The following is a 60,948-nucleotide window of genomic DNA, read 5'->3' on the forward strand; positions in this document are numbered from 1 at the left end:
CCTTCACCTATTTCCCCTCCCTGTTTGCAGCATGCCTGCATTTCTTTTCATTCCAACATGCAAGGGGCTCGTTCAAATGAAAGGTTCGAGATTGTTCTCTGGAGTCACATGGCCTATTAATCATTGTCAATTTCACATATAGCTACTGATGACTGGAAATGATTGTTTAAAACCTCACATATTAATTCAGCTTTTGTTTATTAAACAAATATACAATTTATGGCTGTCAAGCAGCATTGAACATACCATAGGTCTTATCACTTTCATGGATTTCCAAAATCCGAACATTTTCGCAAACTGTTAAAGAGGCAAACAGTACAATTCATCTTCCCCGCCAAGGAATAAAAACTGATAGGAAAGCAAAAGGGATACCAGTTTCTCAAGAATATGAACAAGATCTGTGATCTCATAGAACCTTAGTGCAGATTCTTCGATCCAGAGCAGTTAGCCGTTAGTCTGTAGTAGCAAAATCAAAAAGAGTCCAGTAGCACCTTTAAGACTAACCAATTTTATTGTAGCATAAGCTTTCGAGAATCACAGTTCTCTTAGTCAGATGCATGGAGGGCAAAAAGAAACTGGTCAGATATAGAGGAGGAGAGGGGAGGGCGGAGTAGATGCAAACAGCTCCTTCTGATATGGAGATCAGTTTGCTTCTGTAAAGGAAATCAGTTACTTTTGATCATGCGATAACCATTCATAGTCCCTATTCAGTCCCAGCTTGACAGAGTCAAATTTACATATGAATTCCAATTCAGAAGCTTCCCATTGGATTTTGTTTTTGAAAGGTTTCTGTTGAACTACATAGATCCAGAGGAGTTAGCCGTGTTAGTCTGTAGTAGCAAAATAAAAGAGAGTCCAGTAGCAGCTTTAAGACTAACCAATTTTATTGTAGTATAAGCTTTCGAAAATCACATTCTTTTCGTCAGATGCATGGAGGGCAGAAGGAAACTGGTCAAATATAGAGGAGAGGAGAGGGGGGGAGGAGGAGAGGAGGGGGGATGTAAACAACTCCATATCAAAGGAGTTGTTTACATCCCCCCTCTCCTCCTCCCCCCTCCCCTCCCCTCTCCTCCTCTATATCTGACCAGTTTCCTTCTGCCCTCCATGCATCTGACGAAGAGAACTGTGATTCTCGAAAGCTTATGCTACAATAAAATTGGTTAGTCTTAAAGGTGCTACTGGACTCTTTTTTATTTTGTTGAACTACAGTGACCTTTAATTCTTCGATGTGTTTCTTTCAACTTGAAAATGGAGCTGTTAGCCCTTTAAGCAAATCTCTCAAAAAGGCCTTCATCCATTTCCAGTAGTGAATATAGTAATAGCCAGGGCTTTTTTTCTGGGAAGAGAGGTGGTGGAACTCAGTGGGTTGCCCTCAGAGAAAATGGTCACATGGCTGGTGGCCCCGCCCCCTGATCTCCAGACAGAGGGGAGTGTAGATTGCCCTCCGTTCCATCGCGTTCCTGGTAATAGCTACAAACACAGATGGCTTTAAAAGAGGATTAGATGAATGGAGGAAAGGTACATCAATGGCTACCAACCACCAGGACTGAAAGGGAATCCCCAGGGGTAGTAAATCTCTGGCTGCCAGTGCTGGGAGGCAACATCGGGGGGGGGGCTGTCCTCTAGGCTCTGCTTCTTGGCCCTCGAGGAGGGCAACTGGTTGGCTGCTGTTTGAAGCAGAATGCTGGATAACTGGACCACTGGGCTGATCCACCAGGATAGCTCTTTATGTGCTAAAAATAATAAATGTTACATACTGGGGTTGCTCTTTTTTCCTAGCAGATACCCTGTTCTTTTGGCAACACAGCAGGAAGAAATTAATCAAGCACTACTTTTTATCTGAAGAAGTGAGACTCATGAAAGCCTACCACAAATTTTGTTAGTCTTATAGGTGCTACTGGACTCTTGCTCTTTTCTACTGCTTTTTCCATCGTAGAGGTGCAATAGCTATAGCAATGAAATGTGCTGAATTTGACTGCCCTGTATTTATTAAGGGCAATGGAAATATATTATTATTGCTGTTGTTAAGTGTTAGAGATCCTATAGCCTTTCCTCCTCTAAGGAGCTTGAAGGTGGCATACATGGCATCCCCTTACCCCCATTTTATCCTCAACAACAACCCTCCAAGGTATGTTAGGCAAAGATTATCCTGTGGATTTCATGACCAATTGGTCATAGATCCAGAGGAGTTAGCCATGTTAGTCTGTAGTCGCAAAATCGTAAAAAGTCCAGTAGCGCCTTTGACTAACCAACTTTATTGTAGCATAAGCTTTTGAGAACCACAGTTCTCTTCGGCAGATGCATCGTGACCAATTGGGTTATTATAAGCTTTCCACTTCAGTCTATTAGTTTTCCTCTTCCATTGTGGAAATCTGAACCATCTTGTTCACCATATAAGCAAACTCAAGGGAAGCCAAGCTTTTCTTTAACAGCTACCTTTGAGGCCGGTTGCTAGCTTTTAAACTGATCCCTCAAGTCTTCCCTTTAATATCAGTTTGCTCTGCAAGCCCTTATCTGGTGAGGTTATTTCATTTCATGCCATGAAAAGCTTCAGCTGCTCATTTTCACATATCAGGCCTCTGTTAAAGGGACAGGAGAGTTTTCTCTAAGCCAGTCGGTAACCTTCCATGCTGGTGAAAGAAAACCCACAAGCAAGACATGAAGACAGTAGCCTTCTTTCACTTTGCTGCTTCCCACCACTGCTTTGAACATGGTTCCCTATAGCCATCATGGCTAATAGCCATTTAATCTGTAAGACTAACAAAATTTGTGGTAGGGTATGAGCTTTCGTGAGTCTTAGCTCACTTCCTCAGATACCAGCTGTGATTCATGAAAGCTCATACCTTACCACAAATTGTATTAGTCTTACAGGTGCTACTGGACTCTTGCTCTTTTTTACTGCTACAGATAGACTAACTCAGGTACGCATCTTGATCTAGACTAATCTGGTATCTCAGGTAGTGCAACCTTTTGGTATTTCTGGTGGTTATTTTCTGCATTTTTGCCCAGTTCTACAACACCTTTTCCCCCAAATGGATATATTTGTGTTTGATTGGAATATGCATGTTTCAGTAGGATGAGAAAGAAAAAAACAATGGCCTTTTTAAAACTTTCCTCATTTCCTGACCCCTCCTCCCCCAGAAGGCTATGAACAGGATCCTGATACAGCAATACACGGCTCCTGTTCCAAGCTGACTGGAGCCCTAAGCAGAAAGTACTTCTGTTAAGGGATTGGGGCCACTGTTACATTTTATAGTGGTTCCCACTTGTTACAGCTAAAGATAATCCCCTCCCCTTCTTCCCTACAGCTGAGATGTCAAAGAACAAGATGAAATGCCAGGTATATTTATATGAAGTTGTGTAAAATGTCTGCCTAACAATCCCATGCTTCATTTCCTAACCTTTTTGTAGATGCAGGCATGGAAAGAGAACAATCTCTCAGAAGATTTTGAACCTGCCCCCAGAGTGCAGATCAAAAAATCTGCACAATGAGGCCATGTAGACATGTTTGCAGGGAGAAAAACCCAACATTTTAAATTAGGTTTTAAAGCCATCATGAAATCTTGTGACATGGTTGGCATTGTGGGGTAGTCTAGCTAAATGGAACACTTCCAAGACGGAGAGTGGATACTCGAACAGGCAGAGGAGAAAAAGTGAAAGCAGGCAGAGGAGCAAAAGCAGTAAGGGGGGAGAGGAAAAGAGTGCAAGCAGCATCTGAGATGGCAACAAAAGGGAAAAAACTGGACTAGCAGAGAACGGATTAATTTCCCTCCCCATGAGTGTAATGGATCTCTAGCTCGTTTGCTGTTATATTCACAAAAAAGTCAGCCTTGATTTTCAGAACTAGTGCTTCAAACCAGAAGGAATACAATGCAGAGAAGAGCTCTTAGCACTATATTGGCCAGTTCAGACATGCAAAAATGGCATGTGGTACAGCCCTTCTTAGATTGTACTACTTCAGAGGGCAAGTTCAAGTTGGCATGTCTGAATGCTCCCTCATATGAAAACTCACAGCATTGGGAAAGCTTATACATCAAACTAAGCTAAGGCCCTGACATCAATCAGCCCAGAAAAAAAGATGACAAATGTTTTCATTTGGATAGAGCTTGTCTTCTGTTCCATCTCTCAGGACAAAGCAGTCAATCCCAGGGGTTTCCCTGGTGATCATTAAGGATACCTGAAAGAAACCTCAAGGTCTGAAGGAAAAAATACCCAAGATATCATTTTAAAGCGGATAGACAACCTGTCCTTGAGAAACCCATGAAGGATACTAGGATGCAATTTTTTTAAAGTCCTTGAACAGAAAGAAAGATAGAAACATTAACCACATCCAAACGACAAAGTAACATCAGCAGATCCACTCTCAGGTATGTCTTTGATGCCTTTGCTGACAGCCTTGATATGAGATGGTGAGACAGAAAATACAGTGGGATGTGGGAGAACATTGACAAGCTAGGCTTTTTCCTCACTGTATGAGGATGAGTCTGGTTTTCAGTTTTGGAAAGGGACCAATTTATTTTATGAACATTTATCTGGCATTCTTGTGGATTCTCTGGTGCCTTGAGAGATGAGAATTCCGATTGAAGCTTTTTCCACATTCATGACACTCATAAGGTTTCTCTCCAGTGTGGATCCTTTGGTGCTTGGTAAGACACGAGCTTTGGCGGAAGCTTTTCCCACACTGGAGGCAGGTATATGGTTTTTCACCTGTGTGGATTCTCTGATGGAGAATCAAGTCTGAGACCCCACGATAGTTTTTCCCACACACTGCACATAAATAAGGTTTCTCACCAGTATGGATTCTTTTGTGAACAACCAAGTGGGAGCTCTGAGTGAAACACTCACCACACTCCCGACAAATGTACGGTTTCTCTGCTGTGTGAATCCTCTGGTGCCGGACAAGGTGTGAGCTGACAAGGAAGCTTTTCTCACAGACAGAACATTCATAAGGCTTCTCTCCTGTGTGAATCCTTTGATGAGCCACAAGATTTGAGCTCACACTGAAGCTTTTCCCACAGACAGGGCACTTATAGGGCTTTTCTCCTGTGTGGATTCTTTGATGAGCAATAAGGGTTGAACTCTGTGAAAAGCTTTTCCCACACTCTGGGCATTTGTATGGTTTTTCTCCTGCATGGATCCTCCGGTGCTTTACAAGGGCAGAGCCATCACTGAAGCATTTCAAACACACACGGCACACATAGGGCTTCTCTCCAGTGTGGGTCCTCCTATGTCTTATGAGGGGTGAGCATCGCTTGAAACACTTGCCACAGTCTGGACACTTATAGGATTTGCCCAGTTTGGGAACTTGCTTTTGCACTTTACTGAGATTGATGGTGGTTTCCTCGTGATGGTCAGATTTACACTTCCTTTTCCTTGGCTGGTACATCTGCTGAACTGCAGCCTCGTGCTGACTCTCACAGCATTCTTCCTGATCCAAATGTTGGGAAATGTTTATGGTTGTTTTCTGGGGAAATGTTTCGTGCAGTGTCTCCTGTTCAGAACTCCCCTGGAGAGTAAGGTCTTCCTCGTTCTCATTCAGCATCTTTAACCTATTGGAAAAGAGCAGATCCACACTTGAGGTATACTCCTCATCGAACACGGCCAACTTATCCAGCATGCAGAGCCTGGTAGAGGCTAGATCCTAGACATACATCACTGCAGCCAGGGAGAAGCAAGCTGGTGTTTTTTTCTCACTTCACAGGGGGATCCTGCAAAGTCCGAAGCAGTATCCACTACAAAAATGGAGCAGGCGCTGCTTCCTATGTCCACTGGCAGCAACTACCACAATTTATTACTCATCAAGTAAAGTAGTACTTTCTTTGATCCATCTTGAACCCATCCTCCAACAACTTCACTGGGTTCCCCTGAGTTCTTGTGTTATCTAGGAAGGAAAACTTCCCTCTGTGTCCCCCCCGCTGCATAATTTTATAAATCTGTTATGTCCCCCCTCAATCCCCTTTCTCTAGGAAGAGATCATCCATCTGTTGAAATCATTAAGGGAAATTTTTTTTTGAAAGTTTTAATAATACAGCAAACTCTGGTTTGGGTTGTATGGATAGCATTTACGTGGTCCTTGGAGTTCTAGCCAGAGTGACAGACTAACAGTGCAATCCTAAACAGGGTTACTCCAGTCTAAATTCACTGAAATCTATGGGCTTAGACTAGAGTAACTTTGTATAGGATTGCCTTCTGCACGGCAATGACCACATGGCAATGAAAGGCATTGCTGCTTGGCAGCAACTTGGCAGGAACAAATTCAGACCAAGGGCCGTTTTGCACAGCATCCTTTTGGCCTGCTAGGTTGGGTCCCTGGCATCTCCTTCTAAATCCGGATCCCATAGCAGGTGATGCGGGAAACCTCCACTTGAGAGTTTGCAGAGCTGCTGTCCATCAGAGCAGACAACACGCTGACCTCGATCTGACTTATTATAAGGCAGCATCATACACCCCATAGGCATCTGGCTTCATTTTGGTAGCAACTCTAGACATTTCAGCAGGTGCAGCTCCTGTCCTTCTGGCACTAAAAAAATAAAAGCACCTGCCAAACTTCCTTCATCTCCACATGTATTAAAAGCACAGGAAATCCGTCTGCCTTGGCATCTGGTCAACCTACAGTTCTGGAACAGGAGACCCATTCATAATGGCACCGATGGACTCTCAGGAGCAGGAAAACCAGAAGCGACCCAAAGGTCATCTAGTCCTGCCCGCCCCGCCCCCTTTCCCTGCCAGTTCCGAAACACACAGAAAGAGCCTTCTCTGGACCTGTCCCGCTGGCACCCCATCCTGGCCCCCTTCCCACTGCGACCACAAGCAGCAACGACACTCGCGCAGCGCCCGGCGACGGCTACCTCGACTCCTCCTCTTCCGAGGGGCGCAGAGCCATTTCCTTGCGGCAGGCCTTCCAATCGCTCCTTTACGAGGGCCCTTGTTCCCAGCGCTCAGAGATTCATAGCTGGTGATCTCAGGGGACTGTCGGGTCCTGCCTCGTCGGTTTCAAGGCCCCCGCTAGGGACCAGGCGCGCTCGATCCCACCTGTCTCCAGCAGCGCCTTTTCCTCCTAAAACGCCACGCGGAAGGAATCGATCGCCTTTTGACCCACTCATCTGTGTGTTCGGCTCTCTCCAGCAGCTCCACCCACTCCAAGCAGCCCCGTCCTCCTGCTTCTTGAACGTCCGTTCCCGTTCCTGGCCGGGCTGCTCCTTCGCTTTTCTCCCCCGGCAGAGTTATTTCCGAGCGGCTTGTCCTGTCGCTTGGGCAAGCTGTATAGAAAATGGGCATCAAAGGATGTGCCCCGGACTAGTTTAAATCGTTTCTCATGGAACGGACCCAAAGGGTTGCTGTCGGAGATCAGCTATCTCCAGAATGGGAACTATCTTGTGGGGTTCCACAGGGCAGAATCTTATCTCCCATGTTAGCCAACCGCTATGTAAAACCTTTAGGAGAACTTATTTGCAGCTATGGAGTGGGATGTCATCAATACGCAGATAACACCCATCTTGCTATCCAGGTCCCCCCACAGGATGCAGTAGAAATCTTAGATTGCTGCCTGACAGTCGTTGTGAAATGGCAGAAAAATAACAAATTGAAACTGAACCCAGACAAGACTGAAGTGATGCTTCTTGAGAAGGCAGAAATCTTGAAAGACATTGTACTCCCCACTTTTGATGGAGTTCATCTGACCCTTGCAGACTCGGTTAAGAGCCTAGGGGTTATACTGGATCCAGCACTACTGCTAGAAAAAAAGTTAAGGCAGCCACAAAAAATGCTTACTACAACCTCACTCTAGCCCGGAAGATGGCTTCTTACCTTGACGCAGCTGACCTGGCCACCTGGATCCGTGCTATGGTCAAAACTCGACTATTGTAATGCATTATACATTGGTCTCCCATCTAAGTTAACTAGGAGGCTCCAAGTAGTGCAAAATGCTACAGCTCGACTGTTAGCTGGAGCGAGCAGGAGTATGAACATCACTCCCATCCTACAGTCGTTCCATTGGCTACCTATCAGTTACCATGCTCAATTCAAGGTATTGGTTATTACATACAAAGCTCTTCATGGCCTTCTTCCAGCATACCTATGGGACCGCCTCCCTCCCCATGTCCCTCCACAGTAGCTTCACTCATCTGAACAGCGTCTCCTCCAGGTGCTAGGCTGCTCATGGATGAAATCCATAGCAGCCCGTACACGGGCTTTCTCTGTGGTGGCCCCTACCCTGTGGAACGCCCTGCCTGAGGAGGTCAGGAGAGCCCCCACCCTCCTGCCTTTCCACAAACAATGCAAAACTGAATTATTCAAAAAGGCCTTTTTTCTCAGCTAAGAGGGTGGTATTGTAGGAAAGGGATCCCAGATGTTTAGCTAATGAGTTAGGAGCCATAAACTTCACCACTATGTTGCAGTACATATTATCTGTTGCTTTTAAATTTGTACTCCTATATACCACCTGTGCTTCATGTTGTCTAATGTCAGTCCTAGAATTGCTTATGTTCTGTTTCAGCAATTCTCCAACTCTGTATTGGATCCTTGCTATATCTCTGTATGTATTTATTTATCCTGTGGCATTGTCTAGGGAAATGTCCTTGACACTGTATGGAAATGTTCTTGATACTGATTGTACTAATCTCACACTATGTAATCTGCCTCGAGTCTCAGTGAGAAGGGCAGACTATACATGACATAAATAAAATACAGTCAATGCATTTTCTTGGTTCATATGTTGAATAGTTGATAGTAATAATTCCTTAATTACGATTTAACTCTGGAAGTAATTAATTAATTAAAGCCCTTTAAATACTGGAGGAATGTGTACAGTTTTCTTAGCAAACCATTCCATAGCACCAGTGGGAAGAATTTTGCACTACCCAGTGCAGAAGTGACATGGCTTCTTAAAAGAGCACAGCAAACTAGATGGTTTGGGGGTGGGGGGGATCGGCTGGCTAATGCAACAAACATTGGGTATCTGGAAGATGTACTGGAGCCGTGCCTATCTTCATGCTGATATTGATTTATTTTATTTTCTTTATGTCATTTATAGCCCGCCTTTCTTACTGAGACGCAAGGCGGATTACATCATGTGAGATTAGTACAGTCAATATGGACATTTCACTAAACAATGCAAGTTTACAAAGACATAACATTAGCAAAAATCCAATACATAGTTGAAAAAATTCTGAAACAGAACACAATCAATTCTAGGACTGACTTTAGACAACATAGACTACCCAGTAGAGTCACACTTAAAGCAACAGGTAGTACATAGGATCATTTTACAATACAGCCCTCCCATCTGCGGCTTTAGGCTAGCCTTCAAATATGTAGCTACCATACCCTATCGTATCTGTTTTCATTTAATGTCCTAGCTGTTCGTCATGTTGTATTTGCTGTAGCTATTGATTATATTGTGTTCACTTGCAGTATGCCATCTGCCTTGAATCTCGGTGAGAAAGATCGGGCTATAAATGAACAACAACAATAATTCTATGTGTCCGGTTAAATGTGCAGTTTAACACACACACCCCAACTTCATCCAGGGAGCTCCTTTTCAGATGTTACGAACACCTTTTCCAGGAGTGTGGCCACCTGTGATGCTTCCAATACACGTGGTCACCATGTTGCTTGACCAACAGCAATGTGTGTATTTTGCATGCCCACAGACCACTTTGGTATGGACGAACCAGCTCTGAAAAATCCAGGGTTCTCTTTGTGAGCACCAAAGCTGTATGCATGTTGTACCTGTTCATGTATATACCAGAGGATCTATGTGCATTTGGAAGACTCCTGATGCCTGTAGATGTGAGGTCTGAAAAGGACTGTACTGTTCCCTGGTTTTGTTTTTAAAAGAAATGTGCATTCACTGTTTCTTACAAACAGATGTATCTGTGTTCACTGTAACATATGTATGTATAATGCCACACTCTACTATCCTTGCCCTCTCAGAGCTGCCAACTTCAGGGCTCTGCTCCTGTGCTGTTTAAAACATGCAGCAAATCATCAGGCAAAGCAGGATATGGTACGTCATGCTTTAAAGGTGGCATTGCTATGTCCAGGTTGTTGCAGGATGCACAGGAGGATGGCAAGTAAAAATGGCAACTCCTGAACCACATACACTTTTTTGCCATGGGGGTGGGCTAACATTTGGGGGGACGTTTTTATTAGCTAGTCCCAGATAAATCCCTGATGTTGTGTTTGATGACATTTTGCTAAAATGACAGTTTTGCACAGACTAGCCTGAGCTTGTCAGATATCTGAAGCTAAGCAGGAGTTGGTCATGGTTACTGATTGGATGGGATGGGAAACAACCAACAAGGACCAGAATTGCTATGCAGAGGAAGGCAATGGCAAAAACTACCTCTGCTCCTCTCTTACCTTGAAACCCCCTTGAGGGGTTGCCATAAGCTGGTTGCAGCTTGATGTCACATAATTATTAATTATCCATATATTTGCATCTATGGATATAAATTAGCATATGCGAATGCTGTTGTATTTTTGCCCTGAGCTGGGTGGCCCACGCTAGTTGGATCTTGTCAGATCTCAGAAGCTAAGCACTTGGTCCCAAGCACGTGGATGGGAGACCACCGGGAAGTCCAAAGTTACTATGCAGAGGCTGGTAAAGGCAAACCACCTTGGAATGTCTCTTGTCTTGGAAACTCTACATGGTTGCCATATGTTGGCTGTGGCTTGATGGCTCTTTCCACCAACAACATGATATTAGCACGAGAGTTGTGATTTGTCGTGATTTAATTCCCAGGGCCTCTAGTAAAATCTTGGGGTAGTGGTGGGGAGATGCATCTTACCTTGATGTGCCATGTAATGTGTAGCCTGCCAAGGATCATTTTGTAACAGACTTTTTCATTCTCTAGCAGGTCTCTGATCAGAATGGCGGGGGTGGGGGGGATCTCTGCTTTTAAAATGGTGCCAGACCTGCTATTTCAAAGTAAATGGATACAGCAGGAAGATATAACTAACTGTAATTGGGTGGGGGCCTTGTGACAAGTATGTCGGTATTTTTATCTGTGTTATGTTGGAGGATATGCAATGAGCATCTCTCTCTTGGATGGCATGTGTTCCCTTACCTGAGAAAATATGAAGGGGCCATTAGAGTTAATTTTGTTGCTGCTCTTAAGCAATCTGTTTTCAGCAGGTTAAAGGGGATATTTTCTTCACCTGTCAGCACATACCTGTAATGAACTAGGATAGTGGTCTCTAGCATGAGTGCCATGGTGCCTGCCATTGTGTTTTCTGGCACTCACTTCTTCCCCGAAGTGTCTCTTCTCCAAAGCAAACAGCCAGTCCTGGATTCCCTCCACTTCTTTGGAGTAGTTCTGAAGAGCCCAGAAGGCATCGTCTTTGGGTCTGCAGGGAGCACTCATTAGGTCACAGCTGCCTCCATCATAGGAGGATACTTGCCTTGGAACCTCCTAATATTCTGTGATGTGTCCTGCTTCTGTGGCAGCCATTTTGTTAGGGAGGCCACTTTTCTTGCTGCCCTTTGCCTTCCTTTGAAAAAAGGGATTCTTCTCCCTTTAGAGAACGCCCAGTTGGCTGGCCTCTTCATTTCTCACCTTTATATGCCACACTTCTTAGGAGGAACTCTAGGGGTTGCCTTTTTAAAATTCATAACAGCCCTTTGAGGTAGGCTGGGCTGATTTGTAATTACCCTCTGAACTTCTTAGGAGTGGGGTGAGGAGGGTATATCCAGGTCTATCTGGTTCCTGTCCAGCACTCTAGCCATTATGCCATCTTGGCTTGCTGAGAAGTTTGGCTGATGTAGAGATCAGGTTGCTAAAAACGGGCTCTACTTCTGTGTCTTTAACAGAAGCCTGGCATGCAGCCATTCTAACAGGTGACAGCTGTTCCTGGCATAGAGGTAATGTGATTGAGGGAAAGCTCCGCTTACTGGTATTTGCATGTCAGGCATCATTTAAAAAAAAAAGCTGTGGAAGTTATCTAGGGAATGCCTAAATATTCCTGTACTGGTATACAGGAACCTTCTTTAGCACTATAAAGCCCCATGTTATTGTTTTCCATGTACTACAGTTTTTAATTTTCTGTATGCCACCACCAGCCCCTCCTTTTTTATTTTACAATGGGGAAGTAGAGTTCTCCCCTCCTGCTAGGGACTTGACTTTCTTATAACACAGAGGTGCTTTAGCGGGGGAGGTCTGTTTCTGTTCCTTTAACAGAGACTTGCTCTGCAGAAATCAAGAGGTGGAAATAAAGATTATCCACCTGTCTGTAGCGCAATCTGCAGTTAAAGGGATGGCTACAGGGATCCGTTCAAAAGACAATTATCTCAGGAGACATTTAAACCTTCATAGTCCAACAGCCTATCCCTAATGCTCCGTTTTCTTTTGTTTCCCTTTAAAGCTACAAAACAAATTAAGCTAACATGAAAAAGCTTTTCAAGGTGATCTGTTGCTGTCTCCATCATTTTGACCCCACCTCTCAAAAGAGGTCTATATAACTGACATTTCCCCCAACTTGGGTCTCTTTTTTAAGAGTCTGAGAGGAAATAGTTACCTTAATTAGAAATGAGTGGTTATGTCAGAAGAAGTTTAATGATTTGAGTGGTGAGTGAAGAGTTACTTACAGTTTGTGTAATAACTTTCAGAGCCTTAAGAAGTCTTTTAATGTTATATATATTGTGTTTTATTACTGATGATTAGTTATTCTTTCTGGGTAATTGTTTTAAAAACAGTAAACTAATAGCATATCTCTTTTGTAGCTATTTATAGGGATGTCCTAGTAAAGCTGTCCTTTTATGGCTCTTTTTCTTGCTTTGCTTATGCATGGTATTTATTTTAGTCTTTATTTGGGGTCTACTGATATAGTAGCAAAAAGCCAGATGATAATTATTTAGGTCAATACTGTATAAAAAATACAAACTGTTACAAAAATATCCTCTGTAAACTAGGATCTTATGAGTAATTATGTACGCAGATAGTTTTGGGTGGGTAGCTGTGTTGGTCTGCAGTAGATGAGCTAGGTTTGAGCCCAATAGTTCCTTAAAGACCAACAAGATTTTCCAGGATAGAAGCTTTTGAGAATCAAGCTCCCTTCCTCAGATACTAGTAGGAATGGAGAAGTCTTTATATCCCAGTCAGAAGGTGGGACAGTTGTAAACAAATAAGATAGAATGCGGAAGTACAATGTGAAATGTAATTAGCTTGATTAGCACAGGGGAGGAAATGTAGAAAATCAGCATCTGTAGTGAGAGAAGAATCCTATGTCCCTATTTAGCCCTGAGGGGAGAGGTTTCCAATGTTCTGAATTTGTGAATGAACTCAGTTTCAGCAATCTTGTATTGTAATCTTCCCTTCAAATTTCTCTTGAGGACTGCCACTTTTAGGTTGGCAATGAAATGTCCTGGAAGATTAAAATATGTGCAATTTAGAAATCTACACACACACGACTTTCCCCCTCTAGTAATCTTTAAGGGGTTTCAGCAACTTAATTTCCCCTATTCCTTTCTTCTTTTTTGGTGACTCCCAACATTTTGTAGTTCTAGGAGCATTTATTGGGATCAGGCCATCTTGTGTGTGTGTTTTCTTTTGGGTAGTTTACTAGGCCGGATACAGTTGATACCTAGTGGGTTCTTGAGGATGTCAAGACAAGAGATGGGGCAGAGAAGGTGGCAGCTCCGAATACTTGTGTTTAGGAGCTGTGCTTTATAAGAGAGAGACAGGTCACAATAAAGGATGCAGCACAGGCGGCTGTTTGTCTTCTTAAGCTCTTTTGCAGAAAGAAATGCTTGTCCCTTTCCCTTATCTTCATGCAAGAATCTTGACAAAAGAAACGCGTGAGTGACTCATGTAGGCCTGGTGACCAGTGTGAGGAGACTTGATCCTAGGGAAGGAAGCACTGCATTAGCTTCTTCAAGAACTCTCCTGTGAATTGTCTACATAATTCTCCTGACATACAAGACTGCAGGGTTACTTCAGCACATGCTTGGGGCCGCTCTTACAGCTCTAGGCTATTGGAAATCCGAAGTCAACCATCTTCTCTTGTGCCTTTGAGCTTGGGGGGAAGAAAGCCAGGAAACACTTGCCCACAATTCCATTCCCTATTAAAACCACATGAGCCCAGCCAGAAAACACACTGGCCATCCCGTCATGTAGTGTTGTCCACATTGACCTTCCTTTGCTTCATCTCAGGGTGGGAGCTGCATATTAATTCTCCTTATCTTCTAGGCAACAATGGGGCCTAATAGCAAGGAAGCAACAGAGGGCGGCAACTGCGATGCTGAGGCCCATCTTGAAGATTCTACCCTAGTCCAGAAGAACTACCAATGCCCCGTGTGTGGGAAAAGCTTCCAGCGGAGCCCTAACCTTCTCACTCACCAAAGAATCCACACTGGGGAGAGGCCTTATCAGTGTCCACAGTGTGGGAGATGCTTTAGTCAACAGTCGAGCCTCACTATCCATCTGAGAATCCACACAGGGGAGCTGCCCTATCCCTGCCCACAGTGTGGGAAGCGTTTCCGCCAGAGTTCAAACCTCCTGAAACATAAGCAGCTCCATGCAGGAGTGAGGCCTCACCTGTGTTCGGAATGTGGGAAATGTTTCGCTCAGCGCTCCAACCTTCTCATCCACCAGCGGGTTCATACTGGGGAAATGCCTTTCCTGTGTTCTGAATGCGGGGAGACCTTCAGGCAGCACCGGAGCCTTCTTCTTCACCAGAGGTTACACAAGGAAGATGGATCTTGGGGCTACAATTGTCCAGAGTGTGGGAAAACCTTCTCTCAGAGTTCAGACCTTGTGAAACACCTGAGAGTCCACACAGGCGAGATGCCGTACAGCTGCCTCTACTGTGGGAAAAAATTCCGGTACATTTCAAACCTGAATAGGCACAGAAGGACCCACACTGGGGAAAAGCCCCACGCTTGCCGGCAGTGTGGTGAATGTTTTAGCCACTTGTCCAGCCGGAACATGCACGAGAGGGTTCACACAGGCGAGAGACCGTATGGGTGTGCTGAATGCGGGAAGAAGTTCATTTCTAGCTCTAAGCTTATTAGGCACCTGAGAATCCATTCAAAGGAAATGTCTTATATTTGTAGTGAGTGTGGGAAAAACTTCCCTTGCCATCTGAACCTCATGAGACACCAGCAAGTCCACAGGGCTCACAACTCCCTTGTAAAGGAGGAGTCGAGTTGTTGAGCAAGTGGGCTTTGCGAGGTTAAAGGCCCCATCCGCTCTGCCGGGTAATCCGTTGTGTATTTAGGCTGCCGACTTAAACGGATGTTGGTGCTTTGAGGACTGGTGACATGGTTTGAGGATCCTGGCAAAATGCAAAGGGTTTCCTCTCTGCTGTAGTCATCACGGGTAGGCAAGCAAATGCTGGCTGCTGTTCTTTGCGTAGTGAAGAACTATGGCTCCTGTTATTAGGAGCTGTAACCACCCAGTAGCTCTTTGGTTCCACTTGCTCTGGTTTTGGCTCCGGGCAGTCAGCTCAGACAGTGAGCACAACAGCCTAGAGCAAGCGTGATTGCTAGCCCACTGTTGCCTGATGGAAGGAGCCACCTATGCCGGTAGTCAGAGCTAGTTTGGCAGGCCTGATCATTACAAGGGGGCCCAGCACCGCAACTGTCATGGTTGTGACAGAGGGGGAGGGCTGGCTGTGATCCCTGCTATAGCATAGGGGCAGACCCTCCTAAGGCCATGGGGCTCTGGAAGCAGCCTAGGGATGTCTGACCCTGAGCCATTCTCTTGCTGATGATACCCTGTAAATTCCCCCTCTAGGCAACTAGCTGGGGTGAGGGAGCAGTTTGCACCAATATAATTGTGCAAGTGAAAGGTCTGATCTTTTTTTCCCCCTAGTGGCAAATGGAATTAGGATCCTACTTTGACAGCTGTCTTGTAGTAACAGATCCAACTGCCTTTCCCCTGCTGTGTTCTCTAGTTATGGCCCATCATACCGGATATCCAGCTGTTCTCTGCCACAATATGTGGTGAAGCCTATTGGCTTAGATAGCTTTTAGTTAGGGCCACACAAATTGTGGAGGATGGGCCTATTAAGTGTTGTAGTTAAATGGCCTTCTCTGTCATCCCCCCACCCCTGACCCCAGCATTTGATACTGGCCTTGGACATGGAAGATTCTCTGTTTTTTATTATGTGCTTGTGAGCGTCTAGGTCCGTGTGGCTGCAGCTGAAAGCAAAATGCTGTGCTTGGAGGGTGTCTGGTCTGATCCAGAAAGGCCATCCTTGGCGCTTTCTCTTCCAGTTGTTGCAGCTTCTCCTAAGAAGAATCCTAGGAAATTGCACATACCCATGTAAAATATTGCAGGCTTTGTGGCTTTGGGGAGGCCTTTTTCTCTAAGTTTTTAGCACCTTTGTTTAACATAAATTTGCTGGCCAAAGCACCACGTGACTCCACGGAGCAACTACTGATGGGGGAACAATGCAGGAGCTACTGAGAACTGAATCAGCGCTCTTGCATGTAGTGCTGCTAAGAATGATAAAATGCAAAGGGTGATGGATTTCTGCCACATGATTGGCTTAAGTGTTTGCGGGGGTGATAAGTCAATACACTGAAACTCCCTTCTGCTACATAAGCATCAAGAGGCTCATGTTTCCTTGAATCAACTCCTACTGTTATTTGAAATGACTTGGCTAGATTGAGTCGCTGTTGCTGTCGGATGGACAGCAACTATTGCATGGCTGTTGCACTCAAATCCTCAGTGCTTTGGAAGCAAGCCAGATTAACGTCTGTCGAACTTAGTTCTGGCCAGTGATTTAAGACTGGAAGCATACTCCCCCCCCCCGCCCCCTTTACAGGCTGTGTAAAGGTGAATAGTGAGGATTATTTTATGCTGCAGTTGTTTGCTGTGGTTACACAACAGTTTTTCTGTAGCTGGTAGCTAGTAAGAATGGAAGTCACCTATTCCTAGAATGTATTGAGGATGTATGTGAAGGCTTCTTGACTGGTGTCCGTGGGTGCTCAGAAAGACACATTTATATTTCTACCAAAGGAAAAGGCCACGTAGCGATGAGAAGTATAATTTCTGTACAAAATGTGAAGGTGACTTAAAAAGAATGCAAAGCTATTGATTATAGGGGGGGGGGGTGCCCACACATGCACACACATATGTGTATGTGCTTGTGATTAGCTAAAACTACTTCTGAACAAACTTGGGAAAAAGCAAAATCCTCTGTGGGCTGTGAAAGGTAGCCAGGAATGGGGAAGCTCTTGAAGTCCTATACCAGATTTTATAAGTTGGCCAAGAGGAAACATAGAAGGAAGGTTGTGCTTGTTTGTTTGTGGTAGGGATTATATTCTTTGGTGCCTACAACAAAAAGCAAATTTCTGAAAGAGGAGTCTACTTATTTCTCTCAAACAGCCAATGCACCCTTCATTTTTTTGTGGGCATTAGTTTGAGGTGGCCTTATTTTTGAGTTTGAAATGTTCTATGCTTTATGTTTAAAAGGTGTCTATTTTTGTGTGGGCACATAATGTGTTTCCTTTACAATAAATGTCCAATCAGTCCAATAGTGTTTTCTTTACTGCGGCTGCTGTGTGTATTAAAACTAGAAGAACATAAAATGCACATGTGTGGTTGGGATTGGGTGAAGTGGGAAGAACAGATTAGCTGCCAATAGCACTGAAATTTCCTGGCTGTAGGAAGAACAGTATCCATCTATAGCATTTCTATCCTGCCCCAATTTATCCCTCCCTATCCCAATTTATCCTCACAACCCTACAAAGCAGGTTAAAATGGAGAGAGTGTGGCTGTCTGAAGGCCACCTAGTAAGAACTATGCCAGGTTAGGAACTTAAATTCAGATCCTTACCAAGTACTGTAATAACCACTACTATAGTGGTGCTTCACCCAACTCTCTCCCTGTAGTGCGAGTCCAGGTTATCACTGAGAAGCAGAAGTGGTTGCTGGGGCCCATCAGGATTCTCAAAATGTATGGAACAGTGGCTCTTCTGTCTCCACCCATGGGTGACATTAATGGCAGAATGGAAGAGCTTAAGTAGGACCATGGTGGCCTGGGCCACAGGAAGGACAGGTGCCTCTGCTTTGCCCTGGGCAGGGACACGGCTTTAGCCATTTGGAAATGTGAAGGAAAATATTTAACAAGGCCCCATTCCTTTGGGTCTCTAGAGGTTGGAAACCACCATGGCCATCCCAAGTTTTTGCTTTGTGACATCATCCCCTTACTTTGGGGGGGTGGGGGGGAGATTCAAAATCAAACTAAGGAGTAGCCACGGGCACCAGCTGATCTGAGTCTCTCTCTTGCTTGGCAGGATTTGCACATACAGTATTCTGCACCTGTGTTGCTGTTTGGTGGCTCTGCCTACTGCCTCACCGCCACCTTTGCTCTTACAAGCTAGGGCAAGGAAGATCAATGGCATATTTTACAATCTTGAGCTATTACACTCAAGGGATGGCAAACTGACCTGCTGCCCCTCCCCATTACCACACTCTAGATAGCAAGGCTGACTAGGTGCTGTGCATTTACAATGATCAGACTTAATAGCATTCAAAAAAATAATGAAGTTTGTTAAACAGTACACCTGCATCAGGCTGAGCAAGGATACAAAGAAAAGGTGGAAAACGCATTCCTGTCACCCTATGCTTATCCTAAATTGTATTTAATTAGGATAGGGTAGTATTTCTTGAAGTATTTTAAAGTTCAGTGTTACCTTAGTTCTTAAAAGTTGGGACTTCTTCCCTTCATCCCTCGCCACATGGGGTGTCCCTATGCAGATGTTGCATGGCTGGTGCCTCCCTAATTAGAAGCTGTAAGAAAAGAGGCTTTTTTCCCTAGAAAGGTATAATCTCCCCTTTCAGCATCTGTTTTCCTCCTCCCCGCATTGTTCGGATCTTCCTGCCTCAAGAGGAAGACTACACAGCCACTTGGCTGCCCAGGACATTCTAGGTGTGACATTCTGGAAAGGTGTAAGGTGGCAAACCGTTTTCCTCTGGCCCACCATTTGTATAACTAGCAGGGCTTTTTTTCAGCAGGAACGCGGTGGAACGGAGTTCCGGCACCTCTTGAAAATGGTCACATGGCCAGTGGCCCCGCCCCCTGATCTCCGGACAGAAGGGAGTTTAGATTGCCGTCCGTGATTTAAACTTTAAAAACTCCCCTTGTTCCAGCTAACCCAAAGTGACGTCATTGTGCGGTCCTGAGTTCCACCACTGAGTTCCGCCACCTCTTTTCCCAGAAAAAAAAGCCCTGACTAGGAGCTTAAGTGCTCTGTGCTTGGGCAATGGGTGCATCATTGCTGGCACTTGTCCTCTCTGTGAGTTACAGATTTGCAGACGGGGTCTTGCGACAATAACAGTGGTTGAATTGTTGGGGTGGAGGGCATTTCTCCACAGCTTTCAAGCCAGAGGAGAGAATGTGCACACACATCTGCTCCTCTTTCCTCCCTGCCATCCGACTGCATCTGCCACAAGCCTTTTGAGCAGGTTTCTGGCTTAATCAGGGCTTTGGCCTTGAAGGTGCCAGCACGGCTACCTCCATCTCATTGGTCTGATTGACTACAGAACCTGCCCCTCTTGCAGTGGATCCAGGTTGTTCCAGCTCAATGTGAAAATCAGGAAAACACGTGTAATTACATCAATGGCAGCAGTCCTTATAACCCAGCCTTTTTCCAGTTACTGAGTCTTGATTTAATGCAATTCATAACCTGGAAGCTTGTTTTGTCCCCTGGTCTTGCAAACCAACATGATTTAAAAATCTATTTATACTTTTCCTCTACTTCTCTCAGAACAATCTTGTACTATTTTTAATGACGTCAAGTCATTAAACGACCCCTTAGGGTTTTCAAGGCAAGAGACAAACAGAGGAGGTTTTCCACATTGCCTGCTTCTGCGTAGTAACCCTGGTCTTCCTTGGTGGCCTCCCATTCAAATACTAATCAGGGCTGACCCTGCTGAGCTTCCAACATCTGGCAAGAGTAGACTAAACAGGTCAGGACTGTCTTCTGTTTCCTACCAGGTATTAACACGAGAGTTAGGCATACTGGTTTGACACCGCAAATAGTTTAAGCAAGGTGGTGATCGTGCATCCCATAATAATCAAATGCTCCTTGCATTAAACAGTACTCGTTTGCTATGTAATGTTTCCAGTTCTTTGTGGGAAGAAACAGCTGGAGGCAGCATGAACTAGATTTGTGTATGATTTTTTTAGACACTATTAGCACAGTCTAAGACCTACAATATATAATGGCGTTCAAAAAGAACAGTCATAGGCTCTGGTCTCTCAAAACGTTTGCCTTTAATCGAAGAAATCTTCCAAAAGCTCTCTGTGATTCTTCCTGTGGGCTGTCCAGCTTCAGAGTGTCACACACAGGAGGTCCCAGATGCAGCCCCAGGAAGCAGGCCTGAGAAAAGGCCATCTTGGGCAGCTGCTGTCAGTACAGAGCTTGACACATCTATGGTCTGACCTCCTAGAGGACCCCTCGATTTCCTCATAAATCTACTGCCTCCTTGACAAGCTGTTGTATTTTTTGCACAGAACAATCAAGCCCTGCAGGGCTGTGCTCAGCAGCAGATGCCTCAAACACATACAGCTACTATTTGCTTTTCAGTTTCACCGCCTTTGCAAAGAATCTTCACTGGCTCACCTATAAAAGAGCTTGCAGCTAAGAGGATCGTTAATTTCAAGATGCGTGTATGTCCAGTAATGGCACTGTAGGTCATGTTCAGTGGTCTCTGCAATACATGTAAGCTTCTGCAGATAGCAGCTCCCTGGGGCCATTTGGGTCAGGAGGCGTGAGGAAGCTTTAACCCCGTGATCCTGCTCTGAAGCAGGTTCCCACGTAGCTGAAAATTCAATCTGAACACACAACTCCCAGATCATACCTGGTCTGATAGTACCTGGAAACAGCGTAACTAAGCCCTTAGCCCTTAATAAAGTGAGACTTCACTTTAAATAGACATGTAGGCTTCTATTCTTATGCAAACCTACTTTGTATGTCAATATGGCGTGGAAACCCTTTCAGGGCCATGTTCCCGCTTGTAATTTCTGGAAGGAAGAACCATTTGGTTCAGACAACTGATATGGCCAGCCAGAGCAAGGCAGGTGTGGACGGTAACTCTTCCATTCCTAACATGCTTGGTTCCTGAACTTTATTTTTCAAATGTTGCCAGTGCAGTATGGCAATGAATCCTAAGGAAGAACATTCCACAATACAATGATTATGCCATGCTAGCTTTCTGCCTACATAGATGTTATTAACACAGAGGAGTAATCAAACAAATAGTAAAGAGTCCAGTAGCATCTTTAAGACTAAACAGCCTTATTGTAGCATAAGCTTTCGAGAACCACAGCTCTCTTCATCAGATGCATGCAAGATGAAGAGAGATGTGGTTCTCAAAAGCTTATGCTACAATAAAGTTGGTTGGTCTTAAAGATGCTACTGGACTCTTTACTATTTTACAACTACACAGGCCAAGGATGTGAAGTATCAGCTGTCTTAAACTGATACTCCTCAACCACAGGCTTTCCAACCATGGAATCACAGAAATATGGCTTTCCCTCAGGAATTTAGACCATCTTGGTTTGAGCCTTTGGCTGCTCCAAAGTCCTTGGGGCTTCTCTGATATATGGTAATCTCAGATCTGTACTGGAACCACTACCACTCCATAAGGCAGTGCTGTTTTCCCTCTTCCTTGTTTTCTCCCATCATCCCATCACCTGCAGGGATTACAAATAAACAAAAATCAACCAAATTGGAGACTGATGGATTTGCAGAGAATGAAAGATCAACAGGAAGAATACAGAAGGGAAATGGTGTGATGTGGAGACTACAGTATTTGCGCAAATGGAAAATTATTTTCTTTTGGCCATAAAAAGGAGGCGGGTCATCTTAAATTCACATATAAGTTACCGTTATGTCCAATAATAATTTTTAAAATCTTTGTGTATAATATGGGGGAGGGGTTGTCTTACATTTAGGGTCATCTTCCTTTGGAGTAAATACAGTATGTTATCTGACACCACGAGATCTGGCATTCCATTTCCTTAAAAGTGAAAGAGACTATCTACAATGGGGAGGGGGGGAAGTCACTCATTGTTTTAAGATCTCCATGAAAGAGACAGAAATGTCAGATTTCTCAGGCCTGCACTATGCCTCAATTTGTTGTCAGGTTCTTCTGCATTTTTAGAAAGCTAATTAGCAGCTCCACACTGTTGCTTTAGTAACATTTGATTTATATACTGCCCTTCAGGACAACTTAATGCCCACTCAGAGCGGTTTACAAAACGTGTTGTTATTATCCTCACAATAATCACCCTATGAGGTAGGTGGGACTGAGAGAGCGCCAAGAAGTCATGACTGATCCAAGGTCACCCAGCTGGCTTCAAGCGGAGGAGTGGGGAATCAAACCCGGTTCTCCAGATTAGAATTCTGCCACTCTTAACCACTACACCAAAGCTGGAAAGGATTGCTGGAGAAGAAAGCATTTAACCTTCCTTCCCATACCTCTCTGACCATTTAAATGGCCCCTCCTAAGGTGCAGTAAGCAGGTTCAAGTGCTGTATCCATCTTGCCACTAACCCCTTGGAGCTATCAGTCATTTGGATGCAGTGTCCATCTTGCTATAAAGCAGCTTCACATGTTTATATATGAATATATGAGAAACTGTACGAGCAGGGCTTTTTTTCAGCTGGAACGCAGGGGAACGGAGTTCCGGAATCTCTTGAAAATGGTCACATGGCTGGTGGCCCCGCCCCCTGATCTCCAGATAGAGGGGAGTTTAGAGGGGAGCGGTGCGGAGGGCAATCTAAACTCCCCTCTGCCTGGAGATCAGGGGGTGGGGCCAACAGCCATGTGACCGTTTTCACCGAGGGCAACCCACTGAGTTCCACCACCTCTTTTCCCAGAAAAAAAGCTCTGTGTATGAGGTATGGTTAGAGTATCATAGTAAGATCTGGGAGACCAACGTTCGAATTACTACTTTGCCACGGGAGCTTGCTGGGATAACTTTGGCCAGTCAGATACTCTCAGCCCAAGCTACCTCACAGGATCGTTGTGAAGATAAACTGGAGGAGAGAACAATGCAAGCTGCTTTAGTCCCCAGTGGGGAGGTCGGGTATAAATGAAGTCAAATCCATAAATGAAATCAAACATAATACTTTCTCATAACAACCCCATGAGATAGGCTAGGCTTAGAAGGAGTGTCTAACCCAGCATTACCAGGTTATCTTCATGACTGAGTAGGAATTTGAACACAGACCTCCCTGGTATTACTCCGGCACTCCTCTGCACCATCCTGCTTCTCAAGAGGTGCCACCCTGTGAAAAAGATAAGCATGCGGCAGCCAACTGCCGCTGATGGTTCAGCATAGCTGTTCCAGAGCTCTTCTCAGTTCAATTAATTTTTATTCAGATCAATTAGTTTCATTCACATCCTGCTTTTCTTCCACAATGGAACTGAGGGCAGCTGATGTTCTCAAGAGATCACCCATCTAAGTCCTGACCCAGTCCAGACTTGCTCAGTTTCAGCAAGGTTTTTGCATCATATGTTGCGTGACTCTACTCTGGGACCAGGATATGGTTATAAAGGGAATAATCTTACCCATGTGGCGTCTCTGATGTTTGCACAAGTCCAGTTTCTTTGTAAACTGTTGCATACACTGAGAGCATTGGTAAGGTTTTTTATGATGTGTCCACTTATGTTGAAGGAGGTTCGAACTGCTGGGAAACCTGCCCCCGCACTCGGTGCATTCATAGGGTTTCTCTCCCGTGTGCAATCTCCAGTGTACAATCAGGCTCTCTCTGTGTCTGAACCTTTGTCCGCACTCCAGACACTCGTAAGGTTTCTCACCCGTGTGGATCCGCTGGTGCCGAAGAAGCTTGGCCTTTTCTCGGAACCGCTTCTTACACTGAAGGCACTCAAAGGGTTTCTCTCCAGTGTGGATCAGTCTGTGCCTCTCGAGGTTTCTTTTCTCGCTGAACTGCCTTCCGCATTCTAGGCATGGGAACGGTTTCTCTCCGTTGTGGACCCTGTGGTGCCTAATGAGGTTTGAGAGGGCTAAGAAGCTTCTCCCACAACGGAGGCATTTGTAGGGAGTCTCTCCTGTGTGGGTCCCCAGGTGCCTGACAAGACGTGCTTTTAAAGAAAAAATTCTGCCACACTCAGGACAAGAGAAACGTTGCTCTCCCTTATTGACTTTGGTTTTCCTCGCACTTGGTATACATCCATTGCAAGCAAGCATATCCTGCGTCTCCCACTGCTGCTTTTCCTGCTCCTTCCTCAATCCATATCTTGTCTCACATACTTCAGGCTGCAGAGAAGCAGCTGCTTGGCCCACCCTGTCCCTTTGTCTTGCTGGAAATGGGCTTCCTTGTTGGAGATTCACTTTCTGCTTCATGCTCATTACTCTGTCGGAACCATTTCCTGAGGCAACAATAGAGGAAAAAAGGACAAGGGATTAGTAAACAACAGTTGAGAAGCCAGTAGCAAAGCATTCCTTCAATACTGAAAACTGGTGTGTTAGGGAAAGGGACTGTATGTCACACAATTTACAAAACTGCTACAGGTCCTGTCCAGCCGAAGTGCACTGGGACGTCCTTCGTGAACCTTATTTATTTACTTACTTCATTCATACCCCGCCTTTTCTCCCCATTGGGGAACCAAAGTGGCGTATATCATTCTCCTCTCTTCCATTTTATCCTCAGAACAACCCTGTGAGGTAGGTTAGGCTGAGAGAGAGGGAGTGACTGGCCCACCGAGCTTCCATGGCAGAGTAGGAATTCAAACCTGGGTGTCCCTAAATCCTAGTCCAGCACTCTAACCACTATGCCACACTGGCTCCTCATCTGAGAAATTCTCAGGTATGGGGGGGGGATGCAGTTTGGAACAGGATCCTGGCATGGGGGACAGGGAGCTTAAGACTTGCCCACTGTTTTCCTGACCTGAAACAGTCCTGGGAAGCCACTGTTTCCCAGTGGGCTCCCATCAGTACACAAAAGCTCCTGCAACAGGGCAAATAGCAACTCCACGGAGGTGTTTCAGGATAGGAAAAAAGTGTGTGTGTGGGGGGGGGGGGGGAGCCTAAGTCATCATTCCCTGTACACCACGGTTCCAATTCAAATCAGATTTCTGCATGCCTGAGAATCTAAATTTAAACAGGGAGCTTCCAGTGCACATCTGCTTGACACAACCTGGGGTGGACACAAGCATCGTGCTATATAGTTTGTCCCTTATGCATCTCTCTGACATACTAGTTTGTTGTACATGTAGGACTGTTGGCTTCATGTGAAACCTAATGACTGAACCCTACTTCTATAGCAGAGCCCAAACTCAGGTTTGCTTGTGAAAGCTTGGCTGTACTGAATGTCATTTGGGATTTGTATCAGAAGCCTCCACATCGAGGTGCCGGCCATTCCAGTTTTATTACCTTTCTTAGCTGAGCTTGTGTCTCTCTGGCATTTCCCTTCCTGCAGAACTTGGACATTGGTTGACCACACTTCTTTCCCCTTTTCCAATTGAGAGATCAACCCGGGTTTGGGAAATATAAATCCTGTTCGTGCAGAAACCCAAACACAATCAGACAACAGATGTTACACTTTCAGAATCAACACAGAAACAAAAATCAATGGTAAACAGACATAGAAAAAGACTTCGCACGAGACACTGCAATAGGAATCCTATTAGATCTGATGGCTTGCTAATGAGCACCGGCGGTCAGCTGATGTTTCTAGAGCTATCCGAAGAATGGGGGAGGAAGAGATGTTATCTTGGTTTTTAATTTGGAAATTTTAAAATAATTTTGTAAGCTACCACGAACTATGAGGAAAGGTGAGGTATAAATATTTTAATATAAATAGTAATTTGCTCTGATTTCAAACTTCTCATCCCTGTTGTTTTGACCCCCAAATCCTCTCTTCTCATCAGGTGATCCTTTGTATGAACTGAACCTCTGATTCTTTTATTTTCTTACAATTTTCTGTCTCCTTGCACTGAATTGCTACCATGAAATGTTCAAGGTTTTTCAATGAAAAAATATCCAGAAGTTCACTAGGATTTGGGGGAATACATTTAGTGTTGAACACTCAAAAGAAAAAGGATCCTTACCAAGTGAAATGATAATTTCATAATTTTCCAGCATGACTTCCCTGTAAAAGGCTTTTTGTTTAGGTTGCAGAAGAGCCCATTCGCTCTGTGTGAAATAAACAGCCACTTCTTCAAAAGGTGTCTGCACCTGAAAACATAGCATCATAAACCTGGAAAGACTGTGATATGAAACGCCACCCTATCCAGTATCCCTCTCAAATTAGCTCATATCATCAGGAATTTATGCTACAAACTGAGGGCCCCAGCAATAAAGGAACAAGTACAGTTCTTGTAAATCCATATCACAAATGTTACTGGCTATCTCCTCTGGCACAACAATCCCTAATTCCTCTGCTCACCAGTTCCCATACCCTCATTGGTTCCAGCACCGGCATTTCCTTTTGGCCAGGAGAAAGAGACAATCCAAAATGAGGTCTGGATGACCATCTACTCCCTGTGAAAGCAAACGGCACAATGAGGTGGATTCCAGAAGAACTTTAATCAGTTTAATGACCCTGATCTTTGATGCCACAAAACCAGAAATATATAGTCATTCTAAACTGGCACTGTTTCAGTCTGGGCAGTAGCCTACACTGTGAGAAAGTTCTGCAGGAAGGGAAGTGCCAAAGAAACACTAACTCAGATAAGACAGCTGATAAAACTGGAATGGCCAGCACTTCAACATTGGAGCTTTTAATACAAATCCCAGAGAACAGCTGCCCTGAATAGATCTCTGTAGAGAGAGCATAGAAATGTATTTAATTACTTCATTTATACCCTACCTTTCTCTCCAGTGGGGGGGACCCAAAGCAGCTTACGTAGTTCTCCTCTCCCGTTTTATCCTCACAACCTTCCTGTGAGGCAGCTCTGGCCGAGAGTGCATGAATGGCCCAGAGTAACCCAGCAGTCCTGACTAAAGGGAACCTCCCCATTCAAAAGCAGTACACATCCAAATACCAGTGCGAGGAGGCCACTTCAGGGGAAGGCCTCAGCCTCGATGTCCTTTTCGTTGGTTCTCCAATGTAACCAGTTGGCCATTTTGTGAGACAGGATGCTGAACTAGATGGACCGCAAGTCTGATCTAGCAGAGCAATTTTTTGGTTCTTATTTTTCCACAGCAGAGTTGGGATTTGAACCTGAGTCTCCCAGATCCTAGTCTGGCACTCTAACCACCACCACACTTGCAAATAGGGGCTAGAATAAAAAAGCCTGAGTTTTGCAGTACTGGAAAGTTGTGTGTGTCTCCCTCCACTTAATCCTCCCAGAGCAGAAGACCACTATAGATATTACCCTGGCATCTTCACAGACCTGGAACGGAACTATTTATCTAATCCATTTATTCCCTCAAAGCAGGAAAAAAATGTTCTACCTGGAATTTGTGCAGTAATAGGAAAGTGCTTCTGAGCATGTGCAGAGTCCCTTTATATCCACACAGCTGTAGCCAGTTTCCATACAACTCCTGAACTGGAAAAATAGATCTTCCAGGTGGGCAGCAGTTATGGTTGCTTTACATTTCAAAGTCGGGACCTCTATTAAAAAAATTAACAACTATAATTTCCCAGTCAGTTTTCAAAGATCCCTTAGTCAAAAACCGTATCTGAAGAGGGAATTAGTTCCTCTCTCCTCTCCGTTGTCATTTTTTGGTGGTGGGGGGGGGCGCGTTTAGTAACTGGCTGGCAGGCAGATATTCAACCACTAAACATTCCTGCATAACTGCGGGCGGGAAACAGCACCTGTTGCAGCGCTGTTAAAAGTACCAGAGCCTTGTGAGGAAAGCAAAAGCGGCAGCTGATCTTTCCCCAATACTGCCACCCACAGATCTCGACAGGTCTTCCTGCCGGCCTTTCGCCTTCCCTGATTCACCCACAGATTCCCCCCAAGCTGTCAGAAAAGACCACAGGACTTACAAGCGAGCAGCGCCCCTCTTAGCCGAGCATGCGCAGTCGCTGTAAGATAAGACGAGGCCTCTAGCCTCACCCAGGAATCGGAAACCTCCGCCCTGGTGTTTCCCCGCTGAACCCTCCGCTCCCTGGGCCCGAGAGTAACTCGATGGTTTCGCTGCCCGCTGTGCCAATGAATCTCCGCTTTGGGATAACAGCAGCACCAGTCAGGCCAGATTTCCTGTCTCGGGGGTATGGTTCTCACACGCTTTGGCTGACACATTCTAGAGGAACAGATTCAAAGGAAAATAAAAAAAACGAAACTTGCAGCGCCTTTCATATAAACGGCTTTACCGTGCCATGCATTGGCCTCAGATGCAGAATGGCTTTTCCATCTGCAAAGGAGGGGAGATTTTTGCAGTTTCACAATTTGCTCCCCGCACTGCCCCCTTACTGACCCACGGAAGCACAAATTGAGGCTGCAATGTGTATGTGGAGGGAGGCGGGAAAGTTGCGTTCCTCCTGGCTCCACAGCCATAACAGAAAATGTTCAAAATATCACAAGGACCAAAGAGTACAAGTGTTATTTGAGTCCATTTTATCTAAAACGGAAGAAAGCAAGGCAAAATGCCCGTGGGAAATAGAAAATGTATAATAAAAAGCCGAGTGACTATAACCAAACTGCAGGCAATAAAACGTGTACACCCTAGCAAAGTAGTATAGAACTTTGTCCTGTGAAACTCATACTAAAGATCAGATGTCCAAGGCATGAAGCATAACATAATACTTGGACCAATGGATCTGAAAAAAATATAAAATAGAAACATGCTTATCTCCAGCACCTATCCCACAGCTGCTGAACTCCTAGAGAAAAGAAAGGCTTCTTAGGTATGTCAAATATCCAGGGCTTGGTCTAACCAACAAGGGACCAAAGTCCTCCATCTTATAATCCTTTCAGACTCTTTTCTGAGTAAAAGTTTATCATTATCATTAGCTAGTCTCTGAACGGCCCCAAATCTATAGGATTTATAATGGCTTTCATTCAAGAGGTGTATGTAGAATACATGCAGTTCCCACAGGGAAAATGCTCTTGGTAAAGTTCGTTACTGTGTGTCAATTGACCTCTCAGATTAATTGTTCTGTTAAGAAGAGATAATAGGTCTTTTGTCACACATGGAAATTGTTTCCAAGATGTTCCAGCTTCTATGTATGCTTTTCTCTGACATGGTTAAAAGTCAGGCTGCAAGTAAGCCTTTCTGACTGAATAATACATTTCTTTGGTTAGATGCAAATGCCTTGGAATAAATGGTCTACAGAATTTATTTTATTTTATACCCCACCTTTCTCCCCCCTGGGGACTCAAGGTGGCTTACATAATTCTCTCCACCATTTTATCCCCACAACGCTGTGAGGTAGGTTAGGCTGAGGGTATGTAACTGACCCAAGTGAGCTTCCATAGCAGAGTGGGGATTTGAATGTAGTCTTCCCATATCCTAGTCTTCATAGTGCGATCCTTATGATCCTTGGAGCTTTTCGCGCTCCGCTAGTATGAGCCGGGCCACTTCTTCTGGACCCTTTCAGCTCACCTATACAGTCGTCTTCTGACGTTATATGCTGACTGCATTGCCGAACTCCCGACCTCAAGCGATCCGCCGGCCTCAGCCTCCCGTGCTTAGACTCTGACACTCTAAATACAACACTATGTTGGTTTGTTGTGGACACATGAAATGTCTTTATATTGAATCAGACCAGTGATCAATCAAAATCAGTATTTTTTACTCAGAATTGCAGCTGCTCTGCAGGGTCTCAGACTGAGATCTTTCTTATCACCTATAACTTGATCTTTACTGAAGGTGCCAAAGATTGAATCTGGAACCTTCTACAGGCTCTGCCACTGAGCCTACCGGAGAGCCCATCCCGTAGTTGCTACACTGTCACTTAAAATTGGTGCCTCTTTTTGAAAATCATCCCATTTAGTATGGTTTCTCCTACATCTAGCTGTAAGAAAAAAAATGTTCTTCACATTTTTTCAGATGATAGATATTATATCTTAGGAGAGAATTTTTATCTTTGGGGTTTTTTTATGTAGACCTGTGAAGATTTCACCATTCTCCTTGTTTCATCCAAGAAACTGATCCATCTATTATCTACATGTAAAATAAATTTGATGTTTTCACTTGCAGATCAATCCAGTTATGGCAGTTGAACAACCTATTCCAATCAATCTCTCACAGCAAGAAGACATTATCTATATAGTGCTTTATTATTTATTTTTACTTCATTTCTACCCTGCCTTCCTCCCCAATGGTGACACACAACTGCTTATATCATTCTTCTCCGGTCTATCCTCACAATAACCCTATGAGGTTGGTTAAGCTGAGAGTTTGTCACTTGCCCAAGATCCCCCAGCGAGCTTCCATGGCAGACCGGAGAATCAAACCCAGGTCTCCCAGATCTTAGTCTGCCATTCTAGCCACTACACCACACTGGCTCTATAAATCTAAACAGGTAAGAAAAGATTGTTTGAAGAATATATAAATTGGTCTTCAAAGCAACTCATAACAATTGGAAGTCTCTAGAACCAGAAGTGACCTCATGGCAACGCTTTTAATCTGCCAATAGAATTCGTTACTAAATACAATTTCTGAGAACAACTTCTGTTAATGCCAACAAAAATGAAGTGGATGGGTGTCTAGCATCTCTTTTGTTAAGAGTATTCATTCTCACAAATGCTCTTTCACATATTTCTTACATGTTTTTAATTAATTCTATTTCACGTTTAAAATTATTTCCTTACAGTTCCTTTTATATTGCCTTTAAGATCCTGGATGAACCCGTGTGTGAAATGTGAAAGGGCTTTTAAAATATATAATACATTTTCTATTTCCCACTGCACCACTGGCATTTTGCCATGCCTGCGTTCATCTTGGTGACAGGTGTAGCCATCTTATTTTCTTGTCCATTTTACTTCTCATATGACTTGTCTCTATGTACTGCTAATCAAAATCAAACATTCAGATAGAAAGCTTGTCTTCATAAAAGGGGCAATTTTAAGCCATACCCATCAGAAACCAATCTATTTAAAAACCAATAGAAGCCACTGGTTCAAATATGAATGTTGAACAATACATTTAAGCATACTACTCAAGGGCAAGGAAGTAATTTTTCACGATATGCAATACTGTGATCAAAGAGATTAATGGTTTGATTGTTCATTTCCACTTAAAGGACTTGGGCTGTAAAATGCCCATAAATTTGAAAATAGGTAACTGCCCATCTTTGGACCTGCATGATGTTAGGCATGCCAAATCAATACTTTTACAACGTTATAGGTTATAGCACTTTGAGCCTGCTATGGGGAAAGCAGAATTATTTTAAATATCATGTGAAAAACATACAGCACTGGTTTCTCAAAGCAAACACTATTCATTATGGAATGAAAATGTAATCAAATGGACTGAGAATGTACGGAATCCCAAAAGGTAAAAATATTTTGCATTCTCTTTTATGATAGGTTTGGATCCAGGTAACACACACATGCCAAAAAAGAGATTTCAACATTTTTTTATTGAATACCTTAAGGAACTGGAATACAATAAATTCAAATTGGAAAATTCCATGTCTATAAGGATAACGGATGAAGAAATAATAAGAGTACAGACAGAAAGAACAGTAGATAGATATAAATATAACAAAAACAAATTAAAAACAGAGACTGTTTTAAGGTAACTTCTCTGGATTATACAAACTTTCAATGTCATCCTAAACAAAGTAACACCATTATATGTTCACTAAAGTCAGTGAGTTTAAAAGGCTATTGCATTGCTTAGGACTGCACTGTGTCAACTAAAAGAGCAATGCTAACTCCTTTCAATGGGGTTGGCCAAGCTAAAGAGAAAATACAATTCCTACCAAGCTAACACTAATTAAACCGTTCTACACAGAGGGAAGAAGCCTTATCCTTGGTGAAGGACACAGACATCTCAGTAAGTGCTAGCAGTGGCCCTAATTTGAAAACAGAAATAATCAGATAAATTATTTTTACTGCAATTTAACCATAATTAGTCTAACAAAACTTGCAAATTAACAGGCATTTGCCCATTACCTCGTTAACCTATATATCAGCTCTGATCTTGCATTTCCATATTTAATTTTTCCCCAAGTAAGCTTAACTTCAGTGTGTCCTGTCTTTTTCTTTCAAGATACATGGTGCAGTCACATGCCTACAAGATGATGATGCTTGGCCACTATAAATAGACCTAACCATTGGTGGCATATTTAATTTCTTGTAAAAAAATCAGTGATAAGTTGTTTGCAACAAGTCAGTCTATGATGGTCTTTGTTGCAATTCAGATCCAGCTGTGAATGACATTTTTCTGATTCAGAACTGATCAAAGCTGAGCAACTTTTTTTTTTGCACGTCTGAACAATCTCAGTTCTGATTCAGCACAGGAACTATATATATATTCATATTAGAAGTGAGGATGCTCCCAACATTTGTACATTGCTAGCTTTAATATGCAAATTTCTCAAGTTAATCTTCAGCTTGGAAAAGCAAACATGATTCTGAGCATGCACGATCAGTGTTTTAACTAGATGTCCAAAACCAGCTATTCTGCAGGTGCATGAGGAAAGCTCAACCACTTACACTTGAAGTTCTCAGGGATTCTTGTAAGTTGTTTAACCAGACAGTGCAACTGAGAAGCCTTTTGTCGGATTAAGAAATTTTCTTGATTGTTCTTTCTAGATGTTTTCTGTGGTCTTTCTTCCTCATCCAGATCTAAAACTCTCCCTTGGTTAGGAGAAGGTTGATTGAATTTTTAGTAGCTCTCCCACATGACTGTGGTTATGTGGTGGGCACAGGGCAGGTACAACAGGGACAACATGATAAGGCGCGTACATGTGGCTCCACCTATTTAAATGTACCAACACAAGCTTCCCCCCCTCCCAAATGTTTCCCAATCACGCTTGTAAATACCAAGCCGATTCTGACTAACAGTAGTTGAATTCACCCATCACCAATGACAGTGAAAATCTGAATTTGACAGAGGTGATCAATATCATTGTATTATTTATCTTACTCTTAATATTTACTCTTACTTACTATATAGAATCAACAACATCCACGGGAAACTGGAACATTGGGAAGGAAATACAAAAACGAACCCACTGAAAAAGATAAATCAATCCTGGAGTCTTATTTGATGTCAAAAAGGATAACACGATAGAGGAGATAAAAAAGATTTCAATTTTTAAATTCATGCTTTCAATTCTTTCTAAGCACCTTTCTCTCTAAGCTCTCGGGGCTATGAACTCCAGAGTCTGGACACTGGAAGACTACTGCACTACTGAGGACCCTGCAGGTCACATCACCACAGAAGAAAATGTGTAAGGGAACTAACTTAAAACACACATACATACTTATGCTTGTTATTTCTAGGTAAAGGTTAAAAATAACAGGCTTCTAAAGCAACTTGAACAGCCACAGAGACCGAGCATGAGAGCAGGGTGGAGGCACTCTGCCGTACACAGAGAAATTGTCCTCTCCCGCACCGGGCTGTTCACCTTTACAGTCTGCTGCAGTGACCTCCTTACAGTAGACGAGGCCTTTAGGAAGCAAAACTCTGACCTACTTGCTACTTCCCAGCCTCTAAAGAGAAAAGAGAAGCCTGGGAAACTCAAAGTGTGTGTAAGTCTCTTCCTAGATTTCTGACAATAAATCAAGCTCACAATTCCACTACTTTTAGAAATCAGATCCGTATTCTAAACAGGTAGATGAAGTTGATCCCTCCCTCCTTGTTTGGGTTCACTCGAGAGTTTCAATTAATGATTCAAGTTCCATTCCAGTTTGAGAATAACCACTCAGTGTTAGTTTCTGTTCATCGCCTGTTATCCCTGCCAGAGGGAACAGAACATACTGCTCCATCAGTGTGAGACTGCTCTTTCAAGGTATGTGATGAAAGCAAGTTAAAGCAAGAGACTGAGATGGTGTGTCAATCTGCTACCTGCTAGCACTTTAGGTTTAGCAAGGCATTGAATATTATCTATTGCCTCACCCCTGCCCATGTGAGAATAGCAGTCAAACCTTTGGGGTAACAACAAAAGATTGTAGTGAAAACACGTAAGAGTGAGGAGAGATCAAAGGAAGATGACTATATTGGGACAATCCTAGAAGGTCTGTATCTCTCTAGCTTTTTAACATTTTGTAAATTTGGATTGAAATTCCTTGGAAATTCATTTTTTAAAAAGTGCACCTTGGAAAAAAAACACAAAACAACAAATGGACATGATATTTTCCTGCTGGGAACAAGTGTCTGTTGGCATGCGTACATGGAAGCATGTGTAGGTACCTATTCCACATCCACAAGAAATGGGGAGTCTCCAGCGCCCCAGCCTTACTCCTGCCAGGTCAAGCAATGCTAATTCCAAAGTCTGTATTCCTTAAGAGGGCAGGAAGAAGAGCTATATGGCAAGTGATGCAAATACTTTCTGTTCCTTTTAGCAGTCTGCTGCACATGCAACCATATGTGCACACCAAGTGGGCATAGGAAGAAAAAAAAAATTCTACTGCGCCCTCTGTGTATTTCTTCATGCATAGGCACTGTACCCATACAGGAAAGGATCACGCTTTATAAATTAAATTAAATATTTTTAATAATGACTTAAAGCTCCACACTATCCAGATATAATACTTTCATCTACTGATAGCAATTAAACACACACACAGTCAGGTGAAACTCTAGAAGACAACAAAGAGCAAAGCGTTGCTTCTTTGAAACGATACCTGTGCTTACGAAGAAAGCCGGGTGGGGGGGGCATGTTTATATTACAGTCTGCAATATAAACTTACTGAGAACCGTCTCTTGGCAATAACCCTCGGAGAAAGAAAGTGTGATGGAAAATATTTATTTTGAAGGCTATTACAGCCAACCACCATTTGATGACTTTTCTTGCTCCTGTGGTCATTCCCAAGAGAGCCACACAGGGCACCTGCTCTTTTTGGCCCCCTCACTTCCCATTAGCTTTTTTTTATGACCACGTTCCCAATTTGTGTGCACTTCCCCACAAAGAACCCTGGGAAGCATCTACAAAACCGTAACCAAAACTTCTCTGCACCCACACAAAAACTACATTTCCAAGCAATGACAACCGAACAAACTCTTGAGACTAGTTTTCAACATAGGTATGGCTGGCATTTCCTGCCACAGGCATGGATACCCTTTCGCTGTACTTCAAGTCATTCCAACGCTTGTGCTGATATGCACAATGTGACTCATGGACTCCAGTTTGGTGCATTTCAGGCTTATCCAAGCCCCCTCTTTAACTTTGCTCAAGAAGTGGTGCCTAGCTGACGTGGCAGGTGGAATCCCAATTCCAATTACTGTTCTACTGTGACTCAGAAGGCCAGCATTTCATATTTAGGTACCAGGCACAGACCATTTGCCTCCCAGGTACCATGCTTCAGGAATCAAGGGCATTCTACCTTTACTTCAGCCAAGGAGGTTGCTGGAGCTGCATCACCAAGCTGGTTAGTAGAATTAGTAAGACCTGTCAGAGCCACAGGGTCAGTGCTCTGCTTAGAGGATGGGGCAACCCCTTCCTCCTGGCTCTCGCGGCCATCAGGAGGTTGTGACCAGGTTGTTGGTGCAGGTGAGGTGTCTGTTTCAGAAAGGCTTATTCCCAGGCTTCCATCCTTAGCGTGGACTCTTTGATGGGATACAAGACGTGAGCTCCGAGCAAAACACTTCCCACAGTCGGGACATGTGTAGGGCTTCTCCCCTGTGTGGATTCTCTGGTGAGTGACTAGGTCAGCGTTGATACGGAAGCTCTTTCCACAGATGTGACATTCATATGGTTTCTCACCCGTGTGAATTCTCTGGTGTTTAATAAGGTCTGAGCTGTAACTGAAACTCTTCCCACATATGCCACAAGGATACGGCTTTTCACCGGTGTGGACCCTCTGATGGCAGATCAGATGTGAGCTCCGCTTGAAGCCCTTCCCACAATCAGGGCATTCATATGGCTTTTCTCCCGTGTGGTTTCTCTGATGGGTAACTAAGTCATAGTTAACTCGGAAGCTTTTTCCACAAATGGAACATTCATAAGGTTTCTCACCAGTGTGAACCCTCTGATGCCTAATCAGGTGTGAGCAGTCACGGAAACGCTTCCCACAGATGCCGCAGGGATAGGGCCTTTCCCCTGTGTGGACTCTTTGATGGGAGATCAGGTGTGAGCTCCGGGTGAAGCTTTTCCCACAGTCGGAGCAGATATAGGGCTTCTCTCCAGTATGGCTTCTCTGGTGGTTGACCAAGTCATAGTTTGATCTGAAACTCTTCTGACAGATGATACATTCATAGGGCTTCTCCCCAGTGTGGACTCTCCGATGAGACATAAGTTGTGAACTCTGGGAAAAGCCTTTCCCACATTCCAGACAGATGTAGGGCTTCTCTCCCGTGTGCACTCTCTGGTGGGAAACCAGATCCGAACTGAACAGGAAGTTTTTCCCACATTCCAGGCATGAAAACGGTTTCTCATCCATGTGGGTTCGCATGTGTTCCACCAAGTCGGCTTGGTGGCTGCAGCCTTTTCCACACACAGGGCATATATATGGTTTCTCTTCTGCATGCACTTTCTGATGCTCAACAAGGCAGGAGCTCCCATTGAAGCACTCCCCACAGACAGGACAAATGTATTGTGTCTGCATTGGATAAGCAGCTGCACTTTCATTCACTGGAGCACCCCCATTGCTAGGGAAAGAGTCAATCTCCTGCTGTTGCACAGGGTTACTCTCTTCCGTCTTTAAGCTGTTCTCACTAATGTCTCCTTCTTCTTCTTTAAGGTCCAGGGAAGCTTGGCTCTGGCAACGTCCAGGTGGCATCCCACATGCTTCTGCTGGCTTAGAGTCTCCCTGCTGAGAAGTCCCTTCTTCATCCTCATTCACCATCTTTTCCCCTGTTGGACAGAAAAAAGAATCCAGACAGGAATTATTTTCTACTCTGTGAGAAAACAATCCTCACTTGCTTCAGAATACTAACACGGTGCTAGACGTATTCTTCATTGTGTCCACACTGCAGGCCACCAGTGAATGACAAGTCCATCAATTGTACATATCCGTGTAAAGAGATGTAAAACAAACAGGCGTCCTGTGGCACCTTAAAGACAAACCACATTTTATGCCAGAGTAAACTTCTGCAGGCTTCTTCACTGCCCACTTCCTCGGCTGTAGTGAACAGCTCCTCACTATATTTTATAACTAACATAAGCATCAGGGGGCATGAAATGCCAGAAGCAGAGGGTGAAATGTAATTGTATAAAATTCAAATCTAATCAAGGAAAAACACTAGTTACAGTCAACTAATTAACACCTGTACAGGTTGGGGAGCCCCAGGTTCCACTAAGAGGAGCCATCCTTCCTGGGTTTCAGGGCCCCCCAATCCTGCTGGTTTATTTTTTTTCTTTCCACACTCCCTTCATAAAGGATCTACAGAGAAGCACCACTCTTTGCAGTTTTCTAGGCCACGAAAGCTTATGCTGGAATAAAAAACACGTTTGTCTTTAAGGGGCTGCCTGAGGGCTATCCTTCTAGAATTATAAATGCATATTATAATAAACAATTTATTCCACATGCAATATTTGGCATCTAAATCGCTGAAACTTGATATATTTATCAATGCCAGCATTAATACAAGTAGAATTTATTTCAAATTGAAATATTTAGGACTTCGGCAGAATCGAAAGAATGCAGGGGGGGAAGCAGACATACGCTGGAGATGGGAAGAGCCACAGGGGCCTAAGGAACAAGAAACAAAGGGGATCCTTCTAAATGTAGTAAGTCATCTGCTTGCTTGCCCTTCCTCCCTCTAGAACAATTCCCCCCACCCTTAACTGCAGTTAGGTATTACTTGGCAGCAGAGTTAATCATGGTTAAAGTTGTGTAAGGCCAAGGATTTGAAGCAGATTCCTTGAATGATGGAGTCCCTGGTTCACTTTGGCCACGATTAGCATCACTGCAGACATCATGCTTAACAGCAGCTAAGGGGAGGGGAGGATTCTCTTTGGAGAGGGCAGGATGGGGGAGGGAGCACTACCTTCGCAGCCCATTCTCTCTCTCTTAACAGTGGTCAGCAAGGCCCCTCCATTGCATCAGCCCAGGGACAGTCAGTGACCAGGGCAGCATACTCAAGGTCACTGAACACATTTTAAGCACCACTTTGCACAAACAGCCAGGGTACCTGTGGACTGGATTTTCCACCCTTGTTCAATACATGTGTGTGTGGTACAGGGGAAACAGACGCTCATTCCCCACTGCATTTCAGGGTGGAGGGGAAGCCTTGCCTTCGGTTTATTTTATTCTGCAATCTCTGTACATATTCAGAGTTCTCCCTTCAACCATAAGGCCTAGGAACTTGCTTTTGCAAAGCTAAGATAACAGAAGCCTGCTGTGTGTAGGTTACGGTCCATCTGGCACAGAACATGATAAACCACCCAAGCATTAGCGCAGCAGGGTAGCCCATGAGCCAGGGAGTCCCCCACCTCTGCCAAGAACTCGTGAAGTGACCTTGGGCCAGCCACCGAATCTTTCAGGCTTACCATACAACACGGAGATAACCCAGGCCTCTCTCAAAGGGAGACTGTAAGCATCAAATCTGACTAACCTCCCCACAGCTGAAATGAGCTGGATAGATATTATCGGGGCTGGGGGCGCTCTGGCTCTAATCCCGGGCAATAAAGAGGCGGCTCCTTCGATCCTTTTGCTTTTATTTGAGCACTTGGCAGTAATCCTTCGCAAACATGGAAACAATAGACCGGGGCCAGACGGCAGCAACAATAAGGCAACCAAGGCCAACCACGGCCAGAGCGAAGGCAGAGGAAACAGGAAACGGAGAAAGACGACCCCCCCCCCTACACATTCCGCTTCCCAGCCGAGGATTAGCTTCGAGATCAGGCGACGAGCCGCGGTGCAGCCGCCCTGCGCTTCACGCCCGACGGCCGCGCAACAGGCCCACCGACTCGAAGTCCCCGCTTACCAGAAATGGGTGAGCACCGCTGCAGCGTGTCTGCGGGGGGTCCCGTCGGTGTTCGCCCGCCCACCTTTTGCAGGCGAGCGAACCGCCCCCGCGGCAGACGAGCAATTGAGGCGGCGGCGCGCGCGATGGGCCGCCCGCTGCCTGCGCTTCGGCTGCCCGGGGGCTCAGGGGTTACTGCTGGCCGTCGAGGCCGGAGCTTTGCGGTAAGAGGCTTTGGTCCCAGCCCAGCGAGCCAATCGCGGCCGCTCTGCCACCATCTGATCCGAGCTGAGTCAGAAGCAGGAAGCACAACCTCGGAAAGGCTCCTCCGGGCGAGAGAGCGGCTGTCTTACATAAGGCTGGCGAAAGCATCAGAGACCTCTGCTGGCCGCCCAGGAAACGTCGAGGGGGCTGCAGGCGCAGGGCGCGGGGCAGGGCAAACGGCGTTTACAGCCAGATTCTGGTCCGGGAGCACCTTAGAGATCAAAGGACTTCTGACTCTCGAAAGCACATCCCCTGGAAGTCCAGTTGACCTCTAAGGTGCTACTGGACCCGAATCTTGTTCTTCTACTGCAGACCAACTCAGCTACCCACCTGAAACTAAAACTACATTTGCAGCGGAGCGTGCGGCCATCTCCGTGTTGTATGTTAAGCCCCCACCCCCCGTTGCCCTTTAGGATTTTTTTAAAAAAATTGCGATTGGACTGTAGTCACACAGCCACTTGGGCTATAAATGGGGCTATCGCTGTAAAGGAGAGATAAAATCAAAAGGGGAACCGGGCGTGAACGGGTTCCACCCTCGAAGACTGTGCAAGGTGCCATAAGGGCTTTAAAGATATCACATCCACAAAGGTGGATCATAAAAGGCGATCAGAAATGATTGCATATGAAACATAAGGTGAAGCATCCATTGTTGAAGGGAGTTGGCCTAGGCCCGCCACTTACCCGCTTTGGGGGATAGGGAGGGGCCAGTGTAGAAAGGATAGGGAGCTGAGAGGGCCCTGTGTGTGTGTTTGTGTGTGTGCTTAGATCCAGAGGAGTTAGCCGTGTTAGTCTGTAGTAGCAAAATCAAAAAGAGTCCAGTGGCACCTTTAACACTAACCAACTTTATTGTAGCATAAGCTTTCGAGAATCACAGTTCTCTTCGTCAGATGCATGGAGAGCAAGAAGAAACTGGTGCTCTGCATCTCCTCTGCACAATTCTGTGTGATACATAAGGTGCCAAAAATTCTTGACACCCTCACTTGCTAAAAAGAGTTCTAATAAATGGCACTTCTCTTGAAAAAATATAAATTATGCTGATTCATACCTGTCTGCTCTTTTTGCCTCTTCTTTTTCATACCTTGAAGAAGGGCATCCTTAGTTTCCAACTCCAGGACTAGTACATGTAGGAGGATCTCTTACTGATATCAAAGGGATTTAATTTCATGGATACAAAGTTAAATACGCACCCCGATACTAGCTTAATTGGAGCATATTCTACTGATTTCAGCAAGACTTACTCCCAAGTAAATGTCGCTTGAAACGCAGCCTTGAAGCCTGACTCTATGCCATATTTATCTAGAATTAAATTCAATAAAAATGTATCTACTCCCAAGTCAATGTGTACAGCATTCTGCTGTAGCTCTATGTATATTTCCTCTGAACTCTCTGCAACTTCCTTCCAAGTACGGTACAGAGACTTGTTAAATAGTTTGCATTTCTCTTCTCTTAAGCAAGCCCCTTACATGGCGACAGCCAGGAGTTGAGTATCCCTTGTTCCCCAAGGCTTCTAGATGTATACAGAAAGTACCTCCTCCTCCCGATCCAGCATGTGATGGACTGGACCCGAGAGGAGCTTTCAGTTAGGTTCTCGCCAGAAGAAATCAATTTCAGTGATGTTCTGTGCAGAAAATCACTCCCTACTACCCGCTCCCTCTGTAGACAGCAGAAGGCACAAACATAACCATGATTGGTGTGAATATTATATTTTTGAGGAAGGCTGACAGGAACATCAATGAATTGTACAAACTTGTACATTGCAAGACGTTCCAGCTTGTTTATATCCTTCTTAAATTGTGCTGCCTAAAACTGAACACAAGTCTCTAGGCAAGGTCTAACCACAGCAGAGTCTACACGTTGCATGTGTAGACCAGGCTTTATTCCCATTGAGTTCAGCGGTACTAACGCTGAAGGGTGCACACCAGGGTTGCCAACTCTGGGTTGGGAAATTCCTGGAGATTGGGGGGGGGTGCCTTGGGGAGGAGAGGGGCCTCAGTTGGGTGAACTGTCATAGAGTTCCATCCTCCCAAGCTGCCATTTTCTCCAGGGGAACTGAGCTCTGTGGTCTGGGGATCAGTGGTAATTCCAGAATCTCCAGCCCCCACATGGAGGTTGGCAACCCTAATTCTGGGATGTTCTTAAAACATGTCAAAGCATCCAGTTCTGAGTCCTTGCTCAAAACAATAACAAGTCCATCACTACACAGGCCCTTCCTCTTAACAGTACATAAAACACTAGCCTTTTGCAGGGAATGAAAAAAGGATATTATTAGAAACTGGTCCACACTGATATCTCCCTGAAAAATGTAGTCTGCATTTGTCATTTGTCTAGGTCACAAACCTACACATACATAGGTATGTATAGTTTGCATATTGTCTTTGTGTGAGCTGGCAAGGTATCTATTAAGCTGCCTGATATGGCAAGTTATCCATTCTCTAAATAAATAGCTGGGTCTTTCAGGATATGTTCATACCATGCATCTGCTGGGGGAAACACTTATCCAACACTAGTCTCCCCATGACTGCCAAAGTACAGGGCAAGAAAAAAGTAGGGAGGAACTAGTAAATATAACCAGTCCCTCCTAATGATGAAAACTGTATCCAGGTTGTATTGCACAAAAATATCATTGGTGAGTAGAATGTACTGGAGGGCTGAACAGTGTCAGGAGGCAAGTTCGTTGGCCTCTATGCTCTGTTGGTCCTCTGCAGGAATTGGTTGGCCAGTGGACTAGATGGACCACTGGTCTGATCCAGCAGGATTCCTTATGTTCTTATGGGAGAGTACCTGCATTGCATGCAAAAGGACCCAAGCGGAATCCTTGGCATCTTGTTAAAGGATATGTGCAATCCATTTTGTGACTTGTTTTTTTTTATGTGCCAACTATTTTGTGACTCTGGGTGATTGATGTTACTAGGTCTCTAGGTTTTTAACTTTGTTCCATGGTTTTTAATCGCTTTTGCACTGTGCAATAAATAATTATTTTAAATTTTCTTGGCCGCTCAACCTTGTTGGTTCCTGATCTCGTTAAAGGAGCCAGGTACCAGATGTTAGGAAAGATGCTGGAGAGCCACAACCAGTTAGAATAGACAGTAAATATGATGGTTTAAAACAGCTTGCAGGGGTTTGATGTGTGACTTACAGGAAACAGGATACCAAGATGGTAGATTTAGTCCTATCAATTTTATGTGCCCACACACTCAATTGTAACAAAAGTCAGTTAACACTGGGCTAAGGTACAAGCCACAGCTGCTAGCCTCTTCCTCACATTGCACCCATGAGCATAAGACAGGAGACTTTTTAGGAAAACAGCTGCTCTTCAGCAGTCATATCCTGCATACCAACTCACCAAACAGTTGAAAGGGGGGGGAGCGTTGCAAGGAGCATTAGGAAGCCAACTGCAGCTGAGAGTTACAAGACAACTATTCTTGCTGGCTTGATAGTGAAATTGTGTGAGGAAACAAAGAAATCTTTAAACATACAAAAAGTTATCAGTGTGATTAGTCAAATAGGCTTGATTGCAGCCTGTATTAGTGCAATTCACATGGCAGTTACTGCAATTCTGTACTCCCTTTCTTCTGCTGACTCCTACATTGTACTCAAGGGTGTCATTGTTTTTACAGGCAGCAAGGCCAAAGAATAATTTAAGATCAGTACAAATGAGTACTCATCCCCTACTTATCAAAACAAGATTCATTAAAAAAATCTTTTGTCTGCTGTGACCTACGCTATGGGGATAAGGAGAGACCTGGGCAGGTCTCTCCTGCTCCCTGATGAAATAAACCCATTTGCCCTACCCTATACTTGGGTCCTGGTAAGGATCTCATATTGCATCTAACCTTAATTCATTTACTTTACTTAATACCCCTCCTTTCTTCTCAAGGAGGCTCCAAACCGGCTTACATCATTCTTTTCTCCCATTTATCTTCATAACTGCCCCGTAAGAGTACAAGATTGGCCCAAAAAGCTCCCACAACAGAGCAAGAATTTGAACCTGGGTCTCCCAGATCCTGGTCTGACTGTCCAACCAAGACACTATGCTGGCTCTCAAGTCAGCTTTCATCCCCAAGAGAACGTGAGAATGATTGAAATTCTACAAGTACAGCTTCTATCACAGTGGTGGAAAAAACAGTAGCTACTAACTGGTGTTTTCTTTCTGCTAATTCCTGGACGGAATACAGCCTTGCTCATGTATTCTGCACAACTTCCTCGCTTTTTCTAGCAATTAGGGACACACTAGAAGAGCTTTGGAAAGTACTTTAATAAGCAAGTCAGATAAGAACACAAGGTTATCAACTATTATTGTTCTTCTCTTACTGCAGCCCAGATCACTTCAAGAGTTATTTTTTGGGGATCCTTCAGATTCACTGGAGATGCTTGTAGATTAGGTATGTATGAGGGAGGTGGCCGGCCCTGCCGTCCATAGCAACAGACTGTACATAAACAAGATTTAGAAGGAGAAAAATTAGCTAATACCTTCAAAATATCTTCAGGACAAGAAAATGAGCACTTCATAGACGGTTGACTGATCAAGAGGAGGTTGCTATATGGAAGGCTACTTTTATAGCTTTTGCAAAACTGATGTAATGCTCAGTGCATAGAAATGCAGATGGAAAGAGGTCCTCTCCCATACAGTACTCTGTAAATATCTGTATATTTATATTCCACATGCTGCTATTTTGACATGTAGGGGCAGCCCACACAGACAGCCTTGTTGTACCTAAAAAACCAAAGATAGACAAGGCACAACCCACTAGTGTGTTTTCAACTAGCCCTTTATTATACTCCTCAAGTACTAGAATATTTACATATATATATTTATTTATATATATATACACACACACACAAATTCTCAGCATGTCAAGTTAGACGTGCTTGAATTCCTCATCTTCTTATTCTTCTTCCTGAAAGGGAAGTCTGGGTCAGTAGTCACCCCAAAAACCCAATAGCAGGTCAATCATCTCTCTGGTACAGCCCACCATTCATTCTAAGTGAATATAACTACTGCATTCTTATTACTTCATGAAGAATATTTTAAAAAGAAACTCTTACAGTAGAAGTGTTTTTATATAACATTATGGTAAATCCAGAATGGAAGAGAACGACCCAACAAAGGGATTACTCCCATCCACTCTAATACATGATCTTCTTTACAAAGTATTCAATTTTAAAGATCTTTTAGACTAGCACAAGGAGAGGTTGGGCATGGGGAAGCTGATAGGCATCAAGGAACAATCTGCTCACCTCATTCAGGTTGGTGTTCTAATCTCAAACACACACCACCTTCTCCATAGAAGACAGAAGTAGACCACACACACACCAGTGATAAGCAACCAAGTATCACATCAAATAAAACCTGTGGCAGCTAGGACACCCATTTAAATAAGCGACAAATAATATACAAAATGAGTTTCTAGACTAATACTGGGAGCCCAAGAGCAAGGATGGGTGAAATATGAAATAACATTAAGAGAGACTTTAGAAGCATATGGAATGACGATCAACGGAACACAAATCATCCCAGAGATCAAACCCTATTGGAAAAAAAGGTATATGCTGAGTTGGAGGTGGTATAGTGTTTTCAAAGAAAACGAAAACAATCAAAATACGACCACCACCAAATCTCTGTGAGCAGAAATTCCAAGTGGATGTTAAAAAACAACAACAACAACAGGGAGTACAGTATCCACTATTGCACCTCCATTCACACAATGCCAAAAACAGTCATGGGTTGGAAAATCAGAAAGTGTATCAGTTCTGTGAGGGTACAGCTAGCCTGATTGTCAGATCTGATTGTAAGGAATCAATGTATCTGTTATTTCTCCCTGAAAGCTGTGCCTTGTTATTTATGAAACCAGAAGTGGTGTAACGTCTGATGGAATCCCTATGCACTGCTTGGAAGGAGGGGAGAAAACTAGAGTTTAATAAATAGGTGGTACAGAAGGTGTTTTACAAACTTCGAAAAAGGAGATGTTTCTGAGGAGATGAAATCTGGCTCACAACAGCTTATGCTGGGATCAATTTTGTTAAAGATGCCACTGGACTCTTGTTTTATTTCATTCAATTAAATTAAGAAAGCAAAGGGACAACACAGGAAATGCTAGATGGTTATTTCAAGTTAGGCCCATCAGAACAGGATGAACGTGCTGCATAATTCCATAGGATAGACTCTGGGAAATTAAATCACAAGGTAGGTGAAGGAGAGCAAACTGCTAGACATACACAAATAAATAGATATTAATTTGTTACATTCATCTGAAGCAGGACACTATCCAGAAAGAGGTAAATGGAACAAAAAAGCAAATTGCAAAAATCTGCAAAAACCAATTTTTCCCCTACAGATATTGAAGAGATTCTCAGCACCTGGACCTTTTATTGCATGCAATGCATCAGAAGAACTATATCAAACCAAGGTAGTAAAGGTAGTTTTAGAAGTACAACCAAATAGTAGCAATCACCAAGACTTGAATGTGTTAATAGCTCAGTGTAAGAAATATCAGAAAAATAAATAATATTTGTAACAGTTTAAAATCTACTTTCATAACAAATGGATAGACAATGGAGACTATTTTTCCAATCCAGCAGGGGATATCCACAAGTTGATGAGTGTTCCTTTAGGCTCCATGGAACTGTCTGAGATTACTAACCCATTACTTCAGCGGGATTGGGGTCTTTCTCAGAAGTGTGGTCCCAGGAAACTGTAGGTTTCTCAAGCCTCACTTCCTTTGGGTCTAAATGGGTAAAAACAGTTAGCTGACAACAGTAATGTTACCCATGTAGGTGAGCATGCCATGTTGATGAAGAAGCAACAACGTTATCTGCAAAAGCAAGTCACCAAGCTATTAAAATAGTTTCAAAACGTCAATAAGCATGTGAACATATAGCACCACCAACCGAGGATGCTGTTCCTATTCGGATTATTGTACACAATGGTGAACCATCTCCTGTGAGGGCTATAGAAGAGGTGGAGACTGCAGAAAGAAGCAAGTTGCGGGGGGGGGGGGCATATGAGAAGGCCACCAAGTAAATTAACAAATTAGATGTGACAACAGCAGACCTAACTGCTTTACCACAAGCCTGTCCCACTCAAGTATGAAGCAAGGAGTGGATGGATCCAATTTTTTTAAAGTGCAGGTCATACAGACAGGGGTTACTGAAACCTTATTCTGACTGTGGCTTATTTATTTTATTCAATTTATATTCTGCTCTCTCCGCAAGTGGATTTATACACAACCTGTGCTGTTCTCCTCAGCAGAGTTCCAGTATCAAGTGTGATCTTGGTTGGGAGAAGTGTGCATGTACGTGGGTTGCTATAAAGAGGTAGCTTGCACCCAAGGCAAGGTACAGTTTTTCCCACTCACATGTTCTTTAGGGGTAGACGTGTTTTTAAACAAATGGGTTTTCCACTATCTGATCTAGTCTGGTCCTGAAATAATTTTTTCAGCCCAGAAAACAAGTGAGTGGGAGGAGACAAGGACAGAATGGCAGAGCTGTAAGACCTTCTACAGTACGGCGGGTGCAACTTGTAAAAATTTCACACCATTCAAATATAAACACATAGAAAACAATCCACTGATGGCGACAGAAAAGAAAGAAGTACTTTTGAATGCAACACGTTTAACCTATTAATTTTATTGGCACAGGATGCTGGGAAAATCATTAGCATAAATGGCTTTTTAACAGGGTTAGTTTGATGTATGAAGGGTAGCTCTATGGGCCATAAGTTATCAGAGATGGTTCACCCTTGCCTTCCAGATGCTGAGGGCTAATGAGGGCAAAAGCTGCCCTTCGTACCCCATTTGTGAACTTCTTCATGGTATCTGGCTAGCCATTCTTGGAAGACAGAAAGCTGAACTAGGTAGAAATCTGATGCAATGTGTGGTAAGTCTTTGTACACTATGGTAAAACACAAATTAAATTATTTGGAACAACAGTGCGGCTTTATTACTGTCAAAAGATTACCTTTTTACAGGTACCCAGTAATGTGCTAAGTGTACTGAAAAACATTTACACTTATACATCAAACACTGCATTCCTCTTGAAACAGGGTGGAAGAGAAACTAATGTAGGTATGCTAAAAAAAAAAATCAAGGATAAATCTAAATGTACATTGCTGGCAGCCATTTTCACAACAGAACGTTGTGTAGACACACATAAAATGTGGTGAGAACACATCCTAACTATGCAATAAGAAAGGCGGTAAGAAAAAGCAATATATATGTCATAATTAGAACAAACAATAGCTGGAGGGATGGTTTCAACAAGGATACTAAACAGGCAGTATAGAATGCCTCTCCACGCCAGTGCTTTCATTTCATTCGCTTCCTGGGAGAGACGTCTCCATTGCTGGTAGCAGATTGCTGGGAAGGAAATGCAAGGCCGGAAGGGGAAGGGCAAGGCATCTCCTGACCATTTGAGGATGTACCAGCTGCATGCATCATGCTAGGGCCTGGGAAATCATAATACTGTGAAGGGTATGGAGGACTGTAAGATGTTCTACCCCGTATGTCTTTCATGACTTCCAGGATGCCCTGCAGTACACTTGTCTGGCTACTCAGTTGCTCCTTCAGAGTTTGATCACTCGATTCCAAAGCGCTCACAAGCCTGCCAATGTCCTCGGCGCTCTGTTCCATCTCGTCTTTGCGTGCTGAAAGGTCCTCCTTGTAAGCACGCTCAAAGGAAGCCACCTCTTTGTGTGTGAGGTCGGACAGTGTCCGGACGAGTTCGCTGGTGGCCTGGGAAGTGACTTCCATCAGCTCCTTCAAGGTATCCCCTCTCCTCTTTCTCTGCCTGCAACGAAGATTGCGCATTCTCTCTGCAGCGGTCAGTGGTCGAGGGCGTAGATTTGGTGCTGAACAAACAAACATTAGAAAGACTTTCAGCAAGGCATTTCATGGGCTACAGAGCATTCTGTACTTTAAGTGACAATTTGCAGATAAATTAGAAAAGTTACAGAAGATGGGCCAACACACAGAATATATTCAACATTCAAAGCCATTGTAACAATTTTCATAGGAAGAGATAAGCTAAATTATTTAAATTATGCAGGTGAGCGCATGTATAAAAACACACATATTTTACACATCCTATTCTATTAGCCACAAGAGAAAGAAGGAGCTATATTCAAACACATGAAGCTGCCCTACACTGAATCAGACCATTGGTCCAAGATAGGAGAGCTGTAGAGTACAGAAATGGTTCAGAGACACTTTGGAAAAGGGACGGGGACTGCAAACTATACTACTACGTACTGACTGTCGCTTTAACCTACTGCATTGTTTATGGGGTGTTCCAGCCACAGTTCATACTGACTTACACTATGTAATCTACTTTGAGTCACACCGAGAAAGGCAGACTATAAATAACTTAAATTTAAAAAAAAATAGTATTGTCTGTTCAGACTGGCAGCAGTTTCCTAGGGTCTTCAGCAGAGGTCTTTTACCTCAGCTACCACCTTAGACCCCTTAACTGGAAACGCCAGGGATTGAATCTGGGACCTTCTGCTTGATACTCTACCACTTAGCCATGGCCCCTCTCCATACGGGGAGTCATCACCATCTGACTGGCTAACGCCTGCTATAATTAGTGTTATCTATTCCAGTTTGCTCTTAGGCTTTCAAACTTTAACGTTACACAGCCAGAAAGAACAAAGACTGGATTCTTCTTACCCGTCTCCGCCACCCCCAAGCTAAGAGTCTCAATTGTGATTACAATTCACTTCTCAACACTCAGAAATGGAAATGCTTCATTAAACATCCTCCTCCTACTTCAAACCACCCAAAGGTCAAACAAACAAAGAAACCATTCAAAGAGGAGGATTTGAGTCCAGTGGCACCTTAGAGATCAATAAGATTTTCAGAGTATAAGCTTTTGAGAGTAACAGCACCATTTTTTAGACATCTCTTAAGAGCTCTGATTCTCAAAAACTCACTTTCTGAAAATCTTGTTGGACTCTATGGGGCCACTGGACTCGACTCCTGATGTTCTATTGCAGACCAACATGGCAACCCACCTAAAACTATGCTCAAAGAGAATTTCCCCAGAAACCCACAGATGTTTTTAAAAAAACACCACATAAAAAACAAAGCTGCCTACCCCCATCAGACGTACCCCAAATACACTCACCGGAGATTGAGTCATTGGATGGCAGAGGATCTGTTGGCGTGCCAGGGCCAGCACTCCCATCCATGGATAGATCAGAGTTTGCTGCTGGCGATGCTGCTTGGTTTTCCATATTAGCTTCACTCTGCTGCGACCCTGCTGATTCAGGTAAGAGTAAACAGTCCCCATCGGGCTCTTCGAAAGTCCCTTTGTCGCTCTTTCCCACTGACAATGGTGGTTCATAGGCAGCATCTTGTGTTTCTCTGTGCTCCCGGCGTCGACGATCAACAGGTGGTCTTGCGTTGGTCCCTGAAAGCCGTGGAACGACCAGATTTTGCTTGATGCAAAGGAAGCGGTTAAGTTCTTCATAATACGGCCATACTCGGCGCCCATGACCAGCATTGCTGTTGCCGTCCACGATTTCTTTGAAACCACGGCGAAGCACCTTTGCACGTTCGCGACATTGCTCCCAATCCCGGTTGTATCCCCGGGCTCGCATTTCATCAGCTATCCACTGAAACTGGGCGACAGTGCGATAGTTTGAAGCCAGAGCACTCTGCACAGCATCATCACCCCACACCTGGATGAAGGCCCGCGTTTCCTCGTCGGTCCAAACAGGCTGGCGCCTTGATTTTGTAGCGGAGGAAGACCCCTGGGAAGAAGGCGTCATTGTGCCATGATTCGGCACTGGTACGGTCTCTGGAAGGGTATCAGACAACATGGTGTGCTCCGAGGATGACACGGTGATATTGGCAGCAGGAAATTTTAAAATAGCAGCAGGAAACTTTTCAATGTTTTGGGTGTAGTAAAAGAAGTGCTACTGAGAGGGGAGGGGCGTAACAAAGAAGCTCCTAATGACAGAGTGCGGATAAAGAGATGGGATGCTCTGTACAATGTACTCTATGGTCACGATGGCAATTCCCCCGCTGAGACATGTGCATCTCACACAAACGTTACGAGAGACACGCATCTCGCATCTTTGTTCCCGCAAGTTGGCCTGCAAAGAAAACACGTGTAACCTCAAGAAAATGACACGGGAGTCTGCATTCCGACATGCGAAAAAAAAGATACGTGACAACAGTGCGATACACGTGTCTAGCGTAACGTGTGAAGCAGCCTTAAGTTCCATCCCTTAGCTTCCACTATTCTATGCTCCTGACAAAAATATGTATTTTTTAAAACATTAAGCGAGTTTTCCGTAATGTATTCCAACTGCATAATGGTTTAAAAGCGCATTTCTAAACACACCTGGCTTTCACCTTGGCTAATTTACATGCAAACGAACTATTACTCACCTGTGTAGCTACCATCCGTTGAAATGTAGGCCGCTCAAGGAGAAAAGGAAAACAGACACAATTAGAGGTGGAGCACTATAGAGATACAAAGGATAAAATGAAGATTCTGGTGGGAAAATATGACTGAATTTTATATGGCGTTAAAAAAAAACCTGCTTAACAATCTAAGTGCTCATCAAAAAGAAAACCAAAGAACTTGAACAGTAGCTCAGGGGCCATTTGCAGAAAAAGCGCTCAAATATAAGGGCTAGAGATTGGTGCAAGCAGTAGGTAACTTTCCAGTATGATCTGAACACTATGTAAAGTTCCCTTGGCTCAGCAAATTCTGAAGGGCCAGAATGCACAGCCTCTCAACGAGTCTCCTCCAGCTAACCACATGAGGGATTTTTTTTTTTAAGTTAAAAGGCAGCCCACCTGTTTTCTATGTGCCAGAAACCTCATGTAGAGAATGCATGAGCTGGCAGGCTAGTAACCATTTTTTGTGGTCTATCAGCCTTAGCAGACTTGGCTCCCTTTATGCACACTCTCAGTTCTCCTTGTTCTGTGCCACTGGGGAAAATATGTGATCTATCACTAGGTGCCCAGTTAAACAATATATATTATTAAAAGAAGCAACGAATGTAGGCATGACACCAAGACGGCCACCAAAAATTATCTGGGATGAACAGTAGCCAAGGATGCCTGATCCCTTCCACAGAGGTTTCAAAAAGAGGAATTCTCCCAGTTCCAACATCTCTAAAAACATGGTGATGAGCTCGGTCTGTTAGGTGATTGTTAGATCTTTCATCCCCTTTAAACTACCTAAAGCCTTAGAAGGAAGGAGATGATGCCCAACACAATGTTTACTGCGTAGCTTTATGGATTTCAGCAGGAGCATTCACACCCAAAGCTACTGCAAGAGGCAAGGCAGGTTTCAACTAGTTTAGCCAAGGCTTTAGCAGCCTGCTCCCCAGGAGTGTCCTCTTTCTTCTTCAAAACTCTACTTGATTATATGCAGGAGTCAACTTGTAGAATTTGGAAACATTAGGAGACTTATGCTGGCCAATCCATTAACAAAACCACAGTCTGGGTGATAGGAGAAAACAACTTTAATTGTGTTCCTTCAGTTGAACAACTGGGTTTGAGTCACAGCTGCAACATCTGTTTCTATTCTGCTCAGACACTGCTTCAGCTAACTACTGGTTAAATGGGCACAGCCAAAGTAAACAAGGGTTCACAGGTTGGAAGTTTTTCCACTTACAGACAAAGTCTGTATTTATGTAGTCCAGGGATAGGGTGGAGGTCAAAACTCCAGCAGATCCCTTCCACATAGGTGACAGATTTGTGAAAAGTAATAAACAGTCACGGCACAGAATCCAGAAACCAAGAAAGTAAATGAGAAGTGTTCCGCAGTGTTTAGAGTGCCAGATTAAGTCTTGGAAGACCCAGGTTCAAATCCCCTCTCAGCCATGAAGTTAATGGGTGAACCTAAGCCTGCTTGGTCCGTCTGTCTCCTATGAGGACAAAATGAAAGGGAGCAACCAGGCATGATGCTGTCAGCTCCCACTTAATGACTGCAAGAAAGTGGAACACAAGAAGCTGTACCCAGGGAAGATAATACAGGGCAACTGCTATGCTAACACAGGTCTTGCTAGCACATGCACTGGCTACAGTACTCGTACTATCATCTCCATTTGTCCTGCAACCAGGCAAGGGACCAGCATGTTCTGAACACTGGTGCAAGATACAATGCAGGGACTGGATGCATACTGGATGGGTACTTTGAAAAGATTAGGACTGATTCTCAGCAATTTAGTGATGTTCTCTAAAAATCTGAAAGCTTTCTCCAGTCCTACACTCCAGAGGGTGTATGTCAAGGAACTGACTCCTGAAAAGCAGATTCACCCTGAATTCACCCTGAATCAGGGTACATCATGCGCCTTAGGGCACATTCACCAGCATTGTTTTGGTGAATGCAGAATTTGCAGTTTACACTGGCAGAGTGTTACAAGCTGTACTGGCTTCTTGCCAGTCCACATGGCTGACGGGGATCATCGAGAAACAAGAAGAGATTGTGCAGTCCTTGTGGTAAGATTCCCCTCAAGAGATGGCAGAGAAAAAGTAAGAAATCTTTCCCCCCCCTCAGAAATATTGGCTATGCTCCCAGTTGTCTGCTACAGCAGTAGTATGAGATGCTATCATGTAAAGGCTGCTCTTCTGAGTGACCAGCATATAACAGAAGGAGTCAGTTAAAGCAGATAATCTGTGCCTACTGCTACGGAGGCTAACTACCGGTAGGAAACGTCCCACATCCACTGCAAGAACCTTCCTAAAACCAACCAGTCAGAGGAAAACCAGATTTAAGCATTCCCAGTCCCAAGGCTTCACACTGTCTGAGAAGAGACCCTTACCCAGTGAAGTCACATCCTCGCCATTCTCATCCATGATCTTTCTTGAAGCCCCCTTTTGCTTCTCTCCTCCTAATGTGTACCCACGTTTTCAAAAATGATCAGCCTCTGCAATAAACAACAGAGCACTCTAGTCAAACACAGCTCCTCCAGTCACCATACAGAAACCATAGGTGCTGGCATAAATATTAAGAAAGCCTGGTAGAAAAGTTAATCAGGTTTAAGCTAGAAAAGGCAACTCTATGTATGTGTGGAAAAATAATAAAAAATATTCTAGAAAAGGCAACTCTGTCCACTGGACATAAATTCTGAACAATGGGGAAAAGTCCCTAAGAACCTAACTGACTTATTGTGCCATGGCTGTTACAATTACCCAGTAGTGAAACGCAGATGGTACAAGTGTGAAGTATTAAAAATGTATACCATTACAAAATGAATTACATGGTATGATATACACAGAGGCAGCATATAGGTTAAGGAAGAGATTAAAAAAGAAAAAGGAACAAAAGCATAACAGAATTTATAAAAGAAGGAAGTAAGAAGAATGCCAGGTGGACAGTAGCCTCCCTTCCTTCCTCTTCTCTTTTCAAGCTTCTCTTTTATCAAAGACAAATTGATTAGAAACTGACTCCAAATTCCTAAAAAGAGGGAAAGTATTGTTGGATTTTAGGGAGAAACTGAGAGAAGAGGAATTAAAAGACTTTCTCTTAACCCTACAATATACCCCAACCTTCTTGAAGGGCCATTTTTAGTATCACCCCCTTAACATACAGGTGCTTCACCAGCCAGTTTCAACACCAGTACTGCATGTTTCAACCTGCCTATTAACCAGTATCTTTCTTCTTTCCTACAAAGGCTCACTCATTTAGTGCTGGTTACACAGTCCAGATATGACTCTGTCTTTGCCTACTTTAGCTGTCTATGTCTATCCAGTTACTGTACTGCTATGCTACTGAATTCATAAAGGGAAACATCCCTTTGATGTTAATTAACTGCTACTCGTATTAGCCGCATCCAATTCTGAACTTTTCTGATGAAGCAAGTTCTTTTTCCAAAGTCCTCAGACTCACTTCCTCATTTCAGCTTAAGCTAGTTCTGCAATTAACTTCTCCAGTAGAACAAAAGCGTGAAAAGGAGTTTTACATTTGAGACAAAATGTACGTTTTTGGTCCCAGTCAAGCTAATATTCAAGTGTGTTACAAATCTGAGCTTTTTTGCTTTGGAGTGTTTATTATCTTTAAGGTCCAAGGTTTTATGTTGCCACCTTTTATGTGTGATGAAAGGCTTATTTTTTTGACAGCTGCTTTGAGAATGTTTTATTGAGATCATTTATCTAAATAAGCAACTAAACAAACATGTTTCTCTTGTTGCTGGCTGATTTGGCTACTTTCTTCTCTACCACAAAGTCGCCAAGCAGCCTCGAGCCACCCACTCGTTCACAGCCTCCCCTTTCAGGTGCAATGTAGGGATAAGACCGACCTATGGGTTATGGTGCTGGTGACAGCCCTCAAGTCAGAGTTGACATGGTGACCCTTGGTGTTTTCATGGCAAGAAGCTAACTGAGGTGGTTTGCCATTGCCTCTCTGTGCAACAATGGTTTCATTGAAGGTCTCCCACCCAATAACTAACCAAAGACAACCCTACTTAGCTTCTGAGATCTGACATTAGGCTCATCTGGGCGATCCACGTCAGGTCCTAGGGTTGTTGTAAAGTTTCTCAAGACATGGGTGAGAGCAGGCTGAAATCTCCAATAGAAGGCATTCGGGGAGCCAGAGCACTAGGAACTGCACCTAGACCTTGTTTTTGCAAGCAGTCATAGCCGCTCTTGAGGCACAGTAAGGGGGGGCGGATGTGTGATGCCAGGGCAATGCAATCGTTGCAGCGGCCGTTATGACTCATTCCCTCCCCCAAGCAACTTCCCCCGCACTGTGGGAGGAAGAAAATATGTGCCCGAAACAACCGGAAGTTGCTGCTGCGGTACCAAAGCTCGACCCCTGCCTTCTCTCCCATCCCTGTCCTCCCCCCACCCAACCTACTCCCCAGATCCGATTACTCTATATAAATTATTCCCTGCAGTGACCCTGTCAACCACAGTCACGGGCCAGGGTTGGTTTCCTGCACTTTAAAAACCTCCCTTTCCTTTCTGCATCCCACCCCCCCCCTCCAGCCGGGGCAATTTCAGCTCCAAAGAGACAAAGCCCACCCCTCAGCAGGGCCTCTGGCTGCTCTTTCCTGCGCCCCCCTTCCCCAACAATCCCAGACCGCTCCGCCCTCCAACCCCACCCATTCCTTGCACTTTCCTACGGATCGGTTTTTATTCGGGCTTTCTAACCTAGGACGGCCAAGTACCGAGAGCGTGATGGCTTGCTGAGTCCGGAGCTGGATCCAGGCCCCGGGCAATCGTCTCCTCCGGCGGCCGCAGGAAGAGCTCAAGCCGAGGCCTCCCGTTTCCACAAATCCCAATATGGTGGCAGAACAGCTGCCTGCGACCGGATACAGTCGTTGCTTCGGGCCTCTGAACAAAGAGAAAGAGAAGCACGAGGGATCTTGCGCGCTCAAGGATCAGAGCCCTCTGGTGGCCGGACAACCCTGGAGACGCTCGGCGCTTGTGTGAACGCCCGTCACAATTGTGACACGGGGCACAGAGAAAGGGGCCGCTTTTGATAAGCACGGGAGGTTCGAATTAGGCGACGGGCAAGCTTTCGTGTTACACAGCAACCGTGCTTATATATCGCTCTTCTAGACAGATTAGTGCACTGTTCAAAGCAGTGTGAGCAAAGTCAGTGTTGTTATTCCAAGAACACAACTGGGGAGCTGGGGCTGAGAGGATTGGCTTACCCAAGGCTGTATGCAGATCTCATGGCAGTATTAGTGGGAGTCGAACCATCAGAGTGCTGATTTGCAGTCCAACCACTATGCTACAGCATGCAAGTTGATCTTCAAGTCAAACCTATCCAAAACGCCAGCTAGAAAAAGGTGTGTGTATGTTTTAAAAAGCACACATTCCTGTGGCACAGGAATATTAGCCTGGGAGATTATTATTATATTATTAATAGGAATATTAACACAGCTGTCCTGTCATTGAACACACTGGAACTTGGTTGTTGTGGATTTGGTTGTTGTGTCGACAATACACTGGAACTTATTTCTGTATAGACAGGACTGGGCAGTAAAGACCTTTCAAGATGCAAGTACTATTCAGATGTTGTTACAGAAAAACACATGCTATGGGTATTGCATACATCCACTAAAAAGTTTTCCCTTTATCTTTGGAAAGTTTCTATTTTGCTGCAAGTAGTTTTTTAATTGCTATTTGAGAATATATTGTGGAATTAAGTGGTCCAAGTCTATAGAGCATCAAGGACAATTAAATGCCCGCTCTCCCTTTTGCACACCTATATCATTTTGAGAAACATTTAAAGTTTGGGTTTCTTAGTTTTTATTTATCTGATATAGAGGCTAAACTCTCACTCTCTGTTGTATCATTCCAGCACTACTTTGCAAATATTTTTATATGGGGTTGACAACAAACCTTGGCTAATAGTAATAAGGCTACTTCTTCATTGGCATTGCTCCATTAATATTTTACAAACCATTTCCCCCCTCTTTTCCTTTATTTTTTTTTAAAAATCATTCTTAGCTTATACTCAAGTATAGAAATGCACACTATCCTGATTTAAAAGAATGAGAATGATGAAGAATAGCTGCTAGGCAACCCTGCCTGCAAGAACAATGCAACCACTACCATTTTATCCTGCATCCATCGCATGGAGACAGAGTATCAGGCCATTAACAAATTGGCAATGCAATCATTCCTGGGAATAAGTACCATTAAATAGACCTGAGTAGGATTCTGAGTAGACCTGCTATAGCACTATGGGATGGCATTGTTGGAATTATTTCTTGCAGTAAAATCCAGAATTTGTTCTTGAATGTAGGCCCTAAGTGCCCTTCCAATAAAGAGAAGAAGGTAGGGTTGACAACTCAAGCTTTGGAAGTTCCTGAAGATCTGGGGACAGTACCAGAGGAGAGCAGAGTTTGGAAAAGGGACAGTGCTTAGCAGGAATGTGATGCCATAGAGATTTCCCTTAAAATCTGCCATTTCTTCCAGGCCAACTGATCTCTGTAGCCTGGAGATCAGCTATAATTCCAGGACAGCTTCAGGTCCCCACCCGGCAGTTGGCAACCCTATATGGAGGTATATAAACGGGATGACAAAGGGCAATGACAGAGGAAGGTATTAGGCTATAGGACACATATTCCTCCAGAACAAATCGCAAAAAATTGGTAGACAAAATCTTTTAGCAAGGAAACATAAGGCAGGTAGAACGCAAGGCATCTTTCCATCTTTAGGACTGTTGTAGTTACAGAAGCATTAGAAGTTAAAGCAAACCAAGACCAATCATTGGATTAACTGAACTGGCCCAATTTAAGATTGCTATTTTGTGGTCAACTGTTTTTGGCGTCAAAACTGGCCCAAGATATTTCACCTGAGGGCAAAAAATTCAATGACACCCTTCCTTTAATTAATAAGAGAACTCCATCCTCTAGGAAATGTCCCCACCAAGAGTCTCACATTCGTCACCATTTCAATAAGATTTCACCCAGAGAACTTCACAGAATTGGGCCTTATGAGTCACATCTGTTTACCTCCCATTCAGTTACATTATGTGGCTCCCACAATTGGTATCTGAGGCAGGCTTCTAACTTTACCTTATGGAAGTGCCTTGTTTGAGAAACAAACTCTAATATCAAACTATTAAGAATATCAACATTTATGAACCTCAGTAACCGTTCCATCATCTCTGGTAGTTTGAATGCACAAGATAGTTGACAGTATTTCATTAAATCAGTTCATCTCTAAAACAAACTTGTCTGTAAAGTCTGAAACCTTGTGACACACTCACACAAAATTAGTAATTGCCTTGTGTTTATCTTGAATCTGCTTTTAATAAAATAAACACTGACTATATAGTACGTTTTCTTCTGATTCCTATTCCATATTAATAGCATTCACACATGACAAATTCTAGTGTGTTCTACCGCTCCACTAAACAACATCCTCCAGCCTAAGTAGCTTTTCTTAGTGTTGCCAACTGCCTGGAGGGAAAAAATGTCTTGTTCCTTTTAAAAGAGAATTAATCTGTGGAAATGGGCAGCTGAAGCTTTTTGTGCCATGGAGGTAATATATCAAGTGGTGAAGAACATTGTGTTTGGAGAGCCAGTTTGGTGTAGTGGTTAAGAGCACGGCACTCTAATCTGGAGAGCCGGGTTTGATTCCCCACTCCTCCACTTGAAGCCAGCTGGGTGACCTTGGGCGAGTCACAGTTCTCTTGAGCTCTCTTAGCCCCACCCACCTCACAGGGTGATTGTTGTGGGGTAATAATAACACTTTGTAAACCGCTCTGAGTGGGCATTAAGTTGTCCTGAAGGGCGGTATTATAAATCGAATGTTATTAATGTTATTATTAAACTTCTATTAAATGGTCAGGCCATTTCCCACCAGACCTGTTGGCAACCCTAGACTTCCTCCATCTTATGACTCTTCTTTTGGAGGAAGAGCCACTTGAGTGGGTGTTGGGCTAGAGGAATTCTTCCCGTTTAAGACAGGATACCGCCCATTTTTAATATCACTTGTAAAAAAGCCCTAATTGGGGGCTGGGTGGGGAGAATATGGCTGGTCTTGGCATAGGGCAGGAATAGTTGTTCTCTCAGTTCAGTTAAAGTATATAGCCAGTGTTCCCCTAGGGTTGCCAGCTCTTGAGTCAGAAAATCCCTGGAGATGTTGGGGATGAAGCCTGGAGGTTAGGGGAGAGAAGGTGCCTCAGTGGGGTATAATGCCAACTTCCAAAGCATCCATTTTCTCCAGAGGAACTGATCTCTGTAATCTGGAGAACAGTTGCAATTCTGGGAGATCCTCAGCTACTGCCTAGTCCCCATCCAGGATTGCTTTAACAGGCTAAACCAAAAGAATTGGGCTGAAAGAGTAATGGATTTGGCGCCCTAGGTGGACTTCTCAATTTTTTTACCTCAACATTTTAATCTCAAACCAGCAGGTTTTTTAAAAGTTTACCTCTGGCAGTGGGTTCTTGCAGAGGGGAAATTACCACAGCATGGCGAGTTGCTCAGAATATTTACCTCAGAAGGAGTGGAATCTTCAAAAATTTACTTCAAATGCATGGGGGAAAGCCTTGATAGGTTTTTTTCAATGTAAAATCAGCCTTGGTAAGGTTGCCAACTCTCCAATACTACTTTTGACAAATGACTATCCTCAGACACCACTCAGGAGTCTGACTATCCTCAGACTCCATTTAGTTCAAAAAGAACTAAACAGGATTATAAAGGAATTACTCATACAAGAACAAATCTATATAGAAACACCACAGGAACCTCAACCAGGTACTTTCTATCTTCTGCCCCAAATACACAAGCCCAGCAACCCAGGATGTCTTATTGTCTTGGGCATAGATACCATGACTGTACGGATGTCTATATACATGGGCTCTGTTCTCAGACACTATGTCATCATTGCCTCACAGTTATGTGTGTGACACCACAGGCTTTCTAAGAAAAATATAATCTATTGACAATCTTCCAGAGTCCAGCAAGGTCTATATATCATTCAGAAACCCATATGAGAAGCACAGATCTCTTAGAACATGAGAAAAGTCCTGCTGGATCAGGCCAGTAGTCCATATGTAACCCAATGAGCATGGTCTCCTTGCGAGTTGAGGGAATTAGCATGCAAGGAGAGGTTGCGAGAGGCCTAGGATAATGGCAGCATCTAACACCAAATGCTGACATTGGGTCTGATCATGATCTGAACAAATGTGCTCTTCCCTCCAATTTTTGTAATATCTGGCCTGATGAGTTCTGACAAGCTTGAAAGCTTGCATTATGTTTTGTGTCATTTTGGTCGGTCTTAACAAAAGGTTTTATGTGGGTTTTGTTTCTTACTGTAACCATTATAAATACTAGCACCTCTGTGTGTTTCAGCCCTCAGAGACAAGTACCCAGAGGGTGGCAACCTTCCCTGTCTTCATGGGCCAAATCTATATGCTCTTCCTCTGCCACTGCTTTTCTCAGCTAAACACAGATCTCTGGCAGGACATGTATGTTTGCCCTGTGCCTTCCTAAACAGAGAAGGGGAAATCTTTATTGGCTTTTGGCCATCACTACCAATAATAAAGCTCTTTCTATGCTCAGAGTCAGGACTGAAAAGAAGGTAACGGGGGTTGAGGAATTTTCAGGGTACTTTCCAACCATTCTGGTGTCACTGACAGCCAAGTATTGCAGAGAGAACGTTTCCTCGCCCTTAACTCAGGGCTTAACTATTATGTTATGTGGGCTGATTTCTGATAGGATTTTCTGATATATGTTTTAGTCTTAAAAATCAGCTGTGGGTAGACCCTGATTTCGATGGATGCCATGGCACCAGGGAAAGGTGGAACTTGCCCTTTATTTCTGCATAGCTTTCTAATAGAAATGTCCTCCTACACTGAGGTGTCATTAGTTCCAGCGGGGGGAGGCGGAGGCAAGTATGATACAGAGGCCTGTCCTTTCCCTTCTACTGGGCCCAATGGCAACTTGGGGCTAGCATTATGTAGTGGTTAGAGTGTTCGCTTGCTTGATCACCTTGGGCCAGTCACACACTCTCAGCCTAACCTACAATATCAGGTTGTTGTGAGGATAGAATGGAAGTCAGATGTATGTCACTTTGAGTGCCTTGATGGTGAGATTAATAAATACACTGAATAGAATTTTTACCAGGAAAACAGCATTGGATTTACCTAACTCCGCTCACCCCCAGCAATATGGCCCAAATACAAACTGCTTCCCAAGAAACTGCGACTCCCCCATCCCCAAAGTTAAACATACATTGAGAAATTCATTCACACATCTGACAGGTAATATGGGCAAAAGCATTTAGATTTTCATGCTTCAGAACTCTTCATGGATATCTGAAGACCTCAAAAATGTGCTTTTTTTCCTTTTAAGTTCAAAATGAGTT

The 60,948-nt window shown here is 43.9% G+C and overlaps 5 protein-coding genes across 11 annotated transcripts; 1 reads left to right on the top strand and 4 right to left on the bottom strand.

Annotated features, from left to right (window-relative positions):
- Window positions 1-3,387: 3,387 nt before the first annotated feature.
- Window positions 3,388-7,039, bottom strand: LOC129328802 (zinc finger protein 239-like). The gene is made up of 2 exons (XM_054978085.1): window positions 6,849-7,039; window positions 3,388-5,549 (listed from the first exon to the last, which is right to left on the bottom strand). Exons 1-2 carry the CDS (start codon window positions 6,881-6,883, stop codon window positions 4,529-4,531), a joined length of 1,056 nt encoding a protein of 351 aa, XP_054834060.1. The 5' UTR covers window positions 6,884-7,039; the 3' UTR covers window positions 3,388-4,528.
- A 7,153-nt stretch (window positions 7,040-14,192) lies between these two features.
- ZNF329 (zinc finger protein 329) lies at window positions 14,193-15,152 on the top strand. The gene has a single exon (XM_054976428.1). It carries the CDS (start codon window positions 14,193-14,195, stop codon window positions 15,150-15,152), a length of 960 nt encoding a protein of 319 aa, XP_054832403.1.
- Window positions 15,153-21,356: 6,204 nt separating this feature from the next.
- On the bottom strand, window positions 21,357-27,939 carry LOC129328799 (gastrula zinc finger protein XlCGF8.2DB-like). Of its 4 annotated transcripts, none has more exons than XM_054978080.1 (6): window positions 27,918-27,939; window positions 26,370-27,539; window positions 26,032-26,158; window positions 25,355-25,477; window positions 23,530-24,351; window positions 21,357-21,647 (listed from the first exon to the last, which is right to left on the bottom strand). In XM_054978080.1, exons 2-6 carry the CDS (start codon window positions 26,403-26,405, stop codon window positions 21,586-21,588), a joined length of 1,170 nt encoding a protein of 389 aa, XP_054834055.1. In that variant the 5' UTR covers window positions 26,406-27,539; window positions 27,918-27,939; the 3' UTR covers window positions 21,357-21,585. The 4 variants fall into 4 exon arrangements, with proteins under 4 accessions (XP_054834055.1, XP_054834056.1, XP_054834057.1 ...); XM_054978081.1 differs by having other exon boundaries at window positions 26,370-26,464; window positions 27,918-27,938; XM_054978082.1 differs by lacking the exon at window positions 27,918-27,939 and having other exon boundaries at window positions 26,370-26,464; window positions 27,380-27,904.
- Window positions 27,940-31,515: 3,576 nt separating this feature from the next.
- LOC129328794 (zinc finger protein 501-like) lies at window positions 31,516-39,181 on the bottom strand. The gene is made up of 2 exons (XM_054978071.1): window positions 38,918-39,181; window positions 31,516-36,842 (listed from the first exon to the last, which is right to left on the bottom strand). The coding sequence occupies exon 2, from the start codon at window positions 36,832-36,834 to the stop codon at window positions 35,359-35,361; it is 1,476 nt and encodes a 491-aa protein (XP_054834046.1). The 5' UTR covers window positions 36,835-36,842; window positions 38,918-39,181; the 3' UTR covers window positions 31,516-35,358.
- Window positions 39,182-43,911: 4,730 nt separating this feature from the next.
- Window positions 43,912-55,446, bottom strand: LOC129328797 (uncharacterized). 4 transcript variants are annotated; one of them, XM_054978076.1, is made up of 5 exons: window positions 55,287-55,446; window positions 52,941-53,045; window positions 50,551-50,583; window positions 49,280-49,954; window positions 43,912-48,005 (listed from the first exon to the last, which is right to left on the bottom strand). In XM_054978076.1, exons 2-5 carry the CDS (start codon window positions 52,972-52,974, stop codon window positions 47,464-47,466), a joined length of 1,284 nt encoding a protein of 427 aa, XP_054834051.1. In that variant the 5' UTR covers window positions 52,975-53,045; window positions 55,287-55,446; the 3' UTR covers window positions 43,912-47,463. The 4 variants fall into 4 exon arrangements, with proteins under 4 accessions (XP_054834051.1, XP_054834049.1, XP_054834052.1 ...); XM_054978074.1 differs by having other exon boundaries at window positions 55,270-55,440; XM_054978077.1 differs by lacking the exon at window positions 55,287-55,446 and having other exon boundaries at window positions 49,280-50,252; window positions 52,941-52,996.
- Between the last annotated feature and the right edge of the window lie 5,502 nt (window positions 55,447-60,948).

This window comes from Eublepharis macularius, chromosome 4, assembly GCF_028583425.1.
Source record: "Eublepharis macularius isolate TG4126 chromosome 4, MPM_Emac_v1.0, whole genome shotgun sequence".
In the NCBI taxonomy this organism is placed as follows: Eukaryota; Metazoa; Chordata; class Lepidosauria; order Squamata; family Eublepharidae; genus Eublepharis; species Eublepharis macularius.

Coding starts and splice junctions, on each gene's coding strand:
- LOC129328797 (XM_054978076.1), bottom strand. CDS start 52,974: ATGGATGAGAATGGCGAGGATGTGACTTCACTGG. Junction 50,584..52,940: donor CGAGGATGTGACTTCACTGG/GTAAGGGTCTCT, acceptor TTTCTCCTTGAG/CGGCCTACATTTCAACGGAT. Junction 48,006..49,279: donor ATCCAATGACTCAATCTCCG/GTGAGTGTATTT, acceptor TTGTTTGTTCAG/CACCAAATCTACGCCCTCGA.
- ZNF329 (XM_054976428.1), top strand. CDS start 14,193: ATGGGGCCTAATAGCAAGGAAGCAACAGAGGGCGGCAACTGCGATGCT.
- LOC129328802 (XM_054978085.1), bottom strand. CDS start 6,883: ATGGCTCTGCGCCCCTCGGAAGAGGAGGAGTCGAG. Junction 5,550..6,848: donor TCGGAAGAGGAGGAGTCGAG/GTAGCCGTCGCC, acceptor CTTTTCCAATAG/GTTAAAGATGCTGAATGAGA.
- LOC129328799 (XM_054978080.1), bottom strand. CDS start 26,405: ATGCCGGTGCTGGAACCAATGAGGGTATGGGAACTG. Junction 26,159..26,369: donor CAATGAGGGTATGGGAACTG/GTGAGCAGAGGA, acceptor CTATGTTTTCAG/GTGCAGACACCTTTTGAAGA. Junction 24,352..25,354: donor CACAAGCTCAGCTAAGAAAG/GTAATAAAACTG, acceptor TTGTTGCCTCAG/GAAATGGTTCCGACAGAGTA.
- LOC129328794 (XM_054978071.1), bottom strand. CDS start 36,834: ATGGTGAATGAGGATGAAGAAGGGACTTCTCAGCAGGGAGACTCTAAG.